At 31.9% G+C, this 67,981-nt stretch overlaps 3 protein-coding genes across 5 annotated transcripts; 2 read left to right on the forward strand and 1 right to left on the reverse strand.

Annotated features, from left to right (window-relative positions):
• Positions 1 to 19,622: 19,622 nt before the first annotated feature.
• Positions 19,623 to 22,777, reverse strand: LOC107491021 (probable methyltransferase At1g29790). Its single transcript, XM_016111802.3, has 2 exons — positions 22,663 to 22,777; positions 19,623 to 21,098 (listed from the first exon to the last, which is right to left on the reverse strand). The coding sequence occupies exon 2, from the start codon at positions 21,080 to 21,082 to the stop codon at positions 19,697 to 19,699; it is 1,386 nt and encodes a 461-aa protein (XP_015967288.1). The 5' UTR covers positions 21,083 to 21,098; positions 22,663 to 22,777; the 3' UTR covers positions 19,623 to 19,696.
• A 6,521-nt stretch (positions 22,778 to 29,298) lies between these two features.
• LOC107491248 (choline/ethanolaminephosphotransferase 1) lies at positions 29,299 to 43,043 on the forward strand. Of its 3 annotated transcripts, XM_016112051.3 has the most exons (19): positions 29,299 to 29,507; positions 30,801 to 30,992; positions 31,901 to 31,910; positions 32,017 to 32,067; positions 32,344 to 32,421; positions 33,458 to 33,533; positions 33,623 to 33,645; positions 33,732 to 33,832; positions 36,030 to 36,124; positions 36,546 to 36,614; positions 37,837 to 37,906; positions 37,996 to 38,059; positions 38,133 to 38,173; positions 38,270 to 38,354; positions 39,375 to 39,437; positions 40,188 to 40,246; positions 40,340 to 40,392; positions 41,772 to 41,844; positions 42,231 to 42,557. In XM_016112051.3, exons 2-19 carry the CDS (start codon positions 30,856 to 30,858, stop codon positions 42,250 to 42,252), a joined length of 1,170 nt encoding a protein of 389 aa, XP_015967537.1. In that variant the 5' UTR covers positions 29,299 to 29,507; positions 30,801 to 30,855; the 3' UTR covers positions 42,253 to 42,557. The 3 variants fall into 3 exon arrangements, with proteins under 3 accessions (XP_015967537.1, XP_052117991.1, XP_015967538.2); XM_052262031.1 differs by lacking the exons at positions 29,299 to 29,507; positions 30,801 to 30,992 and adding an exon at positions 42,727 to 43,043 and having other exon boundaries at positions 31,829 to 31,910; positions 42,231 to 42,273; XM_016112052.3 differs by lacking the exons at positions 29,299 to 29,507; positions 30,801 to 30,992 and having other exon boundaries at positions 31,836 to 31,910.
• An 11,735-nt stretch (positions 43,044 to 54,778) lies between these two features.
• On the forward strand, positions 54,779 to 57,923 carry LOC107491247 (NADPH:quinone oxidoreductase). Its single transcript, XM_016112050.3, has 3 exons — positions 54,779 to 55,043; positions 55,411 to 55,602; positions 57,340 to 57,923. Exons 1-3 carry the CDS (start codon positions 54,944 to 54,946, stop codon positions 57,642 to 57,644), a joined length of 597 nt encoding a protein of 198 aa, XP_015967536.1. The 5' UTR covers positions 54,779 to 54,943; the 3' UTR covers positions 57,645 to 57,923.
• The last annotated feature ends 10,058 nt before the right edge of the window (positions 57,924 to 67,981 follow it).

The following is a 67,981-nucleotide window of genomic DNA, read 5'->3' on the forward strand; positions in this document are numbered from 1 at the left end:
AGAAACTAAGGCGGTTTATACATAATAATAATTAAAAAAAAGAAAAGCCAAGACGGTCATATATATATAAACATATCTACGTGAATATCGTAATAGAAGGAGGGGAGAACGTAACGAAGGAAAAAAAAAAACGTAAATTCTTCCAAATTTTCGGCTTCGATTTCTGGAAATCTGTAACTCCAATCAAAAATCTAATCCGGTAAGAGTATTCGTAACCTCCTCTTCTACACGTTGACACCATTCTTGATTAGTGGAAGTTGACAATGATGTAGCTCCTCTTTTCTTTGGATTTGGTTAACGAGAGTTTTAGGAGGCAAAGACGATTCTGGACGTTTTCTTCTTCGATAGTTCGGTCAGAAAGTTTCTCCAGAATTTTGAATATTTTGATTCCGTACGAAGGTATGGTTTTGGTTTCTCGTAGTTAATGTTTAATGTCACGTGAAAACTTAGGCTAAAAGACCTTAAGATAGGAATGAACTGAGTGAATAATTGATGAATTGTGTATATGGTATAAAATGTGAGGTTTAGCTGTTGTCAATAATTTGTTGTTGAAGTTGGTCGGTTTGGAAAAAGATTTAATATTGGTATTTGTTTGATTATGAAATAATTTGTTACTAGAAATGATTTGAGTGACTGAGGGGTGTTTGGTTTGATAGTTGGGACCCTTGAAGGGTGGCAGAAATTTGAGTCTTAGAGGAGATATTGCCAAAATTTCTTTAAGAATTGGAGTTTGATTTGAGGTAATATTTTAAAAGGGAAAGGGATTATTATGTGGCTTGTATATTTGAGACTATTTGTTGACCCTCTGTCGCAAGATGTGACCGGGCACTTTAACTCCCCGGATTCCCCCATGGGCATGCATATATATATGAATATTGAATATTATTGAGCTTGGAGTTTAACTCCATGGAATACTATACTATTGAGCTTGGAGTGTGACTCCATGGAATATTATATTTGAGCTTGGAGTTTGACTCCATGGAATATTATTGAGCTTGGGGATGCGCGCACAGAGGGACTGTCCAATGGTTAACCACCAGGACTTGTCGGGTTGGCTGTATAACCGACAGATGAGACTCATCAGCCATAGGACAGGCATACATCATATGCATTTGTTTGTTTGCTTGAGCGTGTATTGTTTTGGCTTGTTTAACTGTTTAATTCCGCTTACCTGCTACTTGTTCTACTTGCTGTAAATGCTTCTCTACCTGTGCTTTTCTTGCTTGAACTATATGTGTATGTTTTCTGAGAAATCCTTCTTGGCGAAGGTGTGAGGAGAGAGGATTGTTCCACCAATGATTCAGAGGATTAGAGGAGACAGAACGTGAATTATTAGGTTAAAGTTAGATTCAGAATTAGAATACCTTAGACAACTTACCAAATTTCTGGTTTAGTTGAATTCTTAAGCGGAAATCTGAGTGTCGAAGTTCTAGGAATGCCTCTGGCTTTCCCGAGACCTTTTATATTAACTATGCGGGCACCTTTACCATACTGAGAACCTCCGGTTCTCATCCCATACTATGTTGTTGTTTTTCAGATGCAGGTCGAGAGACACCTCGTTGAGCATTTGGGTATCCTCCTTACGAGCGAAGAACTGTCTTTTGGACTGTCATATTTTGTTTTAGGCTATGTATATATGTTTATAGAATCTCCGCATGTATATTTTGTGTTTTGTCCCTCCTAGAGGTCGACTTGGAGATACAGGGGTTTATTTTGTGGTTTGAGTTTTATTTTGGGTTGTATATATACATAATTATATACTCTGGTCGGCCTTAGCTTCGCAGGTCGAGTCTGGAGCTTGCTATCTGAGTTTTGGAACTCTGATATGTATATATATGTGTTCAGTTATCTTTTGATTTTACCTGTCCGTTTTACGAATATCCATGCGAGTGTGTCACGATTTTCTGTTTATCAATTTGTTTAGCTTGTTCTTCAAGGCTCCTAGATATGATTTCACCCAACTATATCTATGTAGATATCATTTTCTTTTAGAGGTCGTAATATCTTGCCACCTCTGCTTTACGACTTAAGCGTAAGGCCCTGTGTGGTAGGGTGTTACAATTATATCTTTACTTTTTGATATAATCGATATATTATTAATAATGAATACTAATTAACCACTCATATTTTTAATCAAAGAATTTTGACAATAGTTTTTATTTATTGATGTTAATGGTTGATTATTTCTTTAAAATAAAATGCATTATAATTTTAGGTTATTTCATAATTAACAATAATGCTTGATTAATTTTTTAAAAATAAATTATATTATGATTTTAAGTTATTTCACAATACATAATTAATGTTCATAATACTAAATTACTCAAAATTTTCTATTTTCTATAGTTAGTAGTTAATTCCAAATTAAAAAGATCATGTTGAATTATTGAATATATAGTCCAAGTATAATTGAGGTAGTTAATTTAGTTTATTTGTTTATTAATATATTTGATCGAAAACATGAATGATAAATAAGAAGACAAGAAAATAATTAAAAAAATAAAATGTTAGTAATTACTTAAAATAAATAAAAAATAAGTTATAGTGTATTATTTTATTTAAATTATTAATAATTAAAAAAATAGAAGCTCAATAATTATTTTAAATAGACATTGAATTCAGTTTTATGGTATTAATTTATTTGAATTGTTAATAAAATTTTATAATTTTCAAATTTATATTTATTTAATTTATGTATTTTATTTTATTTTATTTTAACAAAAAATTAAAACGTACCTTTTTAATTATTTTTTTAGAAAATATAGTGAAATGAGTTATAACAATTATAATTAATTATCTATAATTAAACTAATTGATTGTGTTAATTTGTAAGATGAATAACACATAATAAATGATGTGAAATTAATTATATTAAGTTAATAATTAATTAATAAATAAATAAATAAAGATTTTTTTATTGTCTTTTGATAACTACACATTTTTATTCGTTCATTTTTTCTTTATTTCTTCCTTTTACATATATTTCTTTTAATTTATTGAACCAAATCAGGTATACTAATTATTTGTATTAACTAATTAAGTATTTTTTTTATGGGCTCTGCTAACTGTGCCCTTAGAGCATAGGCTAAAAACATTATAAAAAATATTTTATAAAAATTATTGAAAAATAAATATTTTTAAAATGTGTCTTTAAAAGACAAGTTAACTAAATTATTTTTTAATTTAATATATTTGATTCATTCAACTGTATTAATTATAACTAATTAATTATATTTAATTTGATTTTATTGAAATAAATAATATTCTATCATTTAATATTTTAGTTGATTTATTAAATTACATCAATTATAATTAATAAATTAAACCTAAAATAAAATGAGTATTAATTAATTGATACTTAAATAAAATGAGTATTAATTATTGAGAAGGTAACAAGTTTATACTACGTATTAATTAATTGATATTTAAATAAACTATTTAAACTGGTCACATATTTTTTAATTGTTCTCTGATTAGTATAGTCCAGTAAATAAAACAGGTATTAATTATTGTAGTGAATGAATATTTATTATTTTTAAATAAATTCATTAAATTTATTTAAAAACATCGAATGATTTCAATTCTATATGCTACGATTTTATTTTGTTATTAATGTATATATACTCCTATATTATATATTCTATGATTCTTATATTCTCATATAATATTTTTAATTTTTCTTTAGTTTAATTTATTATTTTAGTCATCAGAATTTATTATTTTTAGTAATTATTTTTAGACATCAATTCAATTTTTTAATTTAATAATTCAACAATATATTTTAATTATATATAATTAGAAGGTGCTTTCTATCTGTTTTTCCTTTTTATTTTGTGCTTCGGGTGTAATGTTTGTAATTTTTTTCCTCCTTAATTTTGCTAAATATTTTTATAATTTTGTTTTATACAATTATTTTTTTTATGTATTTTGATTAATATAATTATTTTTTTAAAGACATTTTTAATTTGTTATAATATTTTTATAAAAGTTGATTAATAGGTTCTTCTTCAAAAAATTTTTCTTGAAATTTGTTTAATTAGATCATATTTTAATTTTTCTCCTTTATCTATTATATTCATTGATTATATTAATCTTCTATTACAATACATTTTTTATTTATTTTACACATTATTTGTTTTACCTTCTTTTACTTCTTTTAATTGTTCTCTTTATTTTATTTTTAATTTTTTATTTTATTTTTATTCCTCATATATAAATTTATTATAATTCATCACATACATGTTCTTTGTTAATTTAAGTAACTTTTTTAAGTTATATTTTACCATTAATGCTCTATATTATTTAGTGTGTTCGTTTTTAATTTTTTAGTTATCTGTAAATATATTTATAAAAATATGATTTTATTTTGTTCAGTATTTACTATAGCATTTAGTAGATAAATAACAAAATTTTCATTTATTGTTACATTGATTGAATTTGAAGATTTTTTTCTACTTTTATACATTTATTTATATTGTATGATTTACATTTGCATTTGTATTAGTAACATAAATTATCCTAAGCGATATTTTTCAAATTTTAAGTGATTTAAAATCTTGAATACATAAATTAGAACAACATCTTTTAGTATTTTTTTTACATAAATAATTAAGTTATCCATAGAAAAGTTTTTTTTCATCTTATTCCTTAAAAATTGCATGAAACATAAAATAAAATTTAAAAAGTAAATCGATTATTGTAATAATTATGATGATGATGAACTGTTCTAGTTAGTGCAATAGTCCATCATGTTAAATTTGAAAAATTATTCAGTGAATGGATGAATAGTTGAACATAGGTTCCTTTAAATTGTTATCTATGACTTTTTGCCAAATGAGCTTGTTATATTATCTGTAGTACTTTTTTATAAGATTTTGTAAGAGACGTGTATGCGGGCAAAAGGTATGAACAGAGGTGGAAGAGGAATGGCATGTTGCATAAGCGATGTATAGGAAGGAGGCGAGTGGATGGTGACCAGCAGGGATCATAGGACTGGCCTCGAGGTGATGGGTTTCGAAGAACAGGTACTTAGTTTGTGGTTAAAGGAATATTTCTTCCTTAGCTCCCCTTCTCTTGTAAACACTCTATCTTTCCCGCTCATCTATCTCATACATTCAAGTCTGATAGACATGCATGCATTTAATAACGTGCTAATTACAAATAACAGATAAAATAAAAGACATATATTAAAATCAAATCCATGAAATACATGGCACATGATAAATATATATTACCAAGATAAGATAATCATAATAAGTAGTGAATTAATACTCGCAAATGTATTTATTAATGTAAAGTTACGTTAATTAAATATATAAATAATAATACACGGGAATGGTTTTGGTGTTAAGTTTGTCGCTGTGGGCTGTGGGCTGTAGGATTCATGGGTTATGCTTGTTTTGGGTGCATTTACAGGAAGGTGTGACAGACACGAGATTGAAGCTGAAGAAACTATAGCTAAATGTCAAGGCAAGGAAGATCTGATTTTTCATAAATTCAACGGGGTGGAAGGTCTTCAAGTAGAAGATATTCTTAAAATGGAGTTTTGTACTCCTGAAGAAGCACGGTGTTTTTATAACAGCTATAGCCGATTGAAGGGATTTGCCACGAGGCAGGGGAAAAAGGTACCGAACAAGGCAGGAGAGATTGTTAGGTATACGTTCGTGTGCAACAGGCAAGGGTTTCGTGAAAAGAAATAGTTAGAGATGGCTGATCAAAAGAGGGAGCACAAGGTAATGACTCGTTGTGGCTGCTTAGCTGAGATGAGAATTAAGCGAAAAGATGGCAGTGGCAAGTGGTACGTGTCTCGGTTTTTGGACAACCATAACCATGAGCTCGTAGCTGGGAAGTATGTCGACTATTTGAGGTCGCATAGGGGCTATCTGATGTTGAAATTGCTCATCTGACTAGCTTGAGGGAGGTCGGTATAAGCATACCAAAAATATATCAGTCATTTGCTGCACATGTTGGCGATTTTAACCTCGTCAGGTTCACTAAGCAAGACATGTATAACGAGGTTAGAAAGCAAAGAAGCTTGCAGAATGGGGATGTTAATGCAGCAGTTCGCTATTTGGAAGGTGTATAAAAGTAATAATAAAGCTTATTAATTAAGTTAATTATATAATTAAAAAATTATTAAAAAATTTTAAATAATAATAAAAAATAAAATTACTATTTTCACATACTACAAAGTTTATAAAAAAATTTAAACAATAAATCAATTCTTAATAAATTATACATTAGCTCTATTAAAAAATTAAATAATATATTAGATATTATTATTTGTGTGCTAATTAATATATATATATATATAGTAATTAAAATTTAAATGATTAAAATTATTAAATGCTGAATATTTTGCAGCTAACTAATTTTGTTTTTGTTATTAAAATTTTAAAAAAGGTGAGTTGTTAATCAATTATAAATTCAAATTTAAATTTAAATTTGTGTAAGAAAATATTTTGATTTTTTTTACTAACTAGAATTAATTTTAAAATAAAAAATTATTTTGCACATTATATTATAAAATAGTGTAGTTATTCATTTTTTAATGACAGTTACTGTCAAATAAAATGACATAAAAATGGAGAAAAAATATATTCCAATCTAAGAATAATAATTCATTTTTCAATAAAATAAATTATATATTGAATAACAAAAGTTATTATAATTTCTTTTTACACAAACTAATATAGTCAACTACGATGTTTTGGTAATATTACCAAAAAATATTAATCAATCTAATAGCTTTTGTAATGACATAAGTTTATAAGTTTAAAAGTTTAAAAATCATGTCATAAAATATAAAATTTTAACCGGTAATAACATTGATTATATTGTTTGACTTCCTGAATGAATATCATACCAATAAATAAAACTGTCACAGTTAAATTTCAACAAAGGCAAATCTCCGTAAGTATTGTTATCATCAATGAGAATTGTTCTACTTTCAAGACAAATACTATTTTCTTTCACTGTATTTTCCAATTCAGCAGGTCGAGAATTAATCCTCCACGGATTGAAGCTTCATTTATTAAAGGTCTGTCGCTAGCCAAATGAGTTGTTACATACACAAGGCGTGATTCAAAAATCTAATACTTACTTAAGTAGACGAGTAAAATGACCACTCAATCAATCCAAATCAGTTAAGACAAATACTAATTATTTTTAATATTTAAAATAATTAAACTTTGATTTTAATTATAACTTTATAAAATATTTATAATAATAATTATTATAAATATTTTTTGTTTAATCTCTTTTAATAAAAAACATACACTAGTTTAATTTTAAATGAGAGTAAGAGGTCATTCTGTATTATTATATGAGTGGTTAATTAGTAGTTAATTTTTTTTATATTCAGATATAATCTTTCAAGTAACATTTTAAGCATTGATCCAAAGAAATTTAGATGCCCTATAAATTGTTTGTGTTTAAAATTAAATATAGGATTTAAAAATTAAATTAAGACTTATCTTTTGATACACAACCGAGAAATCCATAGTCATTAGTCAAGCACGATTATTATGGCCACATAAGTTGGTGCAATGCAAGGCTTTTTTTTTTTAATTGAAATAAAATAAATTATTTATTTACTCAAATAAATTATAATACTCAATTTTATCATTTTGAATATTTAGTTATGTTTTTCTGATAAAAAAAAGCAAAATACAAATAATAATATTTATGCTATGGTGTTAACAGTAAAAATAACATTTTTTTATATTTTTGATGTTGTTACCAACAAAAATAAAATATTTTTTTTCATTTTCTCCATTACTGCAAGCAAAAATAGACAAAAAAGAGAAGAAAAAAATTATTTACGTACAAATACAAAATGAGAGATGACAATGATTTTTTCTTTCCAATATTTTTTTGTCCATTTTCGTGTATAGTAATAGAAAAAATGTGAGAGAAAAATTGCTTTATTTTTGCTAGTAACAACAGCAAAAATATAAGACAAAATTCAATGTTGTTTTTGTCAGGGGTGAATCTCCAGTATTTTAGAAAGACGGTGCTATAATATTTTGAATGCTTATTCCAGTTACTTTTATCAAGGAGATTAAAGAATCTGAGCAAAATTTGATATTATAACATTGAGTTTCTTTTCCATTATGAGAAATTTTCGTGGATTCTATTCATGTCATTTTTGATGAGCAGGATCCTCTATAAAGGCAAGCTCAGAGCATACTTTATGGCACTGGATGAGAAAGAAGGAAATAGCACTAGCTAAGCTTTCAGAGAAAGAAAGGAGATTTAGACCATTTTGTAAGATAGAAAAAGTGGATATATTATAATATTTTTTTTGAGATATGATTACAATTGGGGTGAGCTCCTCCTTTTGTAGAGATCTCGAGATGACAACAATATCTTACAGAATTTAAATAGACATATCATACAATGCCAGCTAAAAGATAAGGATGAGCCTTATCTCTTTTTTACTTTACCTAGATAAGTGACGGAGGTCACATTATTTGAATGCACTTAATAATTAGAGAAAAGGACAAATAGATCTCTAAACTTTTGTCCCGCAGACATTTTCGTCCCTGACCATTAAAAAATATTTTTAAGTCCCTCACCTCTTTAAAAGTTGGACGAATTAGTCTCTCCGTGCAAATACCTCCGTCATACTTAATGAAAAAATCTGACATGGCTCCGTTCTACTTACCTGGCATTACATTAGGCTGCCCACGTGGCACATTAGTGAAAGGTCAGTTTTGAAAAATGGACAAAAAAGTTCCTCTATCTCAACTCCTTCTTTTGACTCTAACAGTCCGACTCCAACCCTCCTCACCGCTTCTCCTACTCCCTCCTCTGCAGCGCCACCAACTCCTTCTCCACCATCCTCGGCCATGGAGGCTTTGGCCCTGTCTTCTTCGCCTCCCTTGCCGGAAAACCCCTTGCTGTTAAGCTCTTGGACTCCTTTGCATCCCTCCAAGGGGATCCCGAGTTCTACAACAAGCTCCTCTTCGCTTCCAGGCTCCTCTGTTCATCTTCCTCCTCTACGTGCTGTCACGTGGTCCCTGCTATAGGGTTCACCTCCGACCCCAAACGGCGTCGTTTCCTCATTGTGTACGATCTCATGCACAACGGCAACCTCCACAACGTACTCCTCCGCCAAAAATCCCCTGAGCTCATGCGATGGCAGACAAGATTCTCCGTCGCACTGGACGTCGCGAGAGGGTTATAGTTTCTTCACTCCTGCGACCCTCCGGTGATTCACGGCGATATCAAGTCCAGTAATGTTCTCTTGGACCGGTCCTTTGCGGTCAAGATAGGAGACTTTAGACTTGCGAGGTTCAAGATGGAGAACAGGTTGGAAGCTAAGCTTTGGGGTACGAGAGTGACGGTGCCTCTGTTTTTGAGGAGCAATCTCCGGAAGGACCAATTCCATCGCCTGATGCAGTTGTGAAGAAAAATGGGAAGGGTGTGGGGGGCAATTTGGTAAATAAAGAGAACAGAGGTTCATCGGGTGCTGTGTTGAAGGATTATGTGATGGATTGAATTGGGAATGACGTTGGAATGCAAAGACCCAAAGTTGAGTTGACTGCTTCTGCTTCTGCTGCTTCTACCAATGCAAAGGATGAGAACAACAACAAGAAGAAGCACAAGAGTAATAACAGTTGTAGTAGGAGAAAACTGGAATGATGGGAATCTATGGATGAGGACGATGATGTTTTGAAGAAGCAGAGAAGAAGGCCTGTGAGGGAATCGTGGAAGGAGGAGTATTCTCAAGAGCTTGCTTAATTAATATATGCTATTTTGAGACAGAGGGACTATTTTTGTCCATTTTCCAAAATCGACCTTTCACTAATGTGCCACATGGGCAGCCTAATATAATGTCAGGTAAGCAGAACAGAGTCACGTCCGAATTTTTCCGTTGAGTCTAACAGAGGTATTTGTACGGAGGGACTAATCCGTCCAACTTTTAAAGAGGCAAGGGACTTAAAAGTATTTTTCAATTGTTAGGGACGAAAATGTCTGCGGGACAAAAGGTTAGGGACCTATTTGTCCTTTTCTCTAATAATTATACGTGGTGTGGACATTGTCTTTAGTAAATGGACGGCTTAAAATAGTATTTTGGAAGGGTCCCGTCACCGTCTGAGAAAGATGACGTATCATTAGAGGCCAGGTTGATTGCTCTAAGATCCATATCCGGGTCATGTAAATAGGTAAACGGATCTTCAGTGTTTCTTTCATTAGGATCTTGGGCATCTTGCAGATACGGATTATATGAGTCTGAGTATGGACCTTCAGTGTTATTAAGTATTCCTGTATCAATTTTGGTTGGACTTGGTGGTAGGGCATATACTCTTCCACTTAGATCTTCAGAATTTAAATCCTCATCAGAATTTCTGTTTACTGTTGGGATACGTCTGGATGTGCTAAAATATCAAAAATATTAATGAAATACTCATAAAAATATTAAAATATTATTACAATTTTTTTAAAAATATTTTATATTTTATATATTTGTATTCGAATATTTTATAAGAATATTAAATTCGTGTATCCATATGTCCTATGTCGTATCATATTCTGTATTCGTATCAGTATTCATACATCATAAAATATTATTGTTGTTGTTATTCTATTTTTATATAAGAGAGATATAGAAAAATTTGTTGTACAATTTTTTTAAATATTTTTCATTATATAATTTATAAAAAAACATTTTATTAACTTAAAGAATTAAACTGATGGCCTTTTAATACATACATTAGTACAAAATAATTGGAATCGTAGTTACTAAAAAATATAAAAAAAATTATTAAAATTTATTAATAATTAAAAATAATAAATTTTGATAACAACTAACATTTTGTCAAAGAGCAAACAATCATAATTGTAGCGTCAAATACGCCACTGATGATTTGTTAGGTTAGCATGCATATGATATGCATATACATGTACATGAAAAGGAGAGGAGGAATCAGATCCGAGAGGGAAAGACAGGGATAGGTGAGACCGGTCCGGGACACGATAAGATTTTACAGTAATGAGCAAACAGACTACTCAAAAATAAGATTCCCCTTGCCTGGCACATGCCGCACGCCACCCCCTTTTAAAATCTATTTACCGTTTTGTTTTCTTTGGTGACTATTTACCGTTTTGTTAGGAATTACTTTTTTTTTCTTCAATAAACAATTAACTAATAAAATAGTAAATTAATAGAGATTAAACATATTAGGCACTAAAAAACTTGTTTTAAATTTTTTATATTTAAAATATAAATTTGCTTAATAAGTATCTTTAAGATACTTAATAAAAATATTGTAAATATAAGATTTCGATACCCATAAATAAATTTAGTTTATTTATACAAGCGAAAGAAATAACTTTTTAAAATAAAAGTAAAAATAAAAAATATTTTATATTCAAATAAATTTACACAAATTCATAAATTAATTTTTAAGAATAACAGAATTAAATGATTTAGACATGATAAATATATTAGTATTTTTTAAATTTAAATTACAATTATAATCACACTAAATAATATATTATTTTTGTTTGGAGGTTTTGGTGAGTTTTTGAGCAATCAAATTAGAGAAAAAACTTTTTCTTGTCCAATTACAAATTAAGTCAGAAAGACAACTTGAAAATATACTTTAATACCTAAATTAGTTTGGCGTCTTAAGATTTTTTCATATAAAATTGCACTTACTCTTTTCACGATGTACTCCTCTTTTTTTATGAAAGGGTATGATACTCGTATGGTGACAAGGTACCTTAAAGGACTATCGAATAACGAAGACCAGGACACAGTATAATCGAGCATCTACCACTGGAGGACCAGAGTACACTAGTGGATCAATCAAATATAACGCCACCAACAAGAAAATTGTATGCCTTAATTATGTTAAAAAGGTAAATATTATTAATTATATAGAAAAGTTTTCAAATGATCCAATGCACTTTTTTGGAACTCTAGTGATCCATATACAGTAAGGTTACAGGCTAAACATTTGTCTTGTAGTATATTGTGTAATATCTTTAATGTTCCTGAAATAAAGTGAAAAGTGACCACAATGGCAATGATCTATTAAAAGGAAAATGAAGTCAAATTACATCTGAGCCAACTGCATTACGATGTGAAACCATTGGGCTTTATTTTATTTTTTTGGTCAAAGAGGAACTGGGCCTAAAAAGAGAAAAATTCAAGAAAACTGTGCATATATAAAATTTTAGAAAGCTTTATTTTATTTTCTTGGTCAGGAAGGAATTGGGCCTAACAAGAGCAAAATTCAAAAAATCTGTACATATATAAAATTTTAGAAGGCAAGGCTTTGGTTATTGCGGACCTTTGTGTCATTGTTGCAATTGTTTGAATAATGATGGTGTTGGTGTTGCCGTTAGGGGTAAAAAATGAAACCCGTTATATCAATGATGCATGGAGGGACGGTGGGGCAAGGTTAAATTATTTTTGCTAAGAAATTGAAAACGTTGTCGTTTTCAAAACTTCCAATTCCCTAATGTTTCGGTGACAACCCACCCGTGAAGTCTCGGAGGCTGGTCTCACCCCTTATCGTCTCTCTTCTCGATGTGTGTCTTTCCTGACACTGTGTCCTTGAAGCTGCGTGAGCTGTATCACGGCGGTTGTGGGTGTTGCATGCAACCCGTGTCGTCTCCGACAAATTGCTTACTTTTGACCTCGGGACAAACCGCTTGTAACTGAAGGTCACCACTCACCGTTGCGGAGGGAGGCTACTCGTGCTAGGTTGTCACCGTCTGACTGACTGACCTTCAGAGAGCTGATGAAGACGAAGTCGAGCAGAGGGCAGACGATGACAACGGCGACCATAGGACACAAGAAGACGAAAGCGAGCATATGCGAAGCTGGTCAACAAAGACGATGGCGGTGGTGCGGAAGATACGGTTGCCGTATCAGCCTTTGGAGTTTGGAGGGTAAGGTTGGCAGCGTTGCTTTCTGATTCAGAAATGGGGCTAAAAGAAGAAGAGACTGAGTGAGGTGGTGAAGGTACTTGGCTTTCGTTAGGGTTTTTTTGCCCCACAGCATTACCAACCATCAAAACTTAAACAACACATGGCCCAAGCAATCTCCATACTTGTTAAAAAATTCAAAAAATTCAAAGGCCCATGCTTTTTAGTCCAAAAAAATCTCACTCACTCCAACGGCTCTACTTGTAAGCTGAGTTCAAAGATGCGGCTCCTAAAAGTGATAACAAATATGACATGTGACCTCAATATCAATACGCTGTTGGTATTCAGGTCAAGCATTTAACAGGTTTACGGAACAACCTACACCATCCGTCTATGATATTAGCACATAATAATTTCAATAAATCTACACCATCAACATTTTAACTATATATCTCAACAGAACTGCAGTATGGCATAGCAAAATACCAATAAAGCTGACTCGATCATTTGAAAACTTTCCAATTATATATACGATATTATATTGTTCAACCATTCCTTTCCGCAGGAGGCTGAGCTAGGTCGCAAGTCCTATCGAAGCGAGCTATTCGAGAGGACCCACACCAAGAAGAATGATTGCCTAAAATGGATCGACAAATGCTTAGATAAGACTGCTGTAAGTTTTCTGAATCTTACCTTTATTCAAATATTAATAAAATAAAGTAAATCTATTTATTTAAAGGACTAAACTTGACAAGTGTTTGTTCATCATCTCTTCGAGGAGGAATTAGTAAAGGCCCTCGAGAAACGTCAAACACAGATCGCTAAGGATGGTCTGATCCTCTCCATTTTAAAAGATGAAATTTGGACTTGGACGATTAGTAGTCACAAGAGAGAGAGATAGTATGTAGACGAGGTTGGACATATTTTTACGACCACTTATTTGCAGTTTTTTGATGCTGATGAATTCTTCATTGTCAGCAGATCAGCAGATATCAAAGAGCAAATTATCCTACTCAATAGAGAGCTGACACAATAGATGGAACAACACCGGAAGTTGTAGACAAATTACTAGTAAGAACGAGAAGAGTGAATATATACTTATGAGAGATATAAGAGAAAGATCACCCACATGAGCACATAGTTTAATGAGATGAGGACTCAGGTGTCCCAAATGTATTCCTTGTATATGCAGCACATGCAGAACGACTTTTTCAGCAGTACATTTGGCATGCTTCTTCTATATCCTTTGCATCCTCTGCCATGACTTCCATTTGCTATACCCTCACTGACGAGCATCGAAAGGATCCAAAGGATCATCATAATGAGGATGGCCTAGATGATGATTATGCTTAGTATATTTCGTAGTTAGGACTTATTTATGCTATTTAAGTATTTATCATCGATTTGTGTGAGAATAATGTACTTTATTACTTAATAAATTATAAATAATGTACTATTTATTATTTATATTTAAAATTAATTTACTAAATATAAATTATTTTTTAAATTTTTTTACAACGTTTTATTACCGATGATTGAACTATTGCTATAATGATTTTAATATTACTGACGGCTGTGAAATGAGATTGAATTTTTTCAGCAAGCCATTTATCTACACGCTTTTATTGATGTTGATATCATTAGTATTAGTGAATCCTCAACTCAAGTGAAATACACAAGCCAAAAAAAATTAGTGGCAAAAGCCATAGTGAGAAGAAAAAGAAAAAAATTAAAGAGTGGAAGAAAGAAACAAAATCAGAGAGAGTGAAGGAGAAGAGATCAACTAAGAAGAAGACAAATAGAAAAAGATAAATATATTATGATATAATTTTCTAGTTGTATTATTTTTTTTATCTGATTTGAGATATCCACTTTATGGAGGTTTATATTGATTCTATCAGTTTTGATGCTGTATTTTGTTGATTATTGAGATGTCCTAATGCTACTAAAACGACTAATTATATATCCATTATTTTAATAGTGGAAGGTTTTATTGAATTAGATCCAATGGATTTATTGTCCCTCTTTTGGAGAGTTTTCCACTATTAAAATTCTGGTGTTTAATTATTTAATTTATGTCATTATATTTGCTGTTTAGAGTATCTTTGGAACTGCCTATTTAATTGCACATATTGTAAAAAAGTATTTTGGTGCTTTCGCTGTTAGATAGGTTCTTATGTGAACCTTAATTTTCCTAACAAAGTGATATTCAGAGCTTTAGTTGTTTATTTATGGGTTTGATTAAATGCAAAAAAAAATATCTATAGGTCAAATATGATCAAATTGATTTCTAAAAATTAATCGATTTGGAAGACTCTGATGGAAGATATAATGTATAACATGGATTTGTATGATCCTATGGAAGGGGATAAATTCAAAGGTACTAAATTTGATGTTGAATGAAAGAAGTTGATCGAAAGATAATTGTTTTAATTAGGTAATGGCTTGATCTTAGTGTGTATCCGTATGTTGATACCGAAACTAATGCTGAAAGATATCGAAGAAATTGAAAGAGTTGTATGAGAGGTAGAATGTGTAAAATAAAGCATTCTTGATACGTGCTTCAAATATTCATGATATGAAGAGTTCAAGTGTTATTTAGAAGATATTAGTTTATATTTTTAGAGTATTTTAATTTAATTTGATGTATTTTGATTTTGTTTATTTAGTTACTAGATTGGGCCTTATGCTTGTGAACTTAGGGTTTTCTATATTTTAACCTTATAAGAGGTTATAAATATATTATAAACTAGTGTAGTCAGAATACAAAATGATTAGAGATTTGAAAGCGCCTTTTTGGCTTCGTGATGAAACCATGGTGTGGACAATTGAGGTTGAGGAGTCCATCTCTTATAACATTGGAGAATTGGGTAGAAGGTTGATGAGTCCATTCGATTCAATTTCCAAACTATGGCGTTGACAAGTTAGGATGAGGAGTCCCTTTCTTGTTGCATCAAGAAATTGGATAGAAAGTAGAGTGATTCTCTTTGTACTCAATTTCAATATATCCTTTTTGTTTCTATTTCAATTTTAATGTATCTTTTTTATTCAGTTTGAATCCTTATCTTCTTATTTATCTTTTATTTCTTTATCATTTAGTATCAGAGCTCAGGTATTAAATTAATTATTATTAATCTAAAATTGTTCTCATTTTATAAAAAAAGAATCTAATGTCTGTCGCGTCCTTCTTTATGTTCTTGTATTCGTATTTTCCATTTGCACTTTATTATTGTTTTGTCCTTATTGATAATTTTATTGTTTAAAAAGATAAAAAAAAAGTGCAAAAAGAAAGAAACTATCTTCTTTGTAATTATTACCTTTTCATATACTATTTTTTCACCTACAAGATTCGAGAACGAATCTTTTTTGAAGATGATGAAAATGATACGTGCTTCAAATGTTCGTGATATGAAGAGTTCAAGTGTTATTTAAAATATATTAGTTTATATTTTTAGAATATTTTAATTTAATTTGATATATTTTTATTTTATTTATTTAATTACTAGATTGGACCTTATGTTTGTGAGTTTAGGATTTTCTATATTTTAACTTGATAAGAGGACATAAATACCTCATAAACTAGTGCAGTCGCAATACAAAATGATTTAGAGGTTTGAAAATCTCCTTTTTTGTTTCGTGATGAAACCATGGTATGAACAATTGAGGTTGAGGAGTCCATCTCTTGTTGTATCGGGAAATTGGGTAGAAGAATGAGGAGTCTCTTCGATTCAATTCCTAAACTATGGCATTGACAAGTTAGGTTGAGAAGTTCCTTTCTTCTTGCATAAAAAAATTGGATAAAATATAAAGTGATTCTCTTTGTACCCAATTTCAATAATCTATCATTTTTGTTTCTATTTCAATTTCAATGTATACTTTTTTTTATTCAGTTTGAATTCTTATCTTTTTTGTTTATGTTTTATTTCATATCATTTGGTATCAGAGCATAAATATTAAATTAATTTTTATTGATCTATGTCTGTTCTTCTTGTATAAAAAAAAGAAATTCAGTGTCTCACAACCTTCTTTATGTTCTTGTCTTTCTTATTTGTATTTTATTATTATCTTGTCATTATTGCTGATTTTATATTTAAAAAAATTAAAAATATACAGTAGATAAAAAACAAAAGAAAAAAAAGAAATTATCTTTCTTATATTTGTCATTTTCATATTATACTATTTTTCCGGTTACAAGATTCGAGGACGAATCTTTTTTGAAGAGTAGGAGAATGATATGTATTTCAAATGTTCATGATATGAAGAGTTAAAATATTACTTAGAAGTTATTAGTTTATATTTTTAGAATGTTAAATTTAAATTGATATATTTTAATTTTATTTATTTAGTTATGGTGTGGTATTTTACAACCCACACTACTAACCGGCAAGTGCACCGGGTCGTATCAAGTAATACCTTACGTGAGTAAGGGTCGATCCCACGAGGATTGATGGATCAAGCAACAATAGCGTTTGATAGGATTAGTTAGGTAAATAGAAAAGAGTGTTTTGATATTTAAAGAGCATTAAACACAGACAAATAAATAAGTTGGGAATAATATAATGAGAAGATAGTTAAGGTTTCAGAGTTATCTATTTTTCCGAATTAATTTTTATTACTAACTAATTTAATCATGCAAGATATAATTTCATGGCAAACTATATGTGACTAGGCCCTAATTCCTTAGACCTTTCTACTCTCCTCTAAAATTCATTAACTGCCAATTTCTTGGTCAGTTAATTCCAATTAGAGGGTAAAAATCAATTTTCAGTTTATATGCCACAAAAATTCTAATTACCCAAAAATAAGGGGATTATATGTCACGTATCCCATTAAATCCAAATAATTAAAATTTAAGATAATATGTTTCCAAGCTGTTGTTCAAATAAAGAGCTTTTCCAAATTTTACAAGAACTCAATTAGAACATGAGTCATACTTCCGTTCCACCCATATTCATAAAATAAAGAGCGAAAATAATTATTGAAATATAAATCAAAGCATGGAATAAATTAGAAAGATCAAACGAATTAATCCATTACAAATAGACAGAGTTCCTAACCTTAACAATGGAGGATTAGTTGCTCATGGTTCAGAGAAGAAAAATAAGGGTTCTGGTAACAATCTCTATGTCCTTGTCTAAATGTACAGAGTTCCTATTTATAACTAATCCTAATTAATTAAAAAAATCTAATATCTAAAATTAAGATAATATCTTTTCCTAAAAGATAAGATTTGAATTTAAATTCGAATTAATTAACAGATCTTCAGTTTATGGGTGGGGACCACTTGATTTGTCCATTCTGCAGCTTCTAATATGTATTTTCTGGGCCGTAAATTGGATCAAAAACAGTCCAGAAATCGTAACCAGCATCATTTGTATTTTTGCAGATCGCGCATGTGACGCGTCTGCGTCATCCACGCGTTCGCGTCATTTGTGCAGATTCCAGTCCACGCGTTTGCGTCAGGCACGCGATCGCGTCATTGCGATTTCTCCATTCCGCGCGGTCGCGTGGGCCATGCGTCCGCGTCGGTCTTCGCTGGTCATCTCTTTGGTTTCTTCTTCTTCTCTGCAGAAACTTCATTAAATCCATCCGAATGCTACCTAAAATAAATAAAATTGCACAAAACTCAAAATAGCATCCATAGTGGCTAAAATATAATTAATTCTCAATTAAACTCTACAATTTAGATGCAAATTCACTAGGAAAAGATAGACAAGATGCTCACGCATTACAACACCAAACTTAAACTGTTGCTTGTCCTCAAGCAACCAAAACTAATATAGGCTTAGGATGTGAATTTGCATGAGAATGAGAGTTCGATTAAGCTCGTGTCTTTTCTTATAGTGGGGTTTACAACTGCAATCCTGAATATGTTTGGCATCTCACTTTCCTTTGAATCAGAAGGACGTCACTGTCATCTGGAATTAGAATCCGGATAATATTATGAATTCTCTGATCTTTTATATTTCAGTTTAATCCTTGAACACAGCAAAATTTACTTTAATTTATTTTTCTTTGGTGCTTTGCACCTTTAAGCCTAGCCGTGACTTTAAATGTTTTGTCTCAAACTTTACTTGACACAGAAACACCACATTCTCTGCTCTAGTTCTGTTTTTTACGATTTATGAGACAAAATGAAATTGTTTCCTGCATAATCCACTACACAGACTAAACAGAAGCTAAGTTATAAACTCTGGTTTTAAGGCTTTATTAATCAAGTTTAAAGAAGGTCATAGATTCAAACTTCCCGTTCTCTAAGCCATCAAGAACCTTCATAAATAATATGTTATTCACGTGCACGCTATGTAAATATTTTTGTTGAATTTTGTCCAACTTGATTAGACTTAGTTGGCAAAAAAATTTGTGCATGTAGCAATAACAGCTATTAAAATATAAAAAAATAATATGATGATTTGTACTCGTTAAAATTCATACTCAAACTCATGAAAAAAAGGACAAAATTTGTGTAAGCAAACTACCACACAACTAACCAACTTAAGTTGGTCGAGTAATCAACTCACTCGTCCGGTTAAACAAGTGTCGGGAGTTCGAATTTAGCTGTGTGTATGAAACAACTTATTAGTCAGTGACAGATCTTTAAATAAAGTTTAGATCTGTGACGAATTAGTCATTAACGTGTTGGGTCGAAAATTCCATAGGCATAAAATTAAAAGCTACCACACAACTTTGTAGTTTCTCTTTATTTTACGCATAAGTTAGAGTACAAGTTTAAATGAATATGAATGATCATATCACTCCTCCAAATAATAAATTCATAATATGAAAAGAAGCAAGAAATTGGTATTTTCATTCATATAGCTCTAGGAGGTTTTTCCAGCAATGCAGAGAGATACACCTCATCCTTTGACTTTGGACTAATAGCCCATTTATGCTTCTTGTACCTCAGCTGAAGAAACATGTACATATAATCATCCAAATCCTTCTTACTACAGAAGAATCTATCAATCCACAACAACCCTCCAGGCCTCAAAATCCTGTCCCAATCATACAATATAAAATCAAGCAGCAAAAGATCTATCCATCCATCCATGAAACCAGTGCTATGAATCAAATCCATGGTGTTATCAAAGAATGGAAGCCTCTGATTTAGTGTTACGTACAAAGGAATCAGTCCCCTTAGTGCTATCATCTCATTGAATGGAGCACCAAGGTTCAGTGCTGTCGAAACAATTGTCACGTTCTGTTCCCTCATTCTTGCAGCAAATGTTCCGGTTCCAATTCCATAATCCAATCCGATTCTTATTTCCCCTGGCTTGATTTTCAAAATATCACTGATCATAAAATCTGCACTGAGTGAAGAGTTTGTTACCCATTTCAGCTTTTCCTTTTCCATTTCGAAGCAGCCGGTGCATTTTGTGTATCCCCTTTTCGGATTCTTGCTTTGCAAGCAATCAAAATTTCTACAACGGTAATTACTCCACCGGACATTCTTGTTGTCCGGAAGCTTCCAGAGTGACTCGTTGATGGGGTAAGGCTTCTGGTACTCTTTTGAAGCTCTTGTCAAACACCTTCGTCTAGGCAAAGGATCGCAGCCGTTGATCATAAGCTTCTGTGCGAGATTCCAGTCATCGTCGCAGTAGGATCCAATGTCATAGTCCATGTACTGTTGAAGCTCATTCTTGTACAAAACACAAGCATGCCCAATTGTGTTGTAAACTTTTTCTGTTCCATAGAGATTGATCTTACCAACTCTGTTCTCTTTTGGGGTTATGTACTTTCTGATTTCCTCTGTTAGAAAGAAATTGATTAAAGGATCCTCTTTCACTGTGGAGTTCTTTCCTTCTTCTTCTTCAATCTTTGGAAGCCTAATTTGTCTTAGGGCGACATTGGCGCTATGAAGAGGCCTAACTATTTCGTATTCTAAGAACACTTTTTCTAAGGTCCCCTTGTTTTTCTCCAATTCTTGTAGCTTTGACTCGAGCTTGTACTGCAAACTTTCCAACCTATCCAACACTTCTTGTACTCTTTGGGAGAGTGATTTGGCGTCGAAATCTTCGTAAACTTCCTTCGCCGTGTAGAAATGGTGGCATATATCTTCATTGTGTAGGAAAAAACCAGCATAGTAGAATCTTGCTAGACTCAAAATGCTAACTAAGATTACCAACCCTCCAAGAATAATTTGCAGCCACCCCATTATTCTGGAAATTTTGTATTTTGGAATACATGACCTCCCCATTACTGAGCACAAACTCCTATTGATGAAAATTTCAAAAACAGATGAATTATTCTAGTATATATATATATAAAAATAGCAAATGTGAAACTTTTAGGAGGAACAAATTCGGGGAATTAAAAGAATGTGTAATACAAGGTATGGAGGTGATCGATCAAACTTTGCTTTTTTTGGGGGGAGGATCCACAACGACATGAAACGCAATATGTTCTAATACGGAAACAGATATGCATTACGCCACATTTAAAATATTGTATGTGAAAAATATATAGCATTTTGGTACCTAGATGAATTGTGAAATGATAACCGGTATGTCACCTAATCGGTGAATTCATGTTGCATTTGACTATTTGAAATCTTGTAAAGACATGGCTCTCCTAGCACCGATTTTTCTACATCCAAGATCCGGTTCAGAAAGAGTATCTCCAACTAGGGTGTACTTGGTCTGATTCGGCCCGAAATCCGATCTAGACTCGAACACTTTGAGATTAATTTGATGTGATTTTATTGAGTCTAGAATCGGGTAAGGATCTCAAAAATAGACTCAGTTATTATTTAGAATCCCGTCTAGGTCAAAACGAACCGAACTTCACCCGACTCATGTGTATCTTAAGAGGACTAAAAAATGTATATATATTTTAAATTAATTCTAATATTATGTTATATTAATTATAAGCTTATTGTTTTATTTTTAGGCTCACTTTGGATAAACAGTTTAATTAAACTCTTTTTGAAAAAATAACTTAAACAATAATGCTTATATTAAAAGTAACTTATAAATAAGTTTTGTCTTTTTGGTTTTTTACTTCTAAAAGAACTTATTTTAAATGAAATGTGATTAAAAAAGAACTTTGTGTTATGAGAGAAATCATTTTTTTAACTTCTCTATAAGTACTTAAATAGTTTCTTAGAAAATTACAATTTGGTTTTGAAAACTGTACCAGACATTAATATTACTACTTTTTATAAGTCAAAAGCTCAAAAAAAGTAACTTTTGAAACTTCTCAAGCAGGTCCTTAATCACACTTGTTGAATTAGAAAATATACAAAGAAGCATGAGATTAAAATTTATGGACAAATTCAAGTTCAAATATAAATATCAACTTATCGGTAACAAATATATATGTTTTTTCTTCTTTATAAATAAGTGCATAATAACTTTTTGACATAATGTTTATCAAGATCCGAACTTCACCGATTTAGACCCAGTTTTAGTATAACCCGAAAATAATAAGATTTCACTGGGTTTAGAGTTGGATAAAGATATCAAAAATAGACTCAATCATTATTTAAAATCGAATGTAGATCAAGGCGAAACGGATTTCACCCAACTCATGTACACTCCTATCTCCAACTAATGAAAATGTATGAGTTTAACTACAGGTATATAGGAAAACATGTTGCACTATTGACTCCAATCATTGGAACAAGCTCTTAATCAACCTTAAACCACATATTGGGCCCACTGAATTCTTAGTCACTTCCTGAGAATCTTAACAGAATACAGGCAAATCATATATATCAGCATACAAGAACCATGGATATATATATTAATGCTCTAGCAGAAAGGAAAATCAACATACCTTGCTGAGTTTTTCGGGTTTTAACCTATGCTTTGAGTTTACAAAGAGGGTGCTGCTTGCTACATGCCTACATTAGCCTATGCGAATAATTTCTGTTTAAGAACTTCAATTGTCTATCCAATGAATTTTGAAAAGAGAACAAGAGAAAAGGACATAAAAACAGTGATTCATGAACTTGACATAGACTACAGAACACTCAAAGTGGTCAATTGACTTGATTGGTTTATAAACTACTAATTATAGTGCATAGTTCTTACGTGATCACAAGATATCTTACGCAATAGATAAACAACTGAAATCGTTGCGATCCAGTTTTAGTGCTGAGAATACTTAGATATCAAGAAATACCACATGCCGTGTGATTTTTAAATCTCAAATTGCATAAAGTACCCTTCATCTTTACTTAAATTGCATTTAACCCCAAATCTTTATAAAAAATTAGCACCTCACAGTTAGTTGACACTTGAGTAGTTGACAGTCCCCTTTCTTTCATTCTTTTTGTTGACTGCTGCAACATTTGTATCTTCTTTTGTTTTTGGTCTTCTATGTTGTTGCACCACGAGCTATTTTCTTATTGGGAATTTTTACGATGAAGAAAACAATTGGACAAGGACTACATCCAAATAATTTTAGTTGAAGGCATTTTTATTGATAATAAAATTTGAGTGCAATTTTGTTAACGACAAAATTATTCGAATGTATTTTTAGTGGTTTATTCATTTTAAATTTTATAAACATGTGCAATGCATATTACAATTTCTTTTGAATTTTTTTCACTAAAAAATTTTTTACTCTTTACTATAATATTAACCCTTTTTTTATTAGTTTAACTAGTGATTTAATTTTTTTAATATTAGCTAATTTTTTAAAATTATTTTTTATTCTAAATTATTAATCATAAATTCTAAATTTTAAAGTTGATAATCTAAATCACAGCTTGAAACTCTAAATATACCAAAAATTGAGAGTTAAAAAAATTATAATAAAAGGTTGACTAAAATTATACTAACCGACCATTTTTATTAAGGGAGAGGACATAAGACCCAAAAAGAAAAACAAGAAAGCAAGTTAAGTAGTGGCAGCCAATAAGCAGTAACCGACCAATCTGTCTTCCCGCCAACTCGGATATGCAAAAAAACCAAGAGAGATGCTAAAGGAAGGGACATAGGGAAAGCAAGTTAAGCCGTTTTTTCGAATGGGAAAGTTTACGAACTATACCCTCCCCCCCCCTTACGGCTCCTATAATGGAGGTTTACCAGCAAATCGCGGACAAGGGCATCCTATCAAAGCTCTGATAATTGAAGAATAGAACAGGCAGGAACAAGAGTTTGTATTGTGACTATCACAAATGCTTCGGTCACAAGACTCATGACTGTTTTGGCCTAAAAGACGCCTTGGAGCAAGCTACTCGTGAAGAAAAGTTGACTGAGTTCTCTCAGTTCATAAGGGACCCAAGAAGGAGAGAACGTGAACGATCTAAGGAGGACCGACGCCGGGCTGTAAGGCCAAGGAAAACATCCAATGAGAATGCTGACAACGCCTCGACGGTGGTCATTAACATCGTGGTAGGGCGAGATGCAACCCCAAATCAAAGTCGGCAACAAGAAAGGATGCCAATGTCCTAGCCGTGTCATCGGGAAACCCTAAGGCCTCATCCAAAGAATCTTCCAAGATATCTTTTGGCCCGAAAGATCAATGGTGCCACAATCATCCGGGAATCCACCCATGGTGATTACGGCAATGATCGGGACATGCCTAGTCAAACGGATTCTCGTCGACACAGGAGCCGACTCCAACATCATGTTCATGAATGTGTTTGATGCCTTGGGTCTCAAAGAGGCCGATCTCAAGATCCACCAACATGGGGTCATTGGTCTGGGTAACAACTACATAAGACCTGACGGGATAATCTCTCTCCTAATCTGTGTGGGAACCGAGAAAAGTAAGAGGTTAGTAATGGAAGAATTTGTTATCCTGAAAAACTCTACGATCTATAATGTCATCCTGCGAAGGAAGACCATCAATAAATTTTCAGCTGTCATATAAAGGGAGGATTCTTGTTTTTGAAAAAATTAGCCTTTTGAGTTTTATGAAAAACTAGTTTGGTCTTTTTGATTTTAAATGAGGAGGCTTCAAAGTCATTTTTTAAAACTGGATTTCTTTCCTCCACAAAACCAAGACCAGATTTAATAAAAAGAGACCTTTGGTTAGCAATTACTTTGTCCAAATTTTTAGAATCTTCAGCAAATTTTACTAAATCAATATTTAAGTTCTTAATCCTTTTTTGTAGTTTTTCATTCTCAACAAGAATTTCACTTCCAACAATGAATTTCTTTTTTTTAAATCCTCTATTTTAGTATTCCAAAACTCAATTTCTTGTTTCAAAACACTAAAGGATTTGACGTTGCTTAATTGTTCTTTGAGTTTGACATTATCTAATTTTAAGGTTTTATTTTTATTTTTATATTTATTATATTTTTCAAAAAGCTTTCCAAAATTTTCAGTTAAATCATTAATAAAAAAATATAATTGATCAGCTAAAAATCTGCATCATAATTGATTTGACCAATCATGAGACAAATTTGAAGTTTATGGTCATAGTCTTCTTTCTTCGTGTCATTTTCGAGATTCTCCCGTGATACCATTAGAACCTTTTTCTTCTTCTCCCTTTTGTTGCTGTTCTTTTTCTTCTTTTGTGGATAGTCAGATCGGTAATAGTCAAATTTTTTGCAGCGATGAGAGATAACTTTGCTTTGGTCTCTTTTGAAGTCCCTTGAAAAAGATTCTTTTTCTTTTTCACTTTGACTGATCATTCTTTTAAGCTTTGTAGCGAAGGAGATAAGCTCATTATAAGAGAGATCAACTTTCGATTCTTTATCTTTGTAGGAGATCTTGAATTTTAATGCAAGATCCTTTTTCTTTGGTTAATTACGAGTTGTTTCATAAGCCAACCGTTTTCCTCTCATCTTGTTGTAGGAGATTTTTTTTAGATTGTTCCCTTTAGCGATAGTAATACTCTTGTTTTCCCATTTTTTGGTGAGGCTTCTTAGGATCTTTCTCACGAGCTCTTCTTCAGTGTGTTTCTTTTCCAACATCAAGATTATTCATGATTACAGAGAATCTTTCAAACATCTCATCTATGATTTCACCTTTCTTCATGAGAAATATTTTGTATTCTTTTATAAACTTGTTAATACAAGTTTCTTGAACTTGTTCAGTTCCTCCATGAGTGAACAACAACTTCTCTGAGATCTCCTTTGCGCTTTTACACCTTAAGACTTTTCTAAATTTGTCAAAACTAATTGCACAATGCATCAAATTAATAGCTTTGATATTTAGCTCAATTTTCTTCTTATCTTCATTATTCCATTCACGATCCTCTTTTGAAACTACATTTCCTTTCTCATTGAGTTTTATAGGAATGTTTAGTCCATTAAGAATGCTTTTTTAGCTGTTGTAATGGATTGCACGAAAATTCTCATCCTTTCTTTCCAATAAGCATAGTTAGTACCGTTAAAGAATGACGACCAATTGTTGGATTGTCCTTCTATTAAAGTGAATGCAATAATTTAGTTCGTCAAGGATCGTTAACTCCAAGCTATGAAGCTTGCCCCTTGAACCAGACTCTGATACCAATTAAAGGTTTCTAAGTGAATTGAGAAGGGAGGGTTTAAATCAATTCAACCACTTCTAGGCTATTTATACAACTTGCGCAGAACGATAATTTAAAAAAATCTCCTGATTAGTATAGTAAAACAAAAATAGTTTTAATAAAGGAGATGAAGAAGAAAGAGAACACCACGATATATCCTGGTTCGACCACAAAGTATAATGTGACCTACGTCCAGTCTCCATCACAGTAATGGTAGAATTTTCATCTATATATCTATCTATCTATCTATTTATAATATATAAAAACTTCTACCAACTCTCTCCACAATGAGTTTAAATCATCTTTTTTTTGCTAATGATACCAAATCAGCAATTCTAATAACTTGGTAAAAGATGAAAATCAACCAATCACTATTTAATAAAATATTTTAAAAAAATTAAAACAAAAAATTCTTATCTATTATTATTCAATTGAAACATCAAGTACTAATTAAATGCAATAAACACACATTAAAAGTGTCATAATAATAATTATTATTATAAAAAATTTCAGTTATAAATATTTAAATTCTACAACTTATACATATTAAGACTCTTACTACTCTTCATTTTTTAATTTCTCATACTAATTGTCAAAAATTTTTTAAATTTAATATAATATTTTTATATGTTTTTCATTCTCATTCATTTATTTTTTTAATTATTTACAAACAAAAAAACCACAAGAAAAGACAAAGTGTAGCTACTAATGCAAAATCGAAAAATGAAAAAAAAATAAAAATAGAATTTTGTATAACTCTAATATAAATAACCTATGTCTTTTTTAAAAATAAATAAATTCAAAATCTATTTATAATATGTTCTCTAAAACATTTTTAATATAACATGTATTAAAATATACTATATAGTATAAATAATCTACCTCTTTGCGTATTGTACGGGTCTCACTCTAGTTATAATCAAGATTAATTGTATATACAAATTCTAAGAGACTCACACTCTTATAAACCACCTAAGCTATCCCAAACTTAATAAATCATCTAGATGCTAATCCAACCTAGTTAAGAAAAACTAAGTGCACCTTAATCTCAACTCATTTTTAAAATTAAACACTCAAACAATAAATTAATATGACTTTTGTGTGATCAATTCTCTTTGTCTTTTGTATTTTTCAATATAAATTTATTTTTAGACAATAAAAAAGATGAACACACGAATTGGTTGTCTTCTATCTTGATAAATCATCAATATGTAAAATTTTATATCTATTCTAATGTAGGAATTGTTTTTCTTTTGATCAACTTAGTCGTTGCACTCTTTAATGCACTAATAGCAAAGGGTGAAACTTTCCATCTTTGTTCTTTAATATATGCAGAAATTTGCACTCTTTAATGTACTAACCGTAAAGAGTGAAATTTTCCATTTTTATTCTTCAATATATGCAATAACTGTTCAAACATTACTTGATAGCGTTGAATCTTTCCAAACATAACTTGATATCATTTTTAATGATATTTTTATTAATGTAAGTGCCTTCCATGATTCTTGCTTGTAATTTATCGTCCTTGATTGATTTCTATAGTACTTATTATAAAAATTAAAAAATAATTAATTATGTTTATCATCATAATGTATCAAATAAATTCTTGATTCAACACTAACTATATTCTACTAAAACATCAACTCATTTTGGGTGTAGAAATTCCTTGTAGGTATCCAATTGCTATTTCAAGAATGTACGAGGGAGTAGTCTCAGGTTTTTAGTTTATATAATCGAACTTGATTTCTATCATCTTTGTTTTAGGTATGATTTTAGAACAATGCACATTTAAAATACCAATTATTTTTTATTTAAAAAAAATCTCATTTTAAATTATATATGTTTATAAGTATAACTGACCTCTTGATCGATATAAAATAAAAAAAATATTTTTAAATAAAAAAATATATAAAAATATTTAATTAAATATGTTATATTTTTTAAATATTAACGTGAGTAGTATTTTTTATATCGTATTCTTATTCTAGTACTCTCAATAATCTTATTCTTAATATTGATTTGGAATCCAACGCTATGATTAATTTTTTTATTTAATTTATCTTTTTTAATAGAATCATAATCTATATTATAAAAAATACACTAAAACATAGTATACGAGAATTACAATTATAAAAGAGAGTACTAAAAATAATAAAAAAATTAAATATTTACTTTGTAATAATTAAAACAAATCTGAAAATTTTTTTATGATCTTTTTTATATAGTATATTTTTAATATTTTTAGTACTCTTTTTTAGTATGCTATAATTTTTTACTATTATTATTATTTATCGTTAATTTTTTGTTTAATTTACTTTACCTAATAGAATCAATAAATCATATTATAAAAAGATAATAACAAACATAATACATAAAAATTATAATTATAAAAATGTATAATATCAAACAAACAGTTAAAAAAAATAAAAATAATAAATAATAGAAAAATAGAACTCATATAAATAGAAATAATAAAAATTCTATAAATAATACAATAATATACATAAAGGATAAAGTTGGTAAAAGGTAAATAAACAATTAGTATTCATAGCTAAAAATCCATTAAGAAAATACAGAAGCTAAAAATAGTTAACTCTTGTAAATGTTATTTTGGTAGCATTGTCAAACCAAAAATTGAAGCTTTCAAAAAATTTAAATGTCCTTCTTCCCTTTTAACCAAACATCCTTTTTTATTTAATAATTCCTTCATAAATCGTGGCAGAATTTGTATATATTTTTTAAAATGTGAAAGATTTCATGGTTTATATAGATATATTTTAGGATATATAAATAATTAAATTTGTATTATTGTATTTGAATAATTTTTTTTAATTTTATATAGGTAAATTGTTCAAAATTTTTTATTACAGGATCGTTACCGAAGATTTTTTACGTTAAAAAAAGGAATATAAAGTATTAAACAAATTTTTGATGTTGAAAAAGTTAAGACTAAAGTGGAGACTGTGGAGTGATGATTCTATTCTATTACACGATGATACCGTATTCCAATGTTTTTGGCAAACTTCCAAAACGTGCCCGCTCTTCAGACCCCCCTTTCCGCTTCTCTTGCCCCCCGCTTTCCCTCTCCACCCTGGTCTTCTCCGTTCTTCATCTCTCTCACCAGTCTAGTTCCTTCACTTAACCTCTTCTCCTAGCAAGTGGCCTCCACCACTAAGAGCTCCGATATTCCCAGGTTCCATTCTTTCCTTCTCTTACTTAAAACTAATTTGCTTCCTCTCTCTCTCTCTCTCGCTCACCTTGAAGCATACTTGATGGTGGAATAGAGGCTTCGTTGTTATCATCCAAGCTTTTATTATTTTATAAAAATATTTGTATTTTTCAGCTTGAAAGGGGTAACACCTTGTGCTTCTGCTTTTTGGATCCCAGTTTCATTCTCCCTCAAACGTTTCCCCTTTGATCTTAGCCTTTTACACTTTGCTCTCAGCAAGAACTATAACAACTCTTACATGCTAGATTTTTCGGTATTAGCATTCGAAAGAAACATTAGTAGTAGCAGTAGAGTTCATCGGAGGTTACTTATGGCGCAATTGGTTTCTTGCTTTCAAATTTTTCCTTAAATTGAACTTATAATTGATCTATTTCTACTGTGACGGTTGCTTTAAGCATTCTTTTTTTTCTTTTCTGTTTTCCCCTTTTTTTATTTTTATTTTTCTTCTTTCCCATTCTCTGCTGTTCTAGTTACTGGTTTGTATGTCGAGGGGACTATGGTTCAGATCGGATAGGCTGTATAGATAATGAAAATCAATTTCCTTCATATAATTACTGTTATGATTTTTACTTCTAATAAAAGGGATCATAACTTCATAAGTGAGTTGAGATTGAGATGTGGCTTACATTAATCTGTTTGTTGATCCATTCTTTTAGCAGTCATTTATATACTTTTGTGTTAATGAAGATAAGTAGATAACAGTAAAATATTGTATTCTTTTCTATTAACAGATTATTAATATGTAAATAACATATTGCACTGTACAATTTTGCCAAACCCTAAGCTGCTGATAGCTATGGGTCTCAAAGATTCAGAGACTTTTAGTTCTTTCTAATAACTTTGCCAATTGAAAATAGAAATAAGAAATCCTTGCGTTTCTTATGCGACTATGCGTTACTGTTTAAGCTCCTTGATTCCCTGTTTGTTTTCAGTATTAATTGAAAGTATTGTTTAGTTATTTCCCGTTTATTCTGCTCCGTTTTTTTTTTGTTTGATCTGTTTGTTTCCCATACAATTTTGTAAATTATACTGCCTTTTCCCCCTGTCTCCTACATAACTTTAAATTGATTTCATTTTTCATATTATTGTAAGGGTAAATTCAATGTTCCGGCAACTTCTCATTCTTTCGCCAACGATAAACATTCAACTTGATTTTGGAGCTTGAAATTCAATCTCATTTCTCATTTATGTTCATGGGTATCTTGAAAATTCATATATATTTATTTAGTTACCATGTTGTTGTTCAAATTTTAGCAGGTTGGATACGGCATAGCTGGCCTTTGAAGCATAATTCAAAGTTTGATAAGAAGGAATGGTTTATATTGGGGCTCATGGTGTTCAAGCTCTGCACCGATACAAATATAGTGGCGTAGATCATTCGTACCTTGCCAAATATGTACTGCAGCCCTTTTGGAGCCGCTTTGTTAATTTTTTCCCGCTGTGGATGCCGTGAGTAATTTTATATGCTTTTTAATTTGAACTAATAATTTCTCACTGTTATCAGTTAAGTTATAATAAAAAAATATCTGTTCATTTCAAGGATGATAGATCCTAGTATGAACTTCATTTGACAGATTGAGTGCTGGATCTAACTATAGGAACTTTTATAAACTATATATAATAATAATATATCATTGTGAATTCAGCGTAACCTTATACTACATTATTTGTCTGAATAAAAATGTAGACGAAGTTAACACTAGCCATAGGATATCTCATATCTCCCAGTTTTATACAGAATTGGTGTTTAAGATTTTGGTTTTTATAAGAATGAGTAGTTTAATTATTTGATGTGTTCACTTATATGAAGTTCTTTCAAGCTTTAAAATATAAACTAACCATCATTAGAAGTTAAGAGTATTTCGTGGTAGAATATACCAAAAAGGCACTTACCGTATCATGTATTCTGTCATTGGCCTTCCGTTTTGTAATGGATAAATAGGTTCCTTATTCCTTCTCCTGTCTAGCAGGTTAGTGTAATAAATAATTCCTGAATGGCTGTGGTAATAGTGGTTAAATGATGACATTTGTTGGAAATCCTTCCATGACTTACGAGCTATAAACAGCTTAACATCTAAGATTCAGGAAGCTCAGCTCACAGTGCTTGTAACATTTGAATATTTCACTATATAGTTGTAGCTTGTAAGCACATTTTTGTTTGAATTTTATATGTTAAGGCCATAGCCACATACGGTATTTTACTGATGGAGATGACAATATTTACATTTACTATTCGGCAATGATGTCATTTAGTATTTTCAGAATTTCAAGTTTCAATACTGAGCTACACTAACTCATAGTTTTTCTCTGATGAATTCACATCTCTGGGCATCTTGGCATTCTGGGATCCTTTGCAGTCCAAACATGGTGCAATTTCTGCTTCCTTCATAACTAAAGTGTTATCTGTAATTGTTATTCTTGTTGTAACAAGCTTTATCTTTCCACTGATAATGTGTTTGTTCTTTGGCTGCAGATCACTCTTACAGGATTTATGTTCTTGCTACTGTCTGCATTGCTTGGCTATGTAAGTGGAACTGAGTTAACTAGCTTGATACCTTTATCTGTCCAAATGGCTAAGTCAAATACTGGTATTTATATTATGAGCCCAAATTCCGAAACTAATAAGCCCAATTAAGCAAATCTTGATGAATCCTGCCATTGCATAGGCGTTAAAGCCATGCAACAGTAATCTAGAAATATTCTCACTATTCTCTATCAAAGCTTTTAAGAGTTTGGATTGGAACATTGAATGGTTATTTCCTAGGTCCATTATGCTTAAGTTTATTTATTAATTATTCAGATATACTCACCTCAATTGGATACAGCTCCACCGAGATGGGTTAATTTTGCGCATGGCCTGCTTCTTTTTCTATACCAGGTACGGTTGTCCTCTTATTTGTTCATTTCTTTGCCCTTTTGATTATTCTACTCAGTTTTAATGGTGGTCAGCCTTGTTTTGCCATCTTGATCATGAACAAACACATTAAGTTTTATATATGATCACAAATCTACACCCATTTCATGCATGTAATATTTGCTTTCTAGATTGTCATGGCTGTGGTATTGTTTCATAATTTTACTTTTGTCTGATTCCAGTTATAAGTTGAAGCTGTTTATGTTTGTGATTGATTGTATTATCAGCATTTTTTGATATTAGAATCATGTTTGTCAATTGATGTCCCTCTTATTTGATACAACGTTGTAGAAAAAATGAATATATACTTCTCTCTTTCCTACAAGGATTTTCTACTCTTTTTTTTCCTTTTTTTTTTTTTAATTTTTGGGTTAAAGAAGAATTCCATTAAAGTGGGAAGAACAATAAGACAAAATTGGGGATAATACTGTTTTTTTCCCCACATAAGAAGAATTTCATTTAGAGGAGAAGGCTAATAAAATTGGGGATAAGGGTTCCTCTTTACAAAAGCAAAACAAAACAACACTTTTCTATAAAGCATAGCTTTTCAATCTCTCAACATGTCTTGGAGGGAAAATCCTCTATAAAGACCATGAGCTTTACACCATATACATGCTAGGGATCTAATCCTACCCCATAAAACATGATTGTCAGAAAACTTGTCATATAAGGTGCATGAAGACTGGGGATAATACTTCCCCTATACAAAAGCAAGCAAAAAATGATCCATCTATGAAACATCGCTTTCTGATCTCTCAACATGTCTCTGAGGGGATATCCCGTATAAACATGAACTTTAAACTAAACAGATGCTGGGTGTTTAATCCTAATAAATTATATAAACTAGGTTGCGCATTTCATGTGTAGTTTATCCTAATAAATAAGTGGATATTGTCTTTCCAAAAAATGTGAAGTACTATTATAATTTATCTATGGAAGACAAGGTAATTAATTCTCTTATCGTAGATTATTGCTGATAATTTGATATGTATATGCTTAGACATTTGATGCTGTTGATGGGAAGCAAGCTAGACGAACAAATTCTTCAAGCCCATTAGGGGAGCTGTTTGATCATGGTAATTTTTCAGCACTTTGGTTTTATCCCATTTCTTTTTCATAATGCACATATGTTAGTTACTAACAAAGGCACACTACTTCATTTCAGGGTGCGATGCACTTGCTTGCACAGTATGTGTCTTTTAGCTTTTGCTATTATTTCTAAACCATTAACTAAAAGAAACATTAAGAAATCATCTGTGTCAACTGCTTTTCAGTTTGAAGCATTGGCTTTTGGGAGCACAGCCATGTGTGGAAGAAGTACTTTCTGGTTCTGGTTGATATCTGCAATTACATTTTATGGTGCAACCTGGGAGCAGTAAGTTTATTATGTTTTATGCTTTACTTTGGACACATAAAAGTATAAAAGCCCTCCACTCTTTCATGAATTATCGTATAGTAATTTTATTTCATTCACATGCATTACTATAGGTCATCTTTCACTTTGTTAATACTTGTTCTTCAATATTTATATCTACATAAATATTTTCTTCTTAAGTATTGATGAGGTAGGTTAACTGTTAACATGGAAAATTAAAATGTCGGCATGTCAAAACATCACATGTCAACATTTAACCTTGCCATGTTATTACTTAATGAAGCACACTAACTGCAGGGACCAAAATAGACAACCTTTAAATTTATTGTGCGAAAGCCAATCTTTTTTTATTTTTTTTAGGACTAAAACCTGAAAACGGCTATTTCGTAGAGACCAAAATTTTATTTAATCCCTAAATTTACGTAAATTTCGAATTCATATAAATTTATATTTTTGAACCACTGCCCCCGTTTTTTCTTTTTTATTTTGCTTTCTAGTATGATGTATGTTGTTTCCGGTAATTAAAATAAATTTTTTCTCAAGAAAATCATATAAATTCTTTACATGTTCTATAAAGCATAAATATATTTTAATTTTAATTTAAGAGAATATTATTCATAACAGCCATAAATAATTATTATTGTCAAATTATTCATATATTTAGATGAAATACCTAATTGAAGAAATCTGAATGATTTAAAAAGTCACTACCATGACTGAAAAACTTACCAGTCATTTAGATTGTATGATACTAAAAATAATTTACAACACTATTTTATAAGTTTACGTGAAATTAGAAAACTAATGTAATTATATTAAGAATTTAATTTTGATACGGTAAAGTAGTTTTACACTAACTCATAGTTTAATACATCCATTCATGTAATGTTATATTAGAAAAATAACTAGTTTTTGCATTGACTGTGTGAATAGTCTTCCAAAAGAATGGATGTAGTTGGTTTACACTATCAGTACATCGAAATTAAACTCTTATATTAGTTAGCATTTCTTTTGAAACTTCACACTGATTTTGTATTCATTTATGTTTTTGTCTAAATTATTTAGTGCACCATAGTGACCACTTGTGAAATATGTAGTATATGTTATTTGTTTTGTATAATGATATTATGTAGCATTAATCTTTATTCCTTCTTGTAATAATGTTGCAAAATTTTATAATTATATAATATTCAAGTAAAATAAAAAAGAATAATATTCATGCAGAGATAAGTAGTGAAGACTGAAGACTGATATTAATTAAATGAGATAAGCTAGAGTAGTAAATAGTAAGTGAAAAGAAATAACAATCTTGCTCTACATTAAAAAATTGAATCAGGAAAGACAAAAAAAAGGGTTTGTTCAAGCAAAAATGTGGAGGTTCTCACTCCTATATAATATATGAGAAGCATGAAATAGAAACTCATGTTGATATTATACGTTGCATCTAATGGAGTATGAATTAGAGGCTGGTTTGAATTGAGTTAGATTGATTGGTAAAACCTTCATTTTGCATTTCTTTGCAAGCTGTTTGAAAATGATTATGCGAGTGTTAAATGTAATTGTTAGATGAATTCACCAATTAGGCGACGTGTCGTGTACTGGTTTCACAATTCATCTGTGTATTGGAACGCCATGGATAGGGAACTAATTACTTATGGGTCACAAATAGAGATAATAATGATGCTAGTTTGCATGCAAGACTCGTAGGATAATTGATGCACAGTGAAAGATAACTAGGAAGATGATGTTTGGGCTTTGGATTTAGAAAAAGATAAAACAAAAACAAATTTACAAGAAACTAAAAAGAGGTAGGTTTAGTAATCTATGATGGTATTTCACATGGTCCTGAACGTACGCGTACTGAAATTGTACAAAATAGGTATACCCCCACGTACCATATCTGGCAGGTGGCGTACCCCGTACCGTGTACCTGTTTTCATGGGAATGTATTGCGATCTGGATAATTACTTTAATCGTAGGGGGAAAAAACAGTTGATCTGACCTTTTTTAAAGTCCCCCCCTCTCTCCTCTTTCCTGAAGCTACTGTCACCAGCTCTGGAAAAGTACTAAAACAACTTTACCTAATTATCTTAATTTTTTAAGTGCATCTTGGAGTAATTTTTGATTGAGTCTTATATGTTGTTTTCTGGTTTATACTATTGTATTGATTTTCTTTTAACCTTTGTCTTGGATGCAGCTTTTTCACCAATACACTTATACTGCCAGTTGTAAATGGACCTACAGAGGGTCTTATGCTGATATATGTTGCCCACTTCTTTACTGCTTTTGTTGGTATGCCTTATCCTTGATTTTGATATACTTTTATTTATCATTGGGTAAAATATATTTTTTGTCCCTAACGTTCGTGATTTTTTTCAAAAATACCCATAATGTTTAATTCTATTCAATTTTGTTCCTAATGTTTTCGATTCATTCAATTTTGTTCCTAACGTTTTTTTATTTGTGTCAAAATTATCCCTAGAAGTTTTCAATTTTGTCCCTAACATTTTACATGGAGTGAACGTCTAGGGATAATTTTTACAAAAATTGAAAACGTTAGGGACAAAATTGAATGCAACTAAACCTTAGGGATATTTTTAAAAGAAATCGCAAATTTTAGGGACAAAAAGTATACTTTACCCTTTATCATTATTATTGTTATTGCTTTTACAACATCCAAATGATTGATGTTGTGATCATTATTTATATATAGGTTCTGAGTGGTGGGCTCAACAGTTTGGAAAGTCTTTCCCATTTTTGAACTGGTTGCCTTTTGTTGAGGGTAAGCTATTCTTCAATATCAGATATTATTTTTATATCAGTGACCTAAAAGTTTTGATGTTGTATTCTTCAAGCTATTTGTGATCTATCAAAATAGAGCCTTACCAATTCGTAAAGAGCACCTTATAAAAAGGTTTTTTTGTTATTTATATTTCAGAAGGCCTCACATGTATTTGGAGCCAGCTTTATATACATGCGAAGGTGTCTATTCTATGATATTAGTTTTGTTAGAAATGAAGAGAATATCCTATAATGTCTCTATCATGTAGCTCAGCATATCAAAGAATATCTCGTAGTATTAGTTTGATATCTACCATCTCATCATTATTTCGTTATCTGATTAGATTAGGACTTTACTATTATTTTAAGTAGAGGTGAGGGTTCCTTTTCTTGTAAGACACCACAACATAACCATATCAATATATTTCATATTATTTTGTGGTGTTTATTTTCTCATTTCCTCCTATCTAAAACCATTCTCAACAAAGTTTGCCACAACATAATCATATCAATATATTTCATATTATTTTATAGTATTTATTTTCTCATTTCCTCCTATCTGAAACCAGTCTCAACAAATTTTACTGTCTCATGATTTTAATCAACTTGTTATTTAAGTCTTTGCTTATGTTCTTGTCAGTTTAGGTGGTTGCCGATGTTGTCTCTGAACTTGTGATCTGGGCATATATATAGGCACAGAAAAGACATTCAGTTTGAGTTAGCCATGGTAGGGAAATCCTCTATGTCAAGAACAAAATCTTCAGAGTTGTCTAAATTTTTGCACTTTTATCTTGTTTTATTATCTTTTGGGAGGGTAAAGACCTTTGCTATAGTAGTCTCATTTGTAATGTCTAGAATGCCAATTTTTTCATGTTTCTTCTTACACTGCCTTATAGTTTCAGTTACATCTTTAAAATTCCGGATTTCTTGTCATGTTTTCTAGACTAGTGGGAATTCCTGCGGTGGTTAGGATAATCTTGTCAAATATTTAGAAACTGATCATATTAATCTTATTAAGAGTAGTTATATTCCCATCTGCTGTACTTATCCCATAAACTGGAATGAAGCAAATTATGTGTAGAACAAATAAGCAGGATGGATACCATTTGGTTTTCCAGTATAAGCCCGGGTTCACGGCCTTTGGATAGATTAAAGTTCATCATCCTGTGGATTCTTTCTTGATAAATAATTGCCCGATTTATATTGTGCTTTCTGGATTTCAGGGATCACAACGTATAAAGTGGTATTGTTTTTGATGATAGCTTTTGGTGTTATACCAACAGTCACATTCAAGTACGTATAAACTGAATCACATACCCTATGATACAACCATAACTGCTCCCTCTTCTCAATACGCTCAACATCTTTTGGTTCCAATGCAGTGTTTGTAATGTTCATAAGGTTGTGAAGGCAAGAAACGGAAGCATGCCGCTTGCATTGGCAATGGTAATATGTTCTCCTGTTTGATATTCTTTCTTTGAATCAGATTTCCTCATTGACGTGTTTTCTTTATGGGCAGCTTTATCCATTTGTGGTGCTTGTGGGAGGAGTTCTTATCTGGTATAACTCAAACATGGACTATTTTTGTTACCAGTTTTATTTGTAAGAAATGTATACACTGCAAACATATCATCACACTTGGCTGATTTCTGTCAGGGATTATTTGTCTCCATCGGACATCATAAGGAGCTATCCACATTTAGTGATTATAGGAACAGGACTAACTTTTGGATATCTTGTGGTGAGCTATCTGTGTTTTCAAATTTGATAAATGGTTGTTTATCTCCCTTTTATGACAAACTACTCTTTTGTTGTTATCTATATTTCCAGTGTCCATTTTAGCTCGTTATTAGTCATTAGTATTACCACTCTTAGCGAGCTGGAGGATGAACCAATTTGCATAGGACTAGATGGCTGTCAGAATATTAACGGAAAGCCACAATTTTTTATTTTAATTAAATATGTTGAATTTAAAATTCCTTAAACGATGCTCTTTGTTATGCTTTTGAGAATGTCTTAGATCACTTCGGTTATGTATTGAGCAATTGATAAAGGATTGTTTGTATTGGTGCTGGATTGCAGATCAGGAATCTGAAACAAACACATGCTCTAATATGTACTAAATTTATGTTCTATCATTCTTCTGGTATCTATCTCGGGCATATAGCACCTAAAAATAAGCTGTCTTTCATGTTCTTGGTTTGCTGTGGGGTTCTCAACACTGCAAGTTTCAAATTTTTGTTTATTTGTGTACACTAGCCGCACAATGTAAAACATTCTTTATTGAAACTTGGTTTTATCAATGGGTTTCTGTAATTTTTTGTCTAAGGTTACTCCATACTGGTTGCCATTAGCATATTATTAGTGTAAGTTTGTCAATATGTTAACTTTAGTGCCTTTACTATCCATGTTATTTATTAAAATAAATTTTATCATATTTATATGCAAGCTGAAGAGCATAGTTGCATTCTACCAGTAGTTATGAACGGTGTGATATGGCCAAATCTGACATAATACACAAATTCATCGAAATCTTTTTAATAGTGTTAGCTGGAAAGGCAAGAGTGTAAACCAGATGATGGAAATTGTATTTGACGTTTTTCTATTTTTTTTAATAGTATCAGTGCGCCCATGGTAATTTCAGTTTCTCTCTGGTCTTCTATATTTTCTCACTGACTCAACTTAATATATCTGCTTCCTTGTGTTGCTGTTTTTCCTCTTTAAATCTGACTTTTCACTGAGGAATGCTTAATTTTTGCAGGGAAGGATGATTTTGTCCCACTTATGTGATGAACCCAAAGGCTTGAAAACTGGAATGTGCATGGTATTGAGGCTGTTTATTTGGATTTACATCCGTACTAACTCTCTTAACATACTTGATTTTATAACATATTTGGCTAGTATCTCTAGTCCTAAAACCGCAAACACTGCATATTGACATACAACCTTTTTTTTAAAAAACATTTTAAGCAATTAAACTTTCATTTGTTAATGTCTTAACTGCAAGTTCACTTATCTTCAGGAGTTTAAAGTAAAAGCAACTTAAGATTCTTAGATATCGTCTAATGTCTATTATGTTGTGTCTCAGTCCTTGGTTACAAGTTAGGGCTGTTTGCCTGTTTGAAATAAATTGCATCCGGATATTAACTGTTATAGTATGTTTTGAGGGAGTTGCCGACAAAACTGGAGTGTTCTATTTATGAAATGGGAGGATATGATAAATGAGAATAATTTAGATAGGTGCATAAGTTATTCCTACAAATGGCTAGATGCTTCCCCTAATAAATGAGAGTTTTCCTTGGTGCATTGAATATGAGAAATTGATAAAATTGCTGTGAAAACATGAAACTTATTCATACACTTTTCAATATGATTTTTAATGGATAAATTTTAGTTTATCTATCACATTTTAGTTGATATGGTACAAGATAGAGATTCATCAGTGATACCGAATCCATTGAAGGTGGGATGACAAAGAACGATGTTATCTAAATTAAATATTTAGCTGATTTCATTGAAGTGTTTCCTGGTTGAGTCTCTGATACCTAATGGAAGCATTATTTGCCTTGTACAGTCGCTCCTGTATCTCCCATTCGCCATTGCTAATGCACTTGCATCACGGCTAAATGATGGGTATGCGATATGACTGAGTTGTTAAATGTACGTTATGTGTTTTTATGAGTTTCTCTGGTTTCTTCTTACAGAAATCCATTGATATTTTCACAGGGCTCCTCTAGTGGATGAGAGATTTGTTCTTCTTGGTTACTGTGCATTTTCAGGTATACCTACCCTTTTTTTTTTCAGCAACAAAAGATGAAATGTAATTTGGAAGCATAAAGGAAGAAAGTACAAGAGAGAGGCTAAATATATCTTCCCTAAAAGGCTAAAACCAATAGCCTAATATACGAGAGAGAGACAAAAAAAAAGGAGGGGGGAAAGAAAAGAAAAAAACATCAAAGCTTGCCAGTGAATATATCCAAAGAAAACCCTAAAAAATAAGTAGGAGGCCTGTATTTAGGGGTGTCAAATCCAAATCGATCTAAACTAAATCGCTTATCCAATTCAAACCAAATCGAAAATTGATTAAAACCGCATTAATTTGGATTTGATTGGATTCTATTTTTGGCAAACTGCACGGATTGGATCGGATTTCGGATCTACGTCTCAAAACCGATCCAATCTAATCCAAATTGCACAATGTGTTATAATGTTATTATTTTATTATTATATTTCAAATTTTACTTATAATATGTTCAATTTGTTATACATTTTTATGTTATTCATGTATTATTATTATTTAGTAAATATTATATTTAGTAAATATTATGTGAATTCAAAATGAGATTTATTTATTTATTTAGTTATTTATTTTAACTAATATATAATTTTATTTCTTTTGTTATGTTATTTTTGGTTTTTTTAAGATATTGTTGAAATTTATTTAAAATTTGTGTTGAGACTTGTCTCATATATATATATATATATTTTAATTTACAAAATCGTAAATTCAATTCAATCCAAACCTTTGAAATTGGATCCGATTCGCTAAAAAAAATTATCAAATTTAAACCATACCGCAAGTAAAATTAGTGTTCGGATCGAATGGAATTTTGACTCAAAACAGATCCAAACTACACCGCGAACACCCCTATTGGTAAGTTGGGTAAGGAGGCCACTTTATCGTGTATCACAGACAAGCTTGGTTATCATTTAAGCATTCATCTCCCTAAAATTATAAAATTATACATTTATAAAATGGAGAGTGTGGATTTGATTCCCATCAACTTCATTATACGAGTATAATATATCAAGGGTGCAGGTAGGATTAGGCCTAAACTCGCACCTGACCCTACCTGTAGCTCAACCCGTTCTGTTCTCTCCCCTACCCGAACGGGTTGGGTATCTGCAGAAATAAGGTTAGGGTCAGCTGTACCTAAATCTTAGATAATAGCAAGGTAGCTTTATGTGGAAGAGCCTTGGCGTCTTTCCTCCGTTTCTAAACTCTGGAACTAGAATAGACAATTTCACCGAATAGTCTGAACAGATCCAACTATCACTAAGAGTACCTTATTGCTTTTCGGATCTGCATAACATGTTTCACACCCCAAAAAAACTCAAATTTTTCTCTGATGATTGGATTCTGCTAATGTTAATACAGGAACACTTTACTTGCATTTTGCTACATCTGTCATCCATGAGATTACGGATGCCCTGGGAATATATTGTTTCAGGTAAATTTTGGCATTTCTCTCCCTTTCTTCACTTCCAGTCCACCTGATGGACCTAGAGAAAATCGGTTTGTGTATGCTATTATCAGTTACATGGGGCACGATACGTTCTAGTACGAGAATGGGTATGCAATACGCCATATGTAAAATATTTTATGTGGAAAATATACATTCCGGTACATAGATGAATTGGTACACGGTATGCTTAGTGAATTCGTAGAATTGGCTATTATATATTCCACTTAATATTTTAAATAAATCAATGCATATTTTTGTTGAACCTGAAATGGTATTTATCTCGACTGTGGTCAGTTATAACATAATATAATTTTCTCTATGCTGAGAACCTGCTTTTGATATTGACCGTCTTGATTGTTGTTCAATTGCAGGATAACTAGGAAGGAAGCTTAAGTTACTGAATATATCGTTTAGGTATGTGCTTTTTCTATGTCATAACCACTTTTCCCCCCTTCTTTCGGGACACATTCTTTGTTTAATACACTCATGCAATATCGATCCGACGAATTTTTGCATTGTTAATTTCCTTTCTCTATGTCTCTGAGTCGCTGTTTTTGTCACTTCAGCTTGCAAGTATACTTGCATGGCTTTGGTTAGTAAGAATTTTGCTATAGACTAACATTGTCCTTTTAACAATTTAACTACATATATTGATTTTCATTGATAAGGAGGTTGAATGGAAACTTGAGTGTTTCAAACTCTTCAATTTTCAATTATTTATTTTTTATGCCTATTAAAAATTCAACATGTATTGCATTATAAGTATATGAATTGCAATGTGCATCTGATATGGTTATGTGACAACGGATAACTAAATTTATACCCATTTATAAATAAAGTGTTACACAAATAGATTAGAGGTTGCAGGTTTGGGTGAAATTTTGAGTATACAGCAAATAGCAATCGAGCTGGTCGACATTTATTTGGAATATGGCTATGCCCATGCCCGCAAATAGAAAGAGTTTCTTTTTCGTATTAAAAAAATAAAAATGAATTTTCAGTCTATTGAAAGGTCCAAAATGGGCCGTTAAGTTGTGGATATAATTTTATGTTATGAGCAATGCTAGGGGTTAGCAACATTTGTGATTAGTAGCCATCAACTAGCAATCAATGATGATTTGATGGTGTGAGATTGGTGTGAAATTTCATCAAATGGTTCACTTTTCTTTGCTGGTTACATGCTGGCCAAAATGCAATAAAATTGCTGGCCCCCATACTTTTCCCTATGTTATTTCTTAGAGTTGTGACATAGTGTGCAAATCTTCTTAAGGAGTTGTAAAATGTAATTTTAATTACTGAAAATGTTAAAAATAGTTTTAGTATTAAACCCTATAGTAATGTTTTATTAAAATGTTGTGTTTTTTTGTTTGATTTTTTTTTTTGAATGAAATAGCATAATTGATGTTTGCTCGAAAAAGTAATAATTTGAAGAGTGTAAGAGATGGAATTGTCTGTACCTTTTCTTGAGCTCTTGATTAAGTTGTTTTCAAGAGCCAATGAAGAAAACAAACTCTAACCTAGACTTGGTTGTTATCCTTTGAAACTCGATTTGACATGTGTTTTGATGAAATATGCTCGAATTTATGAGGAAAGAGTTGCGTGAATCTGGAGAATGGTCTTAGTGTTTAAGAGGATATGTGTTGCTTAGATTTAAACATTTATTTGAATAGTTGTTTGTAAAAGAAAAACCATCTTGCAATAAAATAAGGATAAAAGTCAAATCAATAATCGAAGAGTTAGTCGTAGTAGGCTTTTATCATACTTTTTTCGAACCGGTTGAAGAAATTAGGATTTGACGACTTGTGAATGAATGGAGGAGAACCACTAACCGGAAAGGAGGAATGGGAATGGAAGAAGCAATAAGTTGAAAAGGAAACTTAAGGCTAGGTCTTGTATCCTCCACGTAGGGGTGGGCATGGTTTGGATTGTTGTAAATCCAAACTGGATCCATTTCAGAACCAGTTTTATGGTTCATAAAATCAAACCAGAACTGGATTGAAGAGAGAAATCAGTTTTAAACCGGTTTGAAAAAATAAAAACCGATTTTAAACTGGTTTTATAATTTAAATCCGATTTTACTTATAAACCGATTTTAAATCCAGTTTTACATATAAAACCGGTTTTAAATCTGTTTTTTTTTTAAATCCATATCTAAAATCTGGTTTTTTTAATTCAAATCTAAAATCTGGTTTTTTTTTTTTATAAAATCCAGCTTTAAAACCAGATTTTTTAAAATCCAATTTTAAAACCAGTTTCTTCAACCAAAAATCCAATTTTAAAACTAGTTTTTAAAAATCCAATTTTCAAACCAGATATTTTAACAAAAAATCCACTTTTGAAATCAGTTTTTAGAAATTTAATTTTCAAACCATAATTTTTTTAAAAGTAAAATTAATACTAAAGTCATTTTAAAGTATGTAGGTTCATTACAAGTTTACAACTAGAATTTGGTTCTATATAAATCTAATGACAATAACTAATCTATATAACATTTAATCATTCTCAAGACATCAAAAAAATACCACAAAAAAAATCTATATATATGTGTGTAATTTAATTCATTATTAATATATATTTTATATTCTAATATTATATTCTATCTTGATGACTAATTTTAGTATATATTTAAAATAGTTATTTATTTAATATATTATATTAAATCAATGGCATGAGATTTTGCATTTAGATGGTGCACCAATTATGCGACATGATGCTTATATTTGTAGGAAATTTTAACGTGAAAGAAATAATCAAGAGATTGTGGTCAACGAGGTTGCTCGTAAATTCAATTTAGGAGATTTTAAATCATGTCTTTATCAACATTCAATTTAGGAGATTTTAAATCATGTCTTTATCAACATTGCTTGATAATATCTTCAGTACTGGTATCAAGTAATATATTTGTATGGTTATAGATATAAGAGAATGAATACAAAATAATTAAGCTATAAAACTCTAATGAAAACAGGTACAATAATATAAAGTCATGATTAAATATTTCATATTCATTGAGAAATATTTTACGTACTAATCTTTTTGTCAATTAAATTCAATCAAATTAGTTTTTTAAGATTTGGATCTTAATTTGGATCTGGATCTGGATCCGGATTTAAAACCATTTAAATGGATTGGATCAAAAACCAAATTATAAAATAAATATAATTTGGTTTGAATTTTTTTTTTGTTTAAAATTGGTTTTTTTTAAATGGTTTGGTTTGGATTTGGATTAAAATCCAAATTTTGGATTTTTTTGCCCACCCCTACCTCTACGTACCACGTCAGCAACATAAATTGGTAAAGCAATGGTATTGGGTCAATTGTATTCTTAGCATTAGCAGCGAGTTGGTGGTAGCTTTTGTTGAATCACATCCATTAGTTACTTTCACCGAAGGTTTCTTGTTACATATCACTTCAAGTAAATTTTGGAGCAATCGCTTATACAGTCCAACGCTTTTATCTAACACCAGGTCGAACCTTAATATTGTCTGCTTATGATTGTTTGAAACCAAAAAAATACCAACTGTCTTTTGTATTTATTTTTCTTGTAAGTATAATCAAAAGCAAGAACATTCTCAAAGTATTGGTAATCAAATTCTACTGACCGTTAGCCCAAAACATATTTACCAATATATTATCATCAATCAAATTGTATCTCGCGATGCACATAGCATCCGCACCTACTTTTCGCTACGAATATACTATTGTTGCAATATAAACTCCATCCACAATCTTGGCACGCTTAGTCTTGTCAGTATAATTGTTTGTATCCGTCTTACTAAATCCCATAAAAGAATACTCACATGCTTGCTTAACCATATACCCTAAGATCTTAGATGTTGGAACACAATGCACATGTATACATCAACCTGTGTCTTTGTTGAATATGTCGTTTCTCTAAAATTCAGTATCATATGGACCATTCCCGCTAGAGTTAAATCATGGTTGTGCTCCAGAATAACTTTCCTAACTATTTATACCCTAACCCAGAGATAGAAGTCAGGGTCTAAATAAACTAGCCCAATTATACAAGACTCTCAAAGAATTCGGTAGATTAAGGTAGGTCAATCAGCCTGACCTACATGGGGCACGAATTACCCGACCCATGCCAGATCCGACTTGCATAACAAGTAAGTTGGTTAAAACTACTATTCTAGATGTGTTTCTTTTCAATAACAACATGAGATAACTCCCCACATATCAAGGAAGAAACCACTCAATGCTATAAAGTACGGATACTTAGGACAAGATGTCACCTTCCTCTATAAATACCTAATCAAATTTAGGTATTTTCAAGTTCGATTCACTAAAACCTGTCTAAAATTCTTGCTAACTTAAACATCGGAATCCTTTGCAGGTACCACCTTCCATCTTCACTCAAAGACCTCGGATGGCTTTGCCTCGTTGAAATAGACATCAGAACCTTAACATAAAGGAGTCTGGACATCATGTCTATGCCCAAATCATATTGGTTTCCGGTAATCCTCGAAACATTTGTGCCATTGTTGGAGAATTGGAAGTTAACACCAAATCATGGCGGAAGTTCACCCACAAGATGGACACATTGCATCTGATTTAAAATCCCATTGTGGGAGACATCCTAATAACAATCGAGCACTCTTTATACGCGAACATTCAAAAAGAGGTAAGGATACTACAGAGGATAAAGATAAAGGTGACTTAGGAGGACGAAGGATAGGTTCTCAAATTCACATTCCTTAAGGATCAGGAAACAGGGATGTAACGAAAATCATGGGATTGGTCCATGGTCATCAAGGTTGTTTAGAAGAACTAAAGATTGAGTTAGAGTGATAACGCGAATCTGAACAACTGTTGCGGAGAGAGCTATGAAGCCGTATAGATCTTGAAGAAAAATTGAAGAGGTTGCAATCCGACCTTAAGGGTAAAAAATCCTGAATTGACCTGATGCAACCCCTTTAGGAAGCGATTACCCATTCTCAGAGGAAATCATGGGGGGCTAAAGTTTAGGAGTTTTAGAAACCCAAATATGGATCTCTACAATGCCATTTTAGACCCATGACATCATCTAAGCAATTTAAAAGTCGTATGTACTTGCTAGATACGTCTGATGCAACGACATGCAAAGTATTTTCGACTACATTAACCAATGCCGCAATGAAGTGGTTTGACAGCCTCTCGCCCAGGTTGATTACCTATTTTGATAACTTAGCCAAAAGCTTCCTCACACTTTTCTCAATTTAGAAATACAAGACCAAACACGCTTAAAACCTCTTGGTTATCAAACAAGAGGTCGGAGAGTTCCTTAGAGCCTACATGAAAAGTTTTAACAAAGCGTGTTTAGAAATCTAAAATCTACTCACTGAAGCAGCTATCATGGGATTCGTCAATGGTCTTAAGGAGGGTCCTTTCTCACAGTCAATATCAAAGAGACACCCGACCTCTTTGTATGAAGTACAGGAACGGACTGAAAAATATATCAACATGGAAAAATTACTCAAATAAAAAATCCTGCACCAGGACACGACAACCAATATCAGCCCCGAGATAATGAAAAAGATTAGAAGAAAAAAGGAGGAGATAACTCGAACATGCCTCGAAGGTATCCCTCCTATACTCTATTGCGAGTTTCCTTGGTAGATGTCTATAGAAAAATATATCACACTGAAAAGATACCACCTCCAAGGCTAATTCGAAGTAAGAAAGGAAAAAATTGGTCAGAATACTACAAATACCATAAAATTTATGGCCACTCTACTAATGATTGTTATTATTTGAATAATGTGATAGAAAAATTTGCTAAAGAAGGGCGATTGGACAAATACCTTGTTGGAAGGCCAGCGAAGTTAACAAAAAAAATAGAGGAGGAAAATAGAGAAAAGAAAGAATGACCAGTAAGAACACTTGAGAGACACATTCATGTGAACACTGGTGGGTTTGCAAGAGAAGAAGTAACCAAGTCCTCTTGCAAGAGACATTTGAAGGAAGTTTATCAAGTTAGAGAGAATGAAGAAAAGTCCGATTTGCCCATAATAACCTTCACAGAGGAAGATGAAAAAGGTGTGATCCTTGGTCACGAGGGGTTGGTCCACAATTAACAAAAATTGAAATAGCAAGAAATTAAAGAAGCAAGCAATAACTAAATATCAAAAGAAATTCAAATTCTAAAAGATCTTTGCAAGAGTTAAGGGTTAAGGATCACTGTCCTTGTCACTAACCACAATATGATAACTACAAAGAGAAAATCCAATTCATGCATACGCACGACGCCCCCCATTTTTTTAGAAGAGTGCAAATGCACCAGGCATGGGACAGCAAGGCACTGGCATAGGATGCCAAAGTGTATTCGTGTGTACGCATGACACGCACAAATGCCATTTTTTCCAAATCGTGCGTACGCGCATGCCATGCGTACGCACGAGTGCCTTTTGTCGTCCAACGCCACAAGGTTGACGTGCCACGAGAAGCAACAAAACAAGTTAAATATGCATGTTAGTAACAGGCGTGGAGTGCCATCACAATGCTGTGCCACGGCAAGCCAAGAAATGATGTCATTTGGTCTTATTGGACACTAAACTTGTCTCGTGGCACGCCACTCTTAATTTTCTTCATGTCACAAAGTCATATTGCTCAATTTAGTCCTTTTTTTAATGCATGCTCAAGCTACCAAATGTTGCATGGTTCATTATGGATCCATCATTGAATTCCTTCTAAGATTTGTTGTAACACCAAACTTAGTTTCATACATTATAATGTTGGTTCAAATCTTGAGATTAATAATGCATGCATGACATATTAATGCACAAGCTATATGAATGTCATTGTAACATTGCACTGTTACATTGCATGCATGATACAACATTAAATTTGTTTCCTGCATGATCCCTAAAGGCAAAAAATCTTGCACCAAACCATGAAATTCATTGTTCATCATTGGAAAGCAATATGCATTCAAACATCAACATATTTTCTCATTGCATGGTTGAGGAACACCTCAACTAGCTCCTCCTTTAAAAACTTTGGTTCCTAGATGCTTATTTTCTTTATGCATGCATTTAATATTAAAAATAGAAAATTAATAAAAAAAATAAGAATAAACAAAAAAAATCAAAGGATACTATGGTTGGGTTGCCTCTTAATAAGTGCTTCTTTAACTCACTAGCTTGACGATTGATCCTTGTCATGGTGGGTGATGATCATAGTGCCTCAACTTCTTTCCTCTCACAGTGAATTTCCTTCTAGTGTCTTTTTTAATGATCTCAACATGCTCAAGAGAAAGAATTTTGTTGATTGTGTAATGCCCAGACAAATGTGGAGATAGTTGCCTTGGTTGGTAAACTAGCATCACCTTATCCCCTGGTGAGAAGTCTTTAGTAGGGATCTTTTTGTTTCTCCACCCTCTATAAACTTTGTTTAGCTTCTTTTCTTCCCCTTTTGGTGGTGGTGGTTTGCAGTTAATGTCATTCGTAGGCTCAATGTCATGAAGAATTTTGTTGGTTGTCACAAATGGAGGTTTTTGTTGCATATTCTCTATAGCTCCAATGATCCCTTCAGCTTGTTGTTTCACTTCTAATTCTTTGCTCTCTTTGAAACATGGGAGTGGTGGTTTTTGAAGTGATTCATTAGGTTCCTCCTTCAAGTTTAGGTCTCTGGAGTCAATCTTCATACAATTCTTCTCATGATTTGACTCATGCATGGTTTTAAAAATATAAAACACCAAGTGCTCATCATGCATTCTTAGCATCAATTCTCCATTTTCAACATCAATCAAAGCTCTACCAGTAGTCAAGAAGTGTCTTCCCAAAATAATGGGGGTGTTGTAGTCTTTTTCCATATCAAGAATGACAAAATCAGTTGGGAGGAAGAATTTTTCAACTTTCACCAAAACATTTTTCACAACTCCATGTGCTTGCTTCATGGATCTGTCAGCCAATTAAAGAGCAATTTTTGTTGATTTTAATTCATGGATTGGAGCTTCTTCATTACAGAGAAAGACATTAGGTTGATGTTTGCACCAAGGTCACATAATGCTCTTTCAAATGTTATGTTTCCAATTGTACAGGGGATTTGAAAGTTCCCTGGATCCTTCTTCCTTGGCAAGTCCTTTTTGATGATGGCACTATACTCCTTGGTCATGACTACAGTTTGTCCTCCCTTCAAGGATATTTTCTTTGATAATAATTCTTTCATAAACTTGTTAATTACCGTTAACTCCCGGCAACGGCACCAAAAACTTGATACGGGGTTTTACAATCCTGCATAATTACCGACAAGTGCATCGAGTTGTACCAAGTAATAAACACACGTTGAGTGAGTGTCGATCCTATGAGGATTAATGGATTAAGCAAACAATAGTTGATTGATTATTCTAGTTAGACGGTTCATATTGGGATGATGAGCAAACAAGAAATTTCAATGGGAACTTAAATTACTTGAATTAACAAAAAGCAATAAAATGGCAAGAAAGTAAATCACAAGAATGTAAATAACTTGGAATTAAAATTGCAAGAATGTAAATACTAGGAAAGTAAATTGTAAGAAAGGTAAATTACAAGAATGTAAAGAAAGCAATGTAAATGAGCATTAAATTGAAAGCAATTAATAAAGAAAGAAATAGAAGAATAAGGGAAGATAATTGGGGTACAAAGATATTGAATGCTCTGGGTTAAATAGCTTTTCATCTCCACTTCAATCATGTAATCATTGACCTTTTGACAAATCATAAGTGATTAAATTTCAATGTCTTGATAATTCAATCTCTCTTAACTTGATCAATTGCCAATGTCTTGATCTAATAGCTCATGAGAAGAGATGAAGATTGGTCTCTGGTTTAGACCACACAATTTCATGAACCAAGTTATGGGTTGATTACATGTCACATATCAATCCCAAACACAAATTCACCAAATTGGGAGAAAGATCTTCAAGCTCAATTCGATGATCCCTCTCTCAAGTTCTCATGGAATTCAAATGAAATTCATACTATCTCGCAATAGATTTTGAATCTTTGGGATGAAGAAGGAAGATTCTTTCTAAAGAAGCAAATGAAGGATGAATTGAAGATAAAGAGTAAATCACAATTGATCCATTAAATTCAATAGAGCTATTTTCCCTCCAATGAAAAAGGAATTAGCCACTCATGGCTTACAAAATGTGAAAAGTAACAAGAGGACAATAGTGAAAGAAGTGATCTAATAGTGAGATGTGTGGGGAAGTTTTCTCCTTTTGCTCTCAGATTGATCCTCTATTTATAATCTATCTAAATTACAAATTCAAATGAAATTCAAATTATAGTAAATTCAAGATTAAATTGAGATGGATTCCATGGGCTTTATCCAATTGGAAGATTGAAGAATTGAGGAATGAATGATGAAGTTGAGCATTGGAGGTTGGAAAGCAAGTAACACCACACTTTTTCCTCAAAGGCTAGCCCAATTTGGCCTCTTTTGTACTTTTCATGTCACTCCAATCGCTCTCCTCCTTGAATTTGCTCAAAATTTGATGAATGAGGTAACTAGCATGGCACGGGAAAAGCCTTGGCGTGTGACTTCAAAAGAAACTAAAGAAAACAAGCCCAAATCTATGAATATGGAGCATAAGCATGGAATGCTGAAGATTTGGCGTGGAACGCCAAAGGAATGTTTCTTGCATGACCCAAAATTCAATTATGAAGGTCACAGGCATGACACGGGACAGTCTTGGCGTGGGATGCCAATTTGCAGTTGTGCGTACGCAAGATTTAAAGATCGCGCCGGTTGTGCGTACGTGTGAAGATGCGTAAGCACAAGTGCTGTGGGATGCCAGTACTTCCACGTTGGTTGGCAATAGCTTCCAGGCCCAAATGTATTGTTTTTGGTCTTTGGAAAAAGCGTGTTCTTGACTTTCAAAGCGTGTCCTTAACTTCCTTCTTTGTTCTTTTGATCCTTATTTCATTTTCTACACTTATCAAAGCACAAAACAACTCTAAAGAGCATTGATCAAAGCACCATAAATCTTAATTAACTCAAGGAAAATCTCTATCTTGAATTTAAGGAAAGAAATGCTAAGAACATATATTAAAAGCATGAAATTCCTAATCAAAACAATAAATCACTACGACTATTTAAAGGAATAACAACTAAAAACTACTAAAGATGCGCATGCATCAAGTACCCTTCTCGATCACCATTGATAATGAGACTTAGCTTACCAATTCCACCTTTCGGAACTTGGTAGCAAGACTGAAAATCAAACCCTAGTTCACATCAGTATATCATCTCCAATCCAACGAGCAAGCAGAAGTTACAAATAAGGTCATTTTGTCCAAACTCAAAAGGAGACTAGAATAAGCAAAAGGGGCAAGGGAAGATGAACTCCCACAAGTATTATAGGCATATCGGACAACCCTTTAATCAACCACAGAAGAATATCCAGTCCAACTTGTTTATAGAATGGAAGCCATGATTCCTATTGAAGTTAATGAAAAAAGCCCAAGAATTCGGTTCTATAATAAAGTTGGGAACATGCAAGCCTAGAAGGAAGAACACAACATCCTACCAGAGATACGAGAACAAGCTCAACTATGAGAAGAAGCATTAAAACAAAGAATGGCTACAAGATACAACAAGAAAGTCATAAGGAGGAGCTTCAATGTTAACAACCTATATTTAATCAGGAACAACATTAGAGCACTAAAGTCGGGCGAAGAAAAGTTAGCAGCTAACTGAAAAGGACCTTACTAAATTGTTGATGTCTTAGAAAAAAGATACTACAGATTATCCGACCTCATGGGGAATGAGTTACCAAGATTGTGGTATGCTTACAACTTGAAGAAATATTAAAGCTAGAGATGAACCTTACTCCTTGATGTATTATTTTTTCCGACTTCATGGTTTTTTTTCTAATGGGTTTTACTGAAGGGGGTTTTAATGAGGCATCATAGTGAGGGCTAGGAGTTAGAACTTAGAAAATTCTTAGTAGTAACTAGCGAACACATTTGTAATCCACTTTATCAATAATAGAAGCATTTGTCAAATGTTATTTTTATTTGAACCAACTTATGCTCAAGAAACTGTAAAAATCACGACAAACCTTCTATGGTCGGCACGATAAAACAACAAGGTCCCAACTGGTTTGCAGCAGCTATTTGAACGATGATAAATCATAAAAATAATAAGTAAACAAAGTAGAAAAGCAGAATAAATTTAAAAGACTATAATGGCTAAGAAGTATCCGAAAATATTACATTACATCTTTTATAAAGACCGATAGATCATGTCATTTAAAAAATAAAATTTTTTGGACCCATAAGTCAGGCCATCAACATCAAAATACAAGAAAAGAAAAACTAAGATCCGGGGCAGCTTGGTCCTTGGCAGACTAAGAAGTATCATCAACAAGATTAGTAGCAGATGTCTTAGGATTGTCCAACTTGAGCTCTGTAACACCCTACTAATAAAGGAATACTGTACTAAAAGCCTGTGAAAGGATTTAAAACTCGAGAAAAAGACAATTTGTCGATTCCTCACACTCGATAATGTATATATATAAGTGGGTTAAAAGAAAGGTAGATAATTAAAAGTTCGAATGGAAAAATAAGAGTAAAGAGACATATATAAGTATATATAAGTATCAACTAGTCTTGGCCCGCAAAGATTAGGCCAGCTAGATTTACAACAGTAAAACAGTTGGATAGACATAACCTATTTCTCCAAAATACATCCTAAGCCTCTAAAGGCAAGTTTCCAAAACAAGTATATAAGTGTTTCCAAAAGAAGGAGAGAGTCTAAAATTAAAGAAGAATAAAAGATCTTTTTCACTGTCCTTTCAGATAAACCTCTCGCTCATTAAGAAGCGCTGGAACCTGCATTTGAAAAGTAATAATTTTCGAAACGGATGAGAACATCATCCCTTACAGAGTTCTCAGCGTAATACCCTACCACACAGAGTTTTAAGTTTAGGTCATAAATCAACAGTAATAAAGTATTACGACCTCTTATATATATAGAGAGAGAGAAAAATTTAAATTTAGTTTCAATGTAAAATCTATGAATTTACAAATTAATTCAATCCCTCTTTTATTATCTATTCTAAATAAATAATTTGATTTCCAAATAAATCAATTCCAATTCTATCAACTCGTCACTCTTAAATGTATAAAATGCATAATGAAAAAAACAATTATGCAAGCTACTAAACCTTGAAAATTGGGGAGGATAGCCAAAGCATTGAGAATTTGAGATGCGAGAAGCACCGACTACTTTGTCTTTTTTTTTTTTATCTTTTAAATCACCGACAAGCTCAATCATTATTAGAGTCTAATTATTAATTAGACATTTTGAGGGAAAAAAAAAACTCCCTCATTGATCCATTATAGTATATCTTCTTTTTCAAAATAATTATATTTTAGTTTATTAGAAAGTAATTCAAATATATTACTTTTCTAATAAACATAAAACGTAACCGCTATTTTCTAAAAGAGATAGAGTAGTATTTTCCATAGCAATAGTCTATTAAGAAAGCAGGGTTGTCAGTTGTCACCACTACGTATTCATGGCATCACTCTCTCGGCTAAAAGACGGCCATAAATGTTGAATGACGATGAATCCAGCCACCTCAAAAAGCAGCCGGCAAAATTGTAATATTAATAAAGAAGTGCATGTTAGTATGATTATATTCCCATGGTTACGATGTATTATAAAATAATATTAAAATTAAAATAATATTTTCTAAAAATACAGCGCAATTAGAAATTTTTTAAAAATTATTCTTTTATTCAATTTTTAAAAGAAAAAAAATAATTTTTTTTAATTTTTGAATAATCAATAGCATAAAAGTGGACATAAAAAATTAAAATTATATTATTAAATTTAAAGACTGAAATTTAAGGAATAAGTAACATTTTAGTGATGCGACTTTAATTTTACCAATATTTACATTGAATTAGAACACTCGTACGAATTTGAATTAGAACCCCCAAACTTGAATTCATTCCGTATTCCCAAAGTCCACTCCCTCTAAAATATTCGACACGCTCTTTTAACGCAAAATCTTATATATATATCACACTTTCCCTCATTCCATTCACCATCGAAAATATTTAACTGAAACAACGGGGACAAAGAAAGACATGGCAGCACTCAGTGGAACTTCCTCGCAGATTATTAAGGTTGCGGCGCTTTCTGGTTCGCTGCGAAAGGGATCTTACAACAGAGGTCTTGTCCGTTCAGGTCAGTGTTACCACTTACCATCTGCTGTATACCTTTTTATTTATTTTTTAGATAATAATATTTTATTATTGCCTTTTTTATTTTTTTTATTTTAAAATATGATTTAATTAACACGTAATATCAATAACATTCAATTAAAGGAAGGCATTCGAATATTACAAAATTTTACAAACTTGACTAAAATTTGCGGCTAAATCGGTCAAATTTGTCAGACTTCTATAATATTTGAGGGAATAAAAGACGGATTTGATTTACATTTTGGCAAAATTTTGAAAATACAAAACATCAAAAATAAAAATAAAAATAAAAGCACAAATCAAATCTAGTCAAAATTTCTTATTCGGGGTTGATGATTGTTTAATCGTAGCTATTGAGCTAAGCAAAACTGCGGTTGAAGGCCTCCAAATTGAGTACATTGACATTTCGCCGCTGCCATTATTGAACACTGATCTTGAGAAGGAAGGGACTTACCCTCCAGAAGTTGAAGCGTTTCGCCAGAAGATTCTTGTAGCTGACAGCATTCTTTTCGCTTCCCCTGAGTATAATTACTCAATTGCAGGTACCTGCACTAACTTTTACTAAACAATTTTTGTGGATCAATAATTGCTCAATTGTCATTAATAAATAATAACTCTTTAAGAAGAAGGGCAAAAGAAAATCAGTAATGATGGTGAAGCCTCTATGAACAACATCTTCTGTCTGTGTTCCTTTTTAGTACATAATATACGTTTGCAGCAAAATTAGGAAATTTAAAGAACGAACGTTAGTGAAGATGATGTAATGATTAGTGTGGCTTAACAAAGATGCTTGATCTAAATGCTTTCTTCTATTATCTGATTATGTTCTTAAATTTTTTATTTCTAAGCCCTTAGTGTAAATGTTCCGTTGAAGTCCATTTCATGTATTGATGCCTAGAGTTCCTTTAAATTTTTAATTAGGTCCTTTTTAACCATTCTTTGTTAAAAAATACAAATGTTTTTTTGAGATATTCTCTTTTGTGTTTGATGTAGGATAAATTATGAAATGTTCTGAAGCAAATATTTTTCAGAATTGTTATGCTTTTTTTTTTAAAAAAAATAACAATTAGTAAAAATCTAATTACAAATTTTTGTCTAATATAAGTACCTAATTACAAAATTTTAAAATGTAAAGATTTCATTAAAAATTCAGTGAAATTTCAGGGACTAACAAAGTAATTAAACTTTTCTCTTTCTATTATTATGGAGACTGCATAATTAGCATTCACTTATGCAACAGTATCAGAAGAATGGTTCCGAATTTTTATGTCCAATGTGCACTTTTGTACCAAGGTTGTATCTACTTGGTCATGAAAACTTGGAGCATAATTTTAATTTCAAATCCTTTCCTGATATGTATTAGTTTTCTTCATCTTCTCTTCTTTTCAACTTCATCTCATGAAAGTTTCTTTTGTGATAGTAGCGGAAGAAGTAACGGGGAATCCTTTTTTTCTTGTATGTGCACTTTTATCATGGATTGTAATTAGCACATACTGCTACAATTCATGCTTAGTCGGGCAATTTTCAGACCTATCTTGATCTCAATTTGATTCTTTTACAGCTATTAAGGATACTAGGATAGTTTAGTTGTTAGGAGATAGTTTCCTGATTTAGCATGGGTTAGTTGTGTGGCTGTTACATTTTCAGTTACAATCTGTTATAGTATAACAGCTTTCTGTTATGCATAGCTGGGTAACAAACTAAAAAATCAGCGCTTCAGGATTCTATTGTGTATCAACCATATGAATAGGAATACAAAAATGCTATGTACACAAAAAAAAAATCAGCCACCAAATCAGACACGTTTAACTCATTTTTAATGTTTATTTTGTATTTCAATGTGTATTCTATACTTGTAGTTGATTTTGATGTACACCTAGCATGGTTGATATGAATATACAAAGAATGAATTCCACACTCCTCTTCTTTCCTTAGTTTTCTTGTTCTGGTTATTGAATTCCACACTCAATTATCTTCTTTCCTTAGTTTTCTAGTTCTGGTTTACTACACTTCTCTGCTTCTGTTACTCTGCCTCAGTGTTGCTTCACTCTCTAGAAATCTTCTCAACACTGTCCTCATTTCAGTTTTGTTTTCTGAAACTAGCTGTTTGCAACTTTGTATCAAGAAACCGAAGAGTAATTACAAGAATGTTCGAAACATCAATTGATGTTTTCAGTTCTCACTGTATGAAGATTGTAACACCTGTCAGAACTTCATAGATAATCAAATGTAAAAATGTGTGATTCTTTTGACTAATTTTCTCTTTCATGTTATTATAGCACCTTTGAAGAACGCAATTGACTGGGCATCTAGAGCACCAAATGTTTGGGCTGGTAAGCCTGCGGCCATTGTAAGCGCCGGAGGAGGCTTTGGGGGAGGAAGATCACAATATCATCTCCGCCAAGTGGGGGTTTTCCTCGATCTGCATTTCATAAATAAACCTGAGTTCTTCCTAAATGCATTCCAGCCTCCCGCAAAGTTTAACGATGATGGTGATTTGATTGATGAAGATGCCAAGAAACGGTTGAAGGAAGTGCTTCTGTCCTTGAAGAAATTCACCCTGCAACTCAATGGAAAAAACTGAAGGAACTCTTATCCCGGAAATAGTTGAAATATGCATTTCAGATCCATTCCTTTATTTAAAAAATAAAATTACCATTTGATTTGGATTTCACTTACTTTTTTTTTTCAGTTCCACGATTTGTAACAGCAAGATGCAGTGGTACTTTACTTACATTTCAAATTTTCTGCATGTTTAATTTCGTTGCTTTTCTTGCAAGAGTGGTAATGGCTGTACGTGATTGTGATGTACGGTGTTTACATTAGAGGATTTTGAAATTTGACGCATTATTTTTCATTTGTATCATCATGTGGTTGTGCTCTAGGCACAGAAACATTAACTACACACATCTTCTATAATTATTGTTTGAAGGAGAATCTTGAATAGTTGAATTGTTATTACCATGTGACTTGAAAGTCACCAGTTTAAGCCGTAGTAATAGTCATTGGTGAAATTACCAGGTTATACTGCATAGTGCATACATTATACATTTTGGGTACATTGTTTTCCGAATCTTGCATTAACGCGAGGTGACTGTGTGTACTAAACTATTTTTTTTATTTTATATAATTTTTTTCTAAGTTATCGTATTAATTAAAAAAAACTTTATTTTTTTAAAAAAGTATTTATAAATAATTAAATATAAATCTCAATTAGCCTTATGATTATTCACTCATATAATTAATATTATCATATTTTTTATTCAAACTTACTAGTACTCGTTAAAACAACATGAAAAGACAAATATTCTTTGAAACATGGGCCTCATTTTATTTCGTGGAACACATATACAAGCATAAAGCAACCACTAATTTATAGATTGGCGGTGGATTTCTGTGCAATTTGCAACCGAAACACGTTTTACAAGCCAGTATAATTCCTACAATTTTGCTTTGAAGTTCTCTAAGGTTCCAACATTTATTGCCAGTCAAACTTTACAACTCATGTTTCACTGTAACTTTCACGACACTTTTAACATGTCGTATGTTTTGGCATTTTTGTAACCTTCTTTAATTCTGTAGAGATGGACATGTTATGCTTGATTTATATTATCCAATCTTTTCTCTCTTAAATTAAGTTTGTAAAATTAATATTTTTAAACATCTGTTTTAATTTATTAAATAATTCAATAAACAACTTTATAAATATATACAACTTATTATTTAGTAGAATGATACTCGATTAATACTAAGATTCTGAAAATTGGATCGGTCATTGAGCCATTTGAGTCGTTAGTTTATTAGTTTATTAATCCAACTGTAGTCTAATCGAAAAAATTATTTTATAATAAAATAATAAAAAAATTATAAAAAAACACTCTAAAACATAATTATAATCCAATAGTTTGAATTCTGAGATATGTGTCTGTGGTGGTTTTGTGCAAGGATATGCTTGGATGATTAGGTTTTAAGGAGTGTTTCATCACTTGATAATTTGGGTTTACTAATCCGGGAACCTTGTCACAAAACATTTAGTAATCCAAAGAGGTGTTGGGCACCAAGGTCTCAGGGATGAATAACAACCATGTGCCTGTAGTGTGTATGTGTTGAGGAGAGGCTTGAGTAAGTAAGTCCTCAGGGGTGTTTCAACACATAGCACCTTGAACCAATTGGTTCGGGAGTGTTGGCTGAAAGATTATCATGAAGAGTTGCCTTAACACAGAGCACTTAGCTAAACAAAGTAATAAGCCTCTAGTAAAGAGAAAAAGAAAACAAACACAAAGGTAAGCTAAGGATCAAGAATAAGAGTCTCATAGAAGGCAATAGAGTGAGTATCTAAGAGCATATTATGGCCTAGAAACCAGCAAGAATATGAACCTAAGTTGTCATGCATGAAACCCCATAAACCAGGATTTGGAATCTTCCAATAAGGACTCATATCTCTTTGTGTTTTCATTCATTTTTCTTATGTTTTATCACTTGCTTAGAGACAAGTAAGATTTAAGTTTGGTGTTGTGATGTCTGGGTATCTTGGCTAGTTTTACAAGCCATTTTTAGTATGTTTTAGGTTAGTTTCATGCATTTTCTTAGTCAATAAGCAAGCATTTGGATGAGTTATATATGCATGTCTTGATTCAATCAAACATTGTGAATTATAAACATTTTTATGAGATTTATGCAAATAACAAATTGATGCATTGAATGATGCATTATCTTGTGATTAGAGCAAGGTTTTGATACAATTATTTAATTAATTTCAGGCAAGGAAAAAGTAGAGACAAAGTGGCGTTAGTGGCCAAGTTAGGCACACTAACGCCAGCACGAACGTGGACCAAGCCAGGATAAGTGGCGTTAGTGGCCAAGTTAGGCACATTAACGCTAGTAACAACGTGGCTAAGGGAAGGCTTGGTGGCGTTAGTGGCAACGTTGGTGCCACTAACGCCAGCATCAACGTTGAGAAGCAAGGACAAAGTGGCGTTAGTGGTGGCATTATCCACCCACTAACGCCAGCGATGGTTCAAATGCAAGGGAGGAGTGGCGTTAGTGGCAACGTTGGTGCCACTAACGCCAGTGCTAACGTGGAGAAGGCAAGCTGGTGGCGTTAGTGGTAGCGTTAGTGCCACTAACGCCAACGACAAAGGCTATAAGGCAAGATTTGGTGGCATTAGTGGCCACATTAATGCCACTACGCCAGGAGCAATGTTGGTTAAGGCAAGGTGTGGCGTTAGTAGCCACGTTAGTGCTACTAACACCAGGAGTAACGTGGATTCAAGAGGTTTGCAACGTTAGTGACCACATTGGTGTCACTAACGTTATCGAACCATGCAACTAAACATGATGTTACTCACACTAACGCCCACACTAACGTGACTACTTCCTCAACTAAACCCTTCCAGAAAATTGAAAAAAGCCCAAAGAGTTTGTTAACTGCTTCAACTAAGGCGAAGGGCTCACATTTGGATACTTGAAGACTCACCTGAGGATCAGAGAAGTAGTATATATAGGAGTAGTTTTGAACTAGAAAGGGGATGGAAAATCCGGGAATCCGGAATTGTTAACACTCATTTACTCTTCTCTATAGTTAGTTTACTTTGGATGCACTTTACATTTCTATTTTCATTTTCCAGAGCTATGATCAACTAAACCCTACTTCATTGGGGAGGGAGCTCTGTTGTAATTCAATGGATCAATAATAGTTCTTATTGTTCTTCTTCTATTCATTCTCTTTGATTTGTTTGAAAGATTTCGGACTTTATCCAATTGTGCAATTGTCTTGGAAGAGAAATTATTCATACTTGGATTCCCTCGAAACCTTGGAAGAGGAATGAGAAAATCATGCTAGAAATGTTTTCTCATGCTGGACTAGATTGGGGATTGGTCGGATATAATGACATATAATCCTTCCGATGCTTTGATCTAGAAAAGTATGTGGTATAATCAGTGATCGTACTTCATCTCTTCCCATGAGCAATTAGATCAAGGAATTGGGCAATTGTTCAAGCTTAGAGAGATTGAATTGCCAAGAAATTGGGATTCAATCACCTAAGATTGCCAAGAGATCAATAAGTTGCATGGATTGAGGAAGAGATGAGAATGAACTTGATCCAGAGAACGCAACATCTCCTGAACCCAATGAGCTTCCCCATTCTTATCTCCTCATTCTCTATATTCTGTTTACTTTGATGTTCATCACCCCATTCTCATTTAATTTCTTGCTATTAACTTTCTGCACTTTACATTCAACAATTTACATTCCAGCAGTTTAATTCAACTATTTATCTTTCCGTCATTTACAATTCTTGTTATTTACGTTTTTCGCTATTTAATTTTCTGCGATCTCAACTCAATTATGTTCAATTCATCTAGACCATCCCTCTGAGTAAAGTTGATCAACTAATCAATTCCTGTGGGATTCGATCTCACTTTATTATAAATTTTTACTTGACGATAAACTCGGTATAATTGCCGAAGGAAGTTTATAGCGATACAAAATTTCCAAGCATCAACCCCCCAATGCTTCGATGTCTACTTTTGCGCTTTATTATCAATGAACAGTTGGCATCGTCCTCACATCAACACCAAACGGATCAAGTGGGTCTTTAAGAACCAGTGCAAGTGGTTTATCCCAAAGTTCAACATGGCTCCTGATCATGCGCAGGACATGTGGTGGGACCTATTTAGGATAAGTGATTTTATCAAACTTACAATTTTACAATGTTTACTATCTTAAAACTACTCTAAAATAACTTTATTAATCACATTGTTGTTTTCCTCATTGAAACATTTCAGGTTTTGACCCAGTCACGAGTAGTACATGCATAATGCTTGAAACACCGAGGTTGCTAAATGCTTTTGGGAGATGTTGTCTAACATTTGTCATAAGGGTGCCTTAATAGATTCGATTTCGTCCAATATTCTTGCCCAATTAAAAGAGTATTAGACCATAGAGGACTACTGTCAAACGAGGGCCAAGGACAAGGCCATAGGGCATCTGCCACAGGTGGATCGCTGTACACTAGCGACTCCATTTCATACGTTGCTACTGCTAAGAAGATGGTATGCAACATTTTATACATGTTACTCTAAATTTTTAAAATTCTTACGTTTATTTTCTTCTTTAAAATCTCTTTATTTTAAATACACTTCAGAACAGTGAACTAGGTCGCACAACTTACAAGAGAGAGCTCTTCAAGCAACTCCACATGAGGAAGGAAGATTGCAACAAGTAGGTTGATCGTCGCTCTGAATTTTAATTTCATATACTTTGCAATTCTCGCATTTTAATTTTATATTTATTTTAACTAAGTTATGTGCGCATAGAAATGTTTTGAGGAGACCTTAGCAAAGGTCGAGGAAGACTGTGCCACCTAGCTCTTTTCAGGGGAATCAAACTTCCCTCTTGTTACACATGATGATGAGGATTGGATACAAATGGTTGGTCGTGAAAGGGAAAGGATGTATGACATAGATCGCATCAATACTATCACCATACCTCACTTTGTAGAAGGAGGGACATCTGATGAGAAGCACTCTACTACAGTGGGCTAGATTTGAGAGTGTAGATCACTCTTCTCAACAGGGAGCTTACCTGGCAGTTTAAGCAGTAGACGGAGTACGGGACACAGTACGTTGGGTTAGAGGCGTAATACCATGCCAAGCATGATGAGTGGAGGTAGACTCAATAGAAACAGCAGAAGGAGATCACCCGACTCTAGTAGACCGTCTCCACTCATGACTTCACATTATTGTGATGAGAAGCTCATTCAGCNNNNGCCTCCTACACCTTCCTTCCTAATGCTATGTAGTGTTCTGTTGATTGCTACCTCTGCGAGATCACCCACTCCCCACGATCTTACTCCTGCCCTTGATGGTAATGAGGAGGACAGTGTGTTTCTTGATAAGGGTTACGACTGATGATTTTTATGTACTTTGTTTTTATTATTTTTTATTTTTTACATTATTTTAAATTGCATTCAATACATTATTTTTGTTATTTGAGTATGATTTTTGAGTAATTTTGAGGGTATATTATTATTATTTTGATAGGACATGTTTAATTAAAATAAAATATTTTTACCAATGACTAGACTGTTAGTATTACTTAAAAATTAAAAAAATGTTATTATTAAAACCTCAACCATTGGTAACAATAATAAATAAATTCAACGACACATAGATTTTATTGACAGCTATAACTGTCGGCATTATTAATCATTATTACCAGCATCCACAAAATAGCAGAAAAATTAGTTGAAAATTACCAAGAAATACTTCTAATAGACATTTATCGACGCTCTAACCATTGCTAAAATAAGTTACTGATACTTTAGTCATTGGAGATAGCGTTAATAACGGTGAATTTTATGGTAGTGATTTTTTTCTTTTTTGTAGGATTGTAAAATGGGCTCATATTATTCTAAAAGATTTTTTAGAAAAAAATTTAAAGCATGTGTTGAAAATTTTTTTTAATCACTTACTTTTATTTTTTTAATATAAATTTTATAGATATCATTAAATTTTACAAAAATATTTAGATAATAATTTAAAAAATAAATATAAAAAATCAGAATAAAATTTAATTTCTAGAGTTTTTTAATTTTTTAAAAATATTTTGATCATTCACAAAATAACCAAAAAAAAAATAACCAAAAAAGCATTCATTTGGCAGAAATTATGTTTAATATGAAGATGAAGATAATATTTTGGTTAAATATATTAATATTTAAAGTGTATTAATATTGTGAAAATATAAAAAAAGGTATTTAACATGCATTTTACGTGTTGCTAGGATGATAACACGTGTTTAATATATACCTTATATGTTGTCAGAAACTATGACACATGTTTAATACGTATCTTTCGTATTGCAATACACACCCTGTATGTCCACATGTAATTATACCAAATAATTCTATTTTCAACAAAAATACTAATATTTTTTTTATATAAAAAAAATTAATCTTCATTGGACGTAGACTTACGTACCATTAATATTTTTTATAATTATTTTTGTTGACCACAAAATTTTCAAGTATTATTTTGATAATTTATCCTTAAAAAATCACAATTATGAATTCTTTTATATGCATATTAAACATGTTTTGAAACATCTAATTATTTTTCTTTTCTCATGTCCAAGCTTCATATGCTCTTTAGGAAAAAATTTCCTCCAATAATTATTTTGCCCTTGGATTAATCCATATATACTATTTAAGGAAGTTTGTACCAAGTACAATCAATTATGCAGAACGAGCAAATGCATCATACAAGACGGAAATTTGATACAGACAAAGTATACGGAATTAAGCGTATTTTAGCAAATGGAAGATTAAAATGGGAGAGAAAATAAGAAACTCATAAACTGCTTCAACTTCAGGTATCAAATTAAAATTGAGAACTCGTCATCAAATGTGGATGAGGTAAAATACTCATGCCCCTTCCAAAAAATATAAAACCCTCAAAAACTCAGAAAAAATTTAAATAAACTATTAGTTTAGTGTAGAAGGGTAGTTAATTTATCTGTCCCTCAGTTTCAACATAAACAAGATACATTAATACTTTAGCTAATGATACCATAACGGACACTCTCTCCGAGTCTCTACATAGATGTACGGCCATCATTTTTTTTTTTTTGGACCACTCCCAAATTATGTGAAATTATGAAACCCTCTGAACATGAAAAAATGTTCTTACCTTGCTCTACTACGTACGTACTGGCTGATCCCCGGTGGGATGCACTGGACCCTTCTCTTGCCGACATTTTGAATACCAAAAGTTAAAATAAAATAAAATAAAATAATTTCTTATTACCTTAAATTAAACATGACTAGAAGCACTATCTACTGTTACAAGCAATAGAGAGTCATCCTGTTCTTTCTCAAGCATTATTTCTTCATATCTTGTCTTCCTTTCATTATTATTCTTCCTGGTTCTCTTGCTTCTTGTGTAAATCTTCTTATCATTATCATGGTTCTCACTGTTTATCCACACACCAAGTTGAAGAAGGTGACTTGGACCAGAGGATGCATCAGAAGCCATGGAATCATTATCATCATCATCATCTTCTATATTTCTTTTATCTCTGCTGTTCCCACCTTTGCCGCCGTCAACAGCAACAACATTATTCTTGTAATAATTATTCTCGTTTCCATATTCTTCCATATCTACACCACTTCCCCGATTATCATCGTCATCACCATTATCATTCTTGTAGATTGGAGAACCGATATAAGTGGTCCATCCAGACTCACTGGTGGTGTTGAATTCTTCAGCTGGTGCTAAATCTTGGGAAGGCTCCATGGAGAAAAAAGCTTTAGTTAGGTATGTATTATTGGATATTGAATAGAAGTGAATCTTAGAGAAACAAGGGGGAAATTAAAATAACTCCAACAAGTTTGGAACTAGAGTTTTCTTATTCTATCATTTAATTTTCAATTCTTTAATTAATTTATTTATTTTTTGGCGGCTTCTTCTTTTTTTCTATCTATCACAGCTTGGAGTGGCATTATATTCTAAAATAGGCACTAACATTAACTGTTATTAGACATGGTAGTAATTATATATATAAATATTTAATATAAGGTGAATGCTACCATATTTTTTTTAAAATAAAAAATAAATTATCCTTTATGATATATATAGTGCTTATAATTATAATTAAGTTCAATGTTAACTATAATAATTAGGTATATATTTTTTATTTTTTTTCTCTCTTTTGTGATTATTTAAATTTAATTTAATATAAATATATCTTATAAAAAAAAAATATTCGACTATTAGAATTTATTATTTTTGATAATCAATTAGTTATTAATATTTAAAAATATAGAATAAATTTATAAAATATGTTATTGAATTATTAGACTAAAAATACTAGATTAAAAAATTGAGTTAATAGTAAAGTGATAGTTAAAAACGTTAAATTCTGATGAATTTCTAGTATTTTTTATAAAATATAATAATATTACTTTTTATGAAAATTATATTTAAAAATGTTAACAAATATAAAGATAATAAATTAAAATAATTTATATTTTCTTAAAGTAAAATATTCATATTATTAACAATAATGAATCCCATCAATATGGCAACTCTAGATAAAAATAATGTTCCATGAAAGTTAAAGAATAATGCATATAATATCGAGTAATTTAAATCTTAAATTTTATTTTATAATTTGTAATCGGTCATCACAATGCCTGTTCGAAATGCAAACTTGCAGTTTTACAGAAAGGACAAAAAGCCTATCTCAACAGTAGTGCAGGTTTTAACCCTCATTATTGAGTCGACAGTGTACGAATTTTAGTTACTTAGTAATCCTATCGCCAAGATTTATTCCATTGCTACAATCACTACAAGACAATGAAAATTAAAGGCATATATAACAAAAACAGATAGCACCCTAATCCAAAGGGAAAGGTAAGGTTTTGTTATTTGTAATTATTAATTAATTATTATTAATATTTTTAATTATGTAAAATTATTTAATAATTTAAATTTTTTTTAGTTAAATGTAGACTAAATTTTAATATATTTTTTAAATTTTTTAATAAAAAAATTTTGGGTATTTTTTCTTTCAATGATCAATCAATTTTTTGGGTCTACTTACATAGATCAAAATTGTCTGTATTGAGAACTATTGGCAGGTAACAGTTTTAAAGTTAATTGTGATACAAGCTTGTATCTGGATTTAAATTTAGCGAAATTTGGGGACTAAATACCCATTTTGGTCCTTGAGATTCATGCGATTACCTATTTTGGTCCCTAAAATTTAAAATTATCTATACTGGTCTTTCAGAATCAAGTTTAGGCACCAATGTGGTCCCTCGATTCTTTCCGGTGATGACTAGGCAAACAGAGTGTTCAGATGACACCCTTTGTGCCACGTTAGATGATGGGTAAACGACGTCGTTTATCCTTGTCACCCAAACAAGTCAGAAATGTCGTCGTTTTGTATATAAAAAGAGAAGAAACGATGGAAACCCAAAATAAAGTATTCGTTTTCTTCTTTACCTCTACTATTCTTCGTTTCTAACTTGTTTGGACGCCAAAGGTAAACGATGTCGTTTACTCATCATCCAACGTGGCAGGGAGGGTGCAATCTCAGCATGAAAAGAATTGAGGGACCATATTGGTGCCCGGACTTAAATCTACAGGACCAACATAGGTAATTTTGAATTTCAAGGACCAAAATGAGTAATCACGTGAATCTCAGGGACCAAAATGGGGATTTAGTTGAAATTTGGGTGTATTATTAGAGATTCTAAAGGAGATTGAATCTCGGGTTGCTCTGGAAGCATTCTCCTCTGGTCTATCATCAGATGTGAATTATTTGCTGCTTGGAGGGGGCTAGTTTTAGCTTGGAATTGCAGTTTGAAGGATATTATATGTGAAACGAATTGTCTCGATATTCTGCCCATCATGCATGATTTTACAAGTATGTATTCATCTGAAGTAATAAATTTAGTCACAAGATTCAGGAGCTTTTATCTCGTCCTTGGCTTGTTCACGTCGAGTGGGTGTCCTGAGAAGTAAATAGAGCTACGGATTGGATGGATAGATATGGTGCCAAGAGTAACTCTAATCATATTATTTGGTCTGAGCCTTATGTTGATCTTCAATAAATCATCCGCTCAGATATAGAATAGAATTTGCTTTATTTTTTTTCATGTATAAACACCAAAAAAAACCTTTTTAAAAATTTGGACATATTTAATTACTTCTAAATTATTTATATATACCAAGACACGCATGGTGCTCCCCTAAAGTTATTAACAAAGTTTTGATTTTTCTTTTTATTTTGACGACTCCTAAATTTTACATTTTGAGATAATAAAAAATTAATTCAACACAATCTAAAGTTATTTTATTTTATATTTTTTAATTATTGTTATAATAATTAAGTAATTTTATATATAATAA

This window comes from Arachis duranensis, chromosome 5, assembly GCF_000817695.3.
Source record: "Arachis duranensis cultivar V14167 chromosome 5, aradu.V14167.gnm2.J7QH, whole genome shotgun sequence".
Classification (NCBI taxonomy): domain Eukaryota; kingdom Viridiplantae; phylum Streptophyta; class Magnoliopsida; order Fabales; family Fabaceae; genus Arachis; species Arachis duranensis.

Excerpts from the sequence above, each read along its gene's own strand:
- LOC107491021 (XM_016111802.3), bottom strand. The coding sequence starts at position 21,082 with ATGGGGAGGTCATGTATTCCAAAATACAAAATTTCCAGAATAATGGGG.
- LOC107491248 (XM_016112051.3), top strand. The coding sequence starts at position 30,856 with ATGGTTTATATTGGGGCTCATGGTGTTCAAGCTCTGCACCGATACAAA. Across the intron at positions 36,615-37,836 it reads CTGGTTGCCTTTTGTTGAGG|GGATCACAACGTATAAAGTG; the intron begins GTAAGCTATTCT and ends TCTGGATTTCAG. Across the intron at positions 39,438-40,187 it reads TGAAAACTGGAATGTGCATG|TCGCTCCTGTATCTCCCATT; the intron begins GTATTGAGGCTG and ends TGCCTTGTACAG.
- LOC107491247 (XM_016112050.3), top strand. The coding sequence starts at position 54,944 with ATGGCAGCACTCAGTGGAACTTCCTCGCAGATTATTAAGGTTGCGGCG. Across the intron at positions 55,044-55,410 it reads CAGAGGTCTTGTCCGTTCAG|CTATTGAGCTAAGCAAAACT; the intron begins GTCAGTGTTACC and ends GTTTAATCGTAG. Across the intron at positions 55,603-57,339 it reads GTATAATTACTCAATTGCAG|CACCTTTGAAGAACGCAATT; the intron begins GTACCTGCACTA and ends ATGTTATTATAG.